At 38.6% G+C, this 72,089-nt stretch overlaps 1 protein-coding gene and 1 long non-coding RNA gene across 2 annotated transcripts; both read right to left on the bottom strand.

Moving 5' to 3' along the window:
• Window positions 1–16,344: 16,344 nt before the first annotated feature.
• On the bottom strand, window positions 16,345–17,385 carry LOC117077987 (thyroid transcription factor 1-associated protein 26-like). Its single transcript, XM_033201522.1, has one exon. It carries the CDS (start codon window positions 17,368–17,370, stop codon window positions 16,726–16,728), a length of 645 nt encoding a protein of 214 aa, XP_033057413.1. The 5' UTR covers window positions 17,371–17,385; the 3' UTR covers window positions 16,345–16,725.
• A 2,505-nt stretch (window positions 17,386–19,890) lies between these two features.
• LOC117077999 lies at window positions 19,891–42,150 on the bottom strand. The gene is made up of 3 exons (XR_004434898.1): window positions 41,661–42,150; window positions 25,276–25,280; window positions 19,891–19,907 (listed from the first exon to the last, which is right to left on the bottom strand). It is a non-coding gene; the product is annotated as an uncharacterized LOC117077999 (long non-coding RNA).
• Between the last annotated feature and the right edge of the window lie 29,939 nt (window positions 42,151–72,089).

The following is a 72,089-nucleotide window of genomic DNA, read 5'->3' as shown; positions in this document are numbered from 1 at the left end:
ATGAAACTATTCTGTATGGTACAATAATAGTGGATACATGTCATCATATATTTGTTCAAATCCATAAGATGCCTGATGCCAAGAGTGAACCCTAATGTAAACTATAGACTTTGGGTGACACTGATGTGTTGGTGTAGCTTCATCGATTGTAACAAATGTACCACTCTGGTGCGGTGTTAATAATGGGTGAAGGTACGCATGTGTAAGGGAAGAGCACATGTAGGAAATCTCTGTACCTTCCACTCCATTTTGCTGCTGAACCTGAAACTGCTCTAAAAATAAAGTCTGTTCAAATATTTATTCTATTTCTGATTCTTGTTTTAACGGACTTCTTGTGCTAACTGTATTAAATAAGAAGTCTTCTTTTCTATTTGCATGGAAAAAAAGGCTGAAAGGAAATATATCAATATTTTACACAATCTAATCCCTAGATGGTTGTGATATTGTGAAATACAGGTTGAGTATCGCTTATCCAAAATGCTTGGGACAAGAAATGTTTGGATTTCAGATTTTTAAAGTTTTTGGAGTATTTACTTTATACCAGTATGTAGTTTATATCAGTTAAGCATCCCAAATCTGAAAATCCAAAATGCTCCAATGAACATTTTTGTTGAGCATCAAGTCAGCGTTCAAAAAGCTTCAGATTTTGGAGCAATTTAGATTTAGGATGCTCAACCTGTATGTATTTGGCTTTCATCTCAGCTTCCTAGTAAAAAGTTCCTACAATCCTTGGAGTCTCTGGAGGAATAAGAGTGTCTTTTATACACTAATGAGATGACTGGTGGCTGGGGGGCACCTAAGCATCTTCAGGATGGGAGCACGTCACCAGAAAGACCAAGGCATGATTGCAGGGTTGGAACTTTCAGCTGTACCCCCTTTCCTCATTTCCAGGGAGGAGAGGGGGCTGAAGCTTGAGTTGAACACTAATGGCCAATGATGGAATCAATCATGCCTAAGTAATGAATCCTCCATAAAAACCCCAAAGGACGGGGTTTGAATTAGCTTTCCATCTTTACTGAACACTTGGAAGTTCCTGGAGGGTGGTGTACCAAGAGGGAGCATGGAAGCTCCGTGCGCCTTCCCACATGCCTTGCCCTAGTCATCTCTCTTCCATCTGGCTGTTCATCTGTATCCTTTATAAAATCCTTAATAATAAACAGGTAAATGTAAATAAAGAAATTTTCCTGAGTTCTATGATCCACTCTAGCAAATTATTCCAATAGAGGAGGTGGTTGTGATAACCCCAATTTACAGAAGCACAGACCATAACCTGGGGCTTGCAACTGGCATTTGAAGTGGGAACAGTCTTAAAGGATTAAACTTTCAACCTGTGGAGTGTGATGCTATGCCATTTCCAGGTAGATAGTGTCGGATAGTATCAAATGTTGAATTACAGGACACACAGGTGCTGTCCACTGCAGAATTGGTTGCTGATGCGGAGAAATCTGTACATATTTTGGTGACCAGAAGTGAAGTGTTGTGCTCAGTGAGTATATGAGAGTAGGAAAGAAAAACACGTTGGCTTTGGTTTTTCCTATATCTCTTACCATGGTATATTGTAGTTGAATTTTTATTTTCTTTATATTTTTCAATTTTTCATAGTTTTATAATGAATGTTTATATTTAAAAAGTTAGGTAAAAACCATTGCATATAACACAGAAGAGTAAAAGTAGTTTAGACTACAGTGTAATTCCTTAGTATTCACCTCAAAAACTATTATTCTGACAGTTGTAATATTAACCTATATTTGAAGTTAGTGTCCTGGTGTTACTACTTTGATAACCCTACAAGTTTTTGGTTTGTTGTTTTGTTCCTTCGCCCTGAGGAAATAGCTGCCTGGAGTTCCTTTCTGTTGCTCGTATGATGTATTATGGATTCTAGAGAATTTTATGTCTTCTTGTAAGCGTGGCAAAAATTGCGTGCTTGTTGTAAATATCAATTTATTGGGAGATATTCATAATGTTGGGTTTAGGCACTCTCTGTAAATCCACTCCTTCCTGTTTTGCCTGAAGATATACTTGGGAATAGAGTGTTTCATCACTTAAGAAATGTTCCATAAAATGTTACAAATAAATAAGGGAAGAAAGAAGTACACTCTAGTGAAATGTATTGAGTATAATTATGTAAGTGTACTACAGAAACTGAGCTTGGGAGAGAAAAGAGCAGAGATTTTTTTTTAAGATGCTCCAAGGGAAATAGAAAAATGTCACATTTTAGTGACAGACAGAAAATTAGAAATAAAATGTTCAGAAACTTCATCAACCAATGGGTGCAACTTTTCAGAATCTATTGTTTCTAATAAAATACCAGTCAGTGCCAGAATGAAGTCGGCCTTTCCCCAGTTACCTTATCCTTGTTTGGCTTGTCTTAGTTGGACCCCATTGGCTACCAATTTGCAATACACACTTCTAGCACAATGACTCATGTAATGAGAAGTGTCATGTGTTATTCTGATGCTGAAAGTAAACTTTGGTGCCCCCATCTCAGTTCATTTTGACTCCTGAGTACTTACTGTGTCAAGTTGTATACTTAATTTTGGAATGTGCAATCTAAAAGAGAAGACTCACATATACACAAACAATGCTAAACTCAAGCAAGCTGTGATAGACAATCGAAGGGCAAAGTAATGCCAAGACATGAGGAACAGCAGTTTGGAGAATGGAGAGGAAGACAGTGGCATCTGAGGTGAGCTTTGAAGGGTGATTAGCACTCAAGGTCTGGTGAGATGTCCATTCTGCTCAGCACTGCGGCTTTCTGAGGTGGCAAAGTGATGAACCCAGGAAGTGAGGTGAAGGCTTGTTTATCTCACCAGACTGAAAGGTTTAATTTTTGAATCAAGGTTGGAGCTCGAGAGAGCTGTGCTTTGAGGAATGTTCTGCCCTTGAGAGTGGAGGGCATTGAGGGAAGGACAATTCTGGAGAAATCGCCCTTTTCTGTCAACCCTCCAACCCTATCTATCACTCCTGGCCCCAAATGCCTCCATTTAGCATATTCTCCAAATGAGTCAAAAACTCACAGCACTGAACTATGCTCTATCTAGCATTGATTTTTTTATTAGGTGCTCGCATCAGGACATTCATCAGATTCTCATCTGGATCCTGTGGGTTCAAGAGGAAAAATGCAATCATGTTGTCTTAAAAATGTATCAAAAAGATCAAAGTTTCTGGTTCGATCCTTCGTCTTTCTTCTCTTAAAATACATAAAGAATAAATACTTATTGAAAGTACAGTAATATATGGGTTTTCTGAGTATGGAGTTCTCTACTTTTAAAAAGAATCCGAATTTTTTTTTTTGGGGGGGGGCACATATATAGTTAACTATTGTCAGTTTTAATTGGGTTGAACGAAGGGGTGGAAAACTCAAAGAGGCAGATAATTAAAAATCTTTGTTATTCAACTTTGGTAATCATTCTTAAAATATCTTTCCCATATAAAAAGAACAGCTGGAGGATGTGAAAAGCAAGGTTTATATTTGCCTTCTTCCATTTAGGAAGAATAAAGTACTGCCCTCTACACATCCATCTATATTTTTAAAATATTGAAGAGAGTGTGACATTCGTTTAGAACCATGTAGTTTATACTGCTTGGTTTACTGTCTCAGCATCTCATTCTGTCTCGGGACACATCCCCACGGGAGAAGCTGAATGTCTGTTTGCGGGAGAAGTTTCTGACTTTACCTGGAGCTGAGTCAATTTGGAGAGCTGAGCAAAACACAAGGGTAAAGGAAGCAGCAGACAGGCCCTGGGAGCTCTCTGGGTCCCCGAGCAGGCCATTCCGGCCTGGCACCACAGGGATCCATCCAGAGGGCAGCCAGAGAAGCAGGGGATAAAACTCCAAAGGGAGAAGGAAATCTTTAGCCGGACTTTGTAACAATTTGAACCCGGTGAGAAGCCTCCTGGCTAGAACTTGGGGGAGGTTGCACATCTGGTGTGCAGACTCCACAGGTGGGGGTAGAACCAAACCCTTTTCTTTTGCAGCTGGGAGGCAGGTAGCCTGGGGCAGATTTTCAAGCCCATCTCACCCTCTTCGAATCCATGAATATGAAATATTGTTCCATTTTTTGGTGTTGTCTTCAATTTCTTTAAGGTACTGGTATAAAAACAGATATGTAGACCAATGGAACAGAATGAACCAGAATCAAGTCCACACACCTATGGTGAACTCATTTTCAACAAAGAAGTCAAGAACATACACTGGGGGAAAGACGGTCTTTTCAATAAATAGTGCTGAGAAAATATTTGCAAGCTATGCATCTGACAAAGGTCTGCACACCAGATTTGCAACCTCCCCCAAGTTCTAGCCAGGAGGCTTCTCACCGGGTTCAAATTGTTACAAAGTCCGGCTAAAGATTTCCTTCTCCCTTTGGAGTTTTATCCCCTGCTTCTCTGGCTGCCCTCTGGATGGATCCCTGTGGTGCCAGGCCGGAATGGCCTGCTCGGGGACCCAGAGAGCTCCCAGGGCCTGTCTGCTGCTTCCTTTACCCTTGTGTTTTGCTCAGCTCTCCAAATTGACTCAGCTCCAGGTAAAGTCAGAAACTTCTCCCGCAAACAGACATTCAGCTTCTCCCGTGGGGATGTGTCCCGAGACAGAATGAGATGCTGAGAAACTATATCTATCTATCTATAAGAAACTTAAATCTATAAGAGAAAAACAACCCCATTAAAAAGTGGGCAAAGACATGAACTCCTTGCCCATGCCTATGTCCTGAATGGTATTACCTAGGTTTTCTTCTAGGGATTTTATGGTTTTAGGTCTAACATTTAAGTCTCTAATCCATCTTGAATTAATCTTCATATAAGGAGTAAGGAAAGGATCCAGTTTCAGCTTTCTTCTTATGGCTAGCCAATTTTCCCAGCACCATTTATTAAATAGGGAATCCTTTCCCCATTTCTTGTTTTTGTCAGGTTTGTCAAATATCATATGTCTGTAGATGTGTGGTATTATTTCTGAGGGCTCTGTTCTGTTCCATTGGTCTATATCTCTGTTTTGGTACCAGTACCATGCTGTTTTGGTTACTGTAGCCTTGTAGTATAGTTTGAAGTCAGGTGGCTTCATGCCTCCAGCTTTGTTCTTTTGGCTTAGAATTGTCTTGGCAATGCAGGCTCTTTTTTGGTTCCATATGAACTTTAAAGCAGTTGTTTCCAATTCTGTGAAGAAAGTCATTGGTAGCTTGATGGGGATGGCATTGAATCTATAAATTACCTTGGGCAGTATGGCCATTTTCACGATATTGATTCTTCCTATCCATGAGCATGGTATGTTCTTCCATTTGTTTGTGTCCTCTTTGATTTCACTGAGCAGTGGTTTGTAGTTCTCCTTGAAGAGGTCCTTTACATCCCTTGTAAGTTGAATTCCTAGGTATTTTATTCTCTTTGAAGCTATTGTGAATGGGAGTTCATTCATGATTTGGCTCTCTGTTTGTCTGTTACTGGTGTATAAGAATGCTTGTGATTTTGCACATTGATTTTGTATCCTGAGACTTTGCTGAAGTTGCTTATCAGCTTAAGGAGATTTTGGGCTGAGACAATCGGGTTTTCTAAATATACAATCATGTCATCTGCAAACAGGGACAAATTGACTTCTTCTTTTCCTAACTGGATACCCTTTATTTCTTTCTCTTGCCTGATTGCCCTAGCCAGAACTTCCAACACAATGTTGAATGAGAGTGGTGAGAGAGGGCATCCCTGTCTTGTGCCAGTTTTCAAAGGGAATGCTTCCAGTTTTTTATGATATTGGCTGTGGGTTGTCATAAATAGCTCTTATTATTTTGAGATATGCTCCATCAATACCAAATTTACAGAGAGTTTTTAGCATGAAGGGCTGTTGAATTTTGTCAAAGGCCTTTTCTGCATCTATTGAGATAATCATGTGGTTTTTGTCTTTGGTTCTGTTTATATGCTGGATTACGTTTATTGATTTGCGTATGTTGAACCAGCCTTGCATGCCAGGGATGAAGCCCACTTGATCATGATGTATAAGCTTTTTGATTTGCTGCTGGATTCAGTTTGCCAGTATTTTATTGAAGATTTTTGCATCGATGTTCATCAGGGATATTGGTCTAAAATTTTCTTTTTTTGTTGTATCTCTGTCAGGCTTTGGTATCAGGATGATGTTGGCCTCATAAAATGAGTTAGGGAGGATTCTCTCTTTTTCTATTGATTGGAATCGCTTCAGAAGGAATGGTACCAACTCCTCCTTGTACCTCTGGTAGAATTCGGCTGTGAATCCGTCTGGTCCTGGACATTTTTTGATTGGTAGGCTGTTAATTATTGCCTCAATTTCAGAGCCTGTTATTGGTCTATTCAGGGATTCAACTTCTTCCTGGTTTAGTCTTGGGAGAGTGTAAGTGTCCAGGAAATTATCAATTTCTTCTAGATTTTCTAGTTGATTTGCATAGAGGTGTTTATAGTATTCTCTGATGGTGGTTTGTATTTCTGTGGGGTCGGTGGTGATATCCCCTTTATCATTTTTTATTGCATCTATTGATTCTTCTCTCTTTTCTTCTTTATTAGTCTTGCTAGCGGTCTTTCAATTTTGTTGATCTTTTCAAAAAACCAGCTCCTGGATTCATTGATTTTTTGGAGGGATTTTTGTGACTCTATCTCCTTCAGTTCTGCTCTGATCTTAGTTATTTCTTGCCTTCTGCTAGCTTTTGAATGTGTTTGCTCTTGCTTCTCTAGTTCTTTTAATTGTGATGTTAGGGTGTCAATTTTAGATCTTTCCAGCTTTCTCTTGTGGGCATTTAGTGCTATACATTTCCCTCTACACACTGCTTTATTTATTTTTTATTTTATTTTATTTTTTTGAGACGGAGTCTCGCTCTGTCACCTGGGCTGGAGTGCAGTGGCCAGATCTCAGCTCACTGCAAGCTCTGCCTCCCGGGTTTACGCCATCCTCCTGCCTCAGCCTCCCGAGTAGCTGGGACTACAGGTGCCCACCACCTCGCCCAGCTAGCTTTTTTGTATTTTTTAGTAGAGATGGGGTTTCACCGTGTTAGCCAGGATGGTCTTGAACTCCTGACCTCGTGATCCACCCATCTTGGCCTCCCAAAGTGCTGGGATTACAGGCTTGAGCCACCACGCCCGGCCTACACACTGCTTGAAATGTGTCCCAGAGATTCTGGTATGTTGCATCTTTGTTCTCATTGGTTTCAAAGAACATCTTTATTTCTGCCTTTATTTCGTTATGTACCCAGTAGTCATTCAGGAGCAGGTTGTTCAGTTTCCAGGTAGTTGAGCGGTTTTGATTGAGTTTCTTAGTCCTGAGTTCTAGTTTGATTGCACTGTGGTCTGAGAGACAGTTTGTTTTAAATTCTGTTCTCTTACATTTGCTGAGGAGTGCTTTACTTCCAACTATGTGGCCAATTTTGGAATAAGTGCGATGTGGTGCTAAGAAGAATGTATATTCCGTTGATTTGGGATGGAGAGTTCTATAGATGTCTATTAGGTCCACTTGGTGCAGAGTTGAGTTCAATTCCTGGATATCCTTGTTAACTTTCTGTCTCATTGATCTGTCTAATGTTGACAGTGGGGTGTTAAAGTCTGCCATTATTATTGTGTGGGAGTCTAAGTCTCTTTGTAAGTCTCTAAGGACTTGCTTGATGAATTTGGGTGCTCCTGTATTGGGTGCATATATATTTAGGATAGTTTGCTCTTCCTGATGAATTGATCCCTTTACCATTATGTAATGCCCTTCTTTTTCTCTTTTGATCTTTGATGGTTTAAAGTCTGTTTTATCAGAGACCAGGATTGCAACCCCTACTTTTTTTTGTTTTCCATTTTCTTGGTACATCTTCCTCCATTCCTTTATTTTGAGCCTATGTGTGTCTCTGCATGTGAGATGGGTCTCCTGAACACAGCAAACTGATGGGTCTTGACTCTTTATCCAATTTGCCAGTCTGTGTCTTTTAATTGGTCCATTTAGTCCATTTACATTTAAGGTTAATATTGTTATGTGTGAACGTGATCCTGTTATTATGATATTAGCTGGTTATTTTGCTCACTAGTTGATGCAGTTTCTTCCTAGCATCGATGGACTTTACATTTTGACATGTTTTTGCAATGTCTGGTACCGGTTGTTCCTTTCCGTGTTTAGTGCTTCCTTCAGGATCTCCTGTAGGCAGGCCTGGTGGTGACAAAATCTCTAAGCATTTGGTTGTCTGTAAAGGATTTTATTTCTCTTTCACTTATGAAACTTAGTTTGGCTGGATATGAAATTCTGGGTTTAAAATTCTTTTCTTTAAGAATGTTGAATATTGGCCCCCACTCTCTTCTGGCTTGGAGAGTGTCTGCTGAGAGATCTGCTGTTAGTCTGCTGGGCTTCCCTTTGTGTGTAACCCGACCTTTCTCTCCGGATGCCCTTAACATTTTTTCCTTCATTTCAACTTTGGTGAATCTGACAATTATGTGTCTTGGAGTTGCTCTTCTCGAGGAGTATCTTTGTGGCATTCTCTGTATTTCCTGAATTTGAATGTTGGCCTGCCTTACTAGGTTGGGGAAGTTCTCCTGGAGGATATCCTGCAGAGTGTTTTCCAACTTGCTTCCATTTTCCCCATCACTTTCAGGCACACCAATCAGATGTAGATTTGGTCTTTTCACATAATCCCACATTTCTTGGAGGCTTTGTTCATTTCTTTTTACTCTTTTTCTCTACACTTCTCTTCTCACTTCATTTCATTCATTTGATCTTCAATCATTGATATTCTTTCTTCCAGTTGATCGAGTCAGTTACTGAAGCTTGTGCACTTGTCATGTAGTTCTCGTGTTATGGTTTTCGTCTCTATCAGTTCTTTTAAGGTCTTCTCTGCATTGATTATTCTAGTTATCCATTCATCCATTCTTTTTTCAAGGTTTTTAGTTTCTTTGCTCTGGTTATGTAGTTCCTCCTTTAGCTCTGAGAAGTTTGATCGACTGAAGCCTTCTTCTCTCAACTCGTCAAAGCCGTTCTCCATCCAGCTTTGGTCCATTGCTGCGATGAGCTGCATTCCTTTGGAGGGGGAGATGCGCTCTGATTTTTTGAATTTCCAGCTTTTCTGCACTGCTTTTCCCCATCTTTGTGGTTTTATCTGCCTTTGGTCTTTGATGATGGTGACGTACTGATGGGGTTTTGGTGTGGGTGTCCTTTCTGTTTGTTAGTTTTCCTTCTAACAGTCAGGACCCTCAGCTGTAGGTCTGTTGGAGTTTGCTTGAGGTCCACTCCAGATCCTGTTTGCCTGGGTGTCAGCAGCAGAGGCTGCAGAAGATAGAATATTGCTGAACAGCGAGTGTTGCTGTCTGATTCTTGCCCTGCAAGCTTCGTCTCAGGGGTGTATGCCGCCGTGTGAGGTGTGAGGTGTCGGTCTGCACCTAGTGGCAGATGTCTCCCAGTTAGGCTACTCAGGGGTCAGGGACCACTTGAGCAGGCAGTCTGTCCGTTCTCAGATCTCAACCTCTGTTCTGGGAGATCCACTGCTCTCTTCAAAGCTGTCAGACAGGGGCATTTACCTCTGCCAAGGTTTCTGCTGCTTTTTGTTTAGCTATATCCTGTCCCCAGAGGAGGAGTCTACATAGGCATGCCAGCCTCCTTGAGCTGTGGTGGGCTCCACCCAATTCAAGCTTCCCAGCAGCTTTGTTTACCTACTTAAGCCTCAGCAATGGCTAGTGCCCCTCCCCCAGCCTCACTGCTGCCTTGCAGTTAGATCTCAGAGTGCTGTGCTAGCAATAAGGGAGGCTCCGTGGGCGTGGGACCCTCTGGGCCATGTGTGGGCTATAATCTCCTGGGGTGCTGTTTGCTAAGACACTTGGTAAAGTGCAGTATTAGGGTGGGAGTTACCTGATTTTCCAGGTGTTGTGTGTCTCAGTTTCCTTTGGCTAGGAAAAGGAATTTCCTTCCCTCTTGCACTTTCCAGTTGAGGCGATGCCTCGCCCTGCTTTAGCTCTCGCTGGTCGGGCTGCACCAGCGAACCAGCGCCAACTGTCTGACATGCCCCAGTGAGATGAGCCCAGTACCTCAGTTGAAAATGCAGAAATCACCAATCTTCTGTGTTGCTCATGCTAGGAGTTGGAGGCTGGAGCTGTTCCTATTCAGCCATCTTGGGCATGCCCTTTTGTGTTTTTTAGTAGAGACAGAGTTTCACCATGTTGGTCAGGCTGGTCTCAAACTCCTGACCTCAGGTGATCCACCCACCTCAGTCTCCCAAAGTGCTGGGATTACAGGCATGAGCCACCACATCCAGCCTTACCTTTGTTTTTAAAATATATTTTCACTGTTTATAGATATCTATGTAAACAGTTATTTTGTTTTTCAGTGCTACAAATATATTGTTCCACCTTCCCCTGCTTTTCTTCTTTTTATTGTTATAAAATACACATAACAAAACATATAATTGACTATTTGAGTAGCTTTAAAGTGTACGATTCAGTGGCACTTAAAGTGTTCAATTAAGTACATTGACATTGTTGTGCATCATCACCACTATCTACTTCCAGAACTTCATGACCTCAAACAGAAACCCCATGCTCATTAAGCATTCACTTCCCATTCTCCCCTCCCCCAAGCCTATGGAAACCACTAATCTCCTTACTGTCACTACAGATTTGCCTATTTTAGATATTCCATATAAATAGAGTCATACAATATTTGGTATGTTGTGTTTCTGCTTTTATTATTTTGCAAGAAATCTATGTCATCCTTATATTCTTCTCTTTGTAAATAAAGTGTTTTTCTCCATCCCTGGCTACTTTTAGGATTTCCTTTTTAGCACTACTTTTTTTTTAGTTTGTTTGTTTTTTGTTTTGTTTTGTTTTCCTTTATAAGATGCACATTCATTAACTGACTCCTAAGTGCCATCTTCAGCACTGGTTTTGGCAATTTAATTATTGTGTGCCTTGGTCTATTTTTCTAAGCTTTTCTTGTTAATTTCCTAGCTCTGTGGAACTCCATCGTTTTCATCAAATTTGGTGATTTTTATTCATTTATTCAAATGTTTTTTTCTATCCTCCCTTTTTCCTCTTTTGTGATCTCCAAATTTGTCATGCCTCTTGAAGTTGTCTCATAGCTCAATAGTGCCCTATTTGTTTTTTTTTCTTTCTGTGATTCATTATGAAAGTTGCTATTGCTATATTTTCAAGTTCACTATTCATTTCTTCTGCCTTTATTTCAAACCAATGTATTTTTTCAACTCAGATATTGTATTTTTCATTTCTCAAAGTTCATTTGGTTTTTTTTATATCTTCCATGTCTGTATTAGACAACTTTAAACTTTTCTCTTATTTCTCAAACATATGAAACAATTATAATAACTGTTTTAATATCCTTTACTTAACTCCATCAAGTATATTATTGATCAATTGATTTTTTATCATTATCAGTTATTTTCTTTTACCTCTTTTCATGCCTGCTAATTTTGATCGGATGCTAGACATTGTGAGTTTTATTTTAGTGAGTGCTGGGTATTTGTGTATTTCTACAAGTAAATATCTTTGAGCTTTATTCTGGGACACAGTTGATTGGAAATAGTACAATCCTTCAGGTTGTGTTAGTTTCCTAGTACTGTCACTAACAAGTACCACAAGCTTGTTAGCTTAAAACAACAGAAGTTTATTTTCTCACAGTTCTGGAGGTTAGACATCTGAAGTCAAGTTATCATCAGAGTTGCTTCCTTCTGCCGGTTCTGAGTCAGAATCCGTTCTATACCTCTCTCCTAGCTTCTGGTGATGGCCAGCAATATTCTTGGGCTTATAAGTGTATCACTATTATCTCTGCCTCCATCTTCACATGGTGTTCTCCCTCTGTGCCTCTGTCTTCCCCACTTCTTAAAAAGACGTCAGTAATTCTGGACTAGGTGCCCACACCATTCCGGTATGACCTCATCTTAAGTAAGTAACCTGCAAAGATCCTATTTCCAAATAAGGTCACATTAACAGGTATAGGTCATTAGGACTTGAGCATATTTTTGGGGTGGCACAATTCAAACCACAATGTGTCTTGCCTTTAAACTTTGCTAGGAAATGTCAGAGCACTGTTTAGCCTATAGCTAATATTACATCACTCCAAAGCAAAGCTATTTGAGTATTCCAATCAATGCTCCATGAATTATAAAGTTTTCCACTCTGGCGCTACCAGGGATTATGCACAGCCTTCTGTGCAACTCTCTCATCTCTGGTATTCTGTCCTACAAATTCTGGCCTCATTTACCTCCCTGGATTTTCAGCTCCATTTCTTCCACTCAAGAAGACTTCCAGGCTCCCACTCTGTGCACTGTGGGCTGCAATCTCTCGCCAGGCAGTAAGGTGAGCAATTGGAGAACTCACCTCATTTGTTTACATCTGAGATCACTTTCCTGTGCTGTCTGAAGCTTGATAAATTGAAAATGATTGTTCCATGTGTTTTGTCATTTTTTTCATCTCTTTCATACAGGGATATAAATTTGGTTCCTGTTATTTCATCTTGGCCAGAAGCAGAAGTCCTGTAGTACAAATTAAAAGCTAAAATATCTGGAAATGACAAATATCCCAACATTGCAAACTTATTGAAGTTATAACCAAGATTGAAATACTGTCTGACACACATATATGTGTTTATATAAACATATAAACTGGGAGAATATATAGCAAAATGGCAACAATGTTTTCCTTTTGTTGGTGAAATTATGTGATAACTTTATTTTCTTGTTGATTGTTTTAATATTTTTCAACACTTTTGAAATATGTAAGAATTACCTTATAATTATAAAATGTGAATATTTTAAATATGATTTAGACTACCAAAAATAAACATCCATTCTCTATGGTGTGTTTGCCATATTGACCATACTCTCACCAGATTCTATTCACCCTCTGGCATGCTTACCACTTGTGTAACTAGAAAGAAAAGATTTTGAAGTCCAATTAGTAGGTAATTGTATTAGTCCATTTTCACACTGCTATAAAGATATTACCTGAGACTGGGTAATTTATAAAGAAAAGAGGTTTAATTGACTCACAGTTCTGCATGGCTGGGGAGGCCTCAGGAAACTTACAATCATGATGGAAGAAGAAGCAGGCACCTTCTTCACAAAGTGGCAGGAGAGAGAAGAGTGAGCAAAGGAGAAACTTTCAAATACTTATAAAACCATCAGATCTCATGAGATCTCACTCACTGTCACAAGAACAGCATGAAGGAAACGGCCCCCATGATCCAATCACCTCCCACCAGGTCTCTCACTCAATAGCTGGGGATTCTAATTCTACATGAGATTTAGTGGAGATGCAAAGCCTAACCATATCAAGCATACATAATCAGCCAATTTCCCTCATGCTTTCAAATACAATACTATACAAGTAACAAACTAAGGTCTTTTAAGCCCATCCTCCAGAAACAGTATTATCTACAATTTTAAAAGGGAAAATTATATTTATATATAACCACATTCAGCATGAAATGATTGGAGCCAATATTTTTATGAAGGATCATATGTAGGCAACACTGACAAGATGAATTATAATAATCATATTAATTATTGAATGGTGTTTATATGTATATTATTAAAGCTCACAATAAGCAAATTATGTTACTTAAAAATATGTTCTTCAATCATAACTATCATTCATTCCAAATTGTTCCTGAAAATACACTTTTTATTTAAACACTTGTTGATTTTCATAAGAATGATTTTCATTAAGTTTGATATAAGAACAATCACCTATTTCCCTTCATAGGCTTATTATTCAAAACAGTTACTAAAGTTAGTATGTGATTATCCTTCATAAATTCTGTATAAAAATAACTGTGATTCATAATTTTTTTTTTTTTGAGATGGAGTTTCGCTCTTGTTGCCCAGGCTGGAGTGCAGTGGTACAATCTCGGCTCACGGCAACCTCCACCTCCTGGGTTCAAGCGATTCTCCTGCCTCAGCCTCCCTAGTACCTGGGATTACAGGCATGTGCCACGACGCCTGGCTAATTTTGTATTTTTAGTAGAGACGAGGTTTCTCCATGTTGGTCAGACTGGTCTCGAACTCCTGACCTCAGATGATCCGTCTGCCTCAGCCTCCCAAAATGCTGGGATTACAGGCATGAGCCACTGCACCTGGCCCCATAATTTTAAAATACTTCTCTATAGTACAGATTATTTGCTTGGTTATTGGTTATATCTCACATACTCATTTTCTGCATTTGCAATTCTTCCATTTTGACAATTTCATTCACACAATTTTCTAACAAATTTATTAATGTTTTCTCTCACACTGATTGATTCCATATCATTTCTTCACCACTGTACTCTTTGTTTTTTGATCTCTTCTTTTTCTTTGTACAAGAAGAATCGACCTCTTTCTTCCTGTGAACATTTCTCTTCCTTATATTTTGCTCCATGTCTCTCTTTCTGAAACTCATCAGTTATTGAGTTTTACCAAATGATTTCCATCCAAAGGTGTTCCTATAGATATTAAGTTGTAAAACATTTGCACATTATTATTTCTTTTCAATGGGATAATCTTATACTTATTTTCCCTTTCATTTTTATTTCCCTTTTTATTTTTATTTTTGTTCTTTTTTTTCCTTTTGGTAGAGACAGAGTCTCACTCACTCTGTCACCCTATCTGGAGTGCAATAGTGCAATCATAGCTCACTATAGCCTCGAACTCTTGGGCTCTAGTGATTCTCTTGCCTTAGCCTCTGAAGTAGCTAGGACTATAAATGCCTCCACAATGCCCAACTACTTCTTGAAATTCTTTGTAGAGATGCAGTCTCGCTCTGTTGCCCTGGCTGGTCTTGAACTCCTGGCCTTAAGTGATTTTCGATATCCTAGAATACTGAAATTACAGGCATGAACCACCACACCTGATTTATTTATTTATTTATTTATTTATTTATTTATTATTTATTTATTTATATTTTAGAGAGAGGGTCTCACTCTGTCACCATGTCACCCAGGCTAGAGTGCAATGGGGGGATCAGAGCTCACAGGAACCTTGAACCTTCCACCTCACCACACCCGTACTATCTTTCTTTTTTAAAATATAGATTCATGTTTTCTAAAATAGTGGGATGATAAGTGGAGGAAAAAAGTATGCTACTTTGATAATGGCTTTTTCCACTTAGCAAAATGCCTCTGAGTGTCACTCAAGTTGTTCTGTGTGTCAATAGTCCATTCCATTTTAGTACTGAGTAGTATTCCACTCTATGGCTGTATCACAGTTTATTTATCCATTCATCCATGGAAGAACATTTGGGTTGTTTCCAGGTTTTGTAAAGCATGGATATAGCCTTTTTTGTGAGTATATTTTTATTTCTCCCTAGAATGGGACTTCTGGGTCATATGGTAAATATAGGTTTACTCTTTCCTGTAAAAGTAGATTGTAGTGTAGTTCTTGGAGGCAGAAAAAAGGGTTTCCTACCTCTCCTCCAGAAGCAAACAGATGCTGCTTTTACCCCTGTCCCAGAGGTCCTGGGGTTTAGATAATTAGCTGCCCCTCCCTGAGGGTATCTCTCTCTGTCTCCTGCCATCCACCCATTTTTTCACATTTGTACCCAATGGATGCCCAAGGAAAAGAGTCCCGTGAGTGAATTTGAATCTCTTGTGTTTGGGGATCCTAGTTCTTCTATACTCAGACTTTAGAAATTTATTAGAATTTCAGCTATAATTATTCTTAGCATACTTCTATGTTGGTCGTCACTCCTGTGCTCTGCCAAGGTGACCATTCATACATCTGGTCTGTTCTTAGATGTCGTGCTTTGGAACTTAATTCTCTTGATTTTTTTTTTTTTTTTTTTTTGCCATGTCAACTTTTTGAATGGTTCAAGAAAAGTTATAATTTTTAAAACATCTTCTCATCATTATAATTGATATGATGTTTTCTTTTGGCTTTCTACTTTTTAAATATAAGCAGAATTTGGGTCACCTATATTTTGAACTTTATGTAAATGAAGGGTATGCATGTTTTCTAAGTGAGTAGTCTGGCTGCCTTCATTCAACATTATATTTGTAAAATTTATTGTTAAATGTAACTATAGTTGTGTATTTTCACTGGTCTACATTATTTCATGGTATGACTATACCCAAATAATTCATGCAGTCTACTGTTGATAAATATGTAGCCTATTTTCAATTTAGAGCTATTCCAAGTAATGCTACAGCGAGCACTCTTGTACATGTTTTGATAAACATATGTACATATAACAGCTAGGTATCTTCCTAAGAAAGCAGTCATTGGATATGTATATTTTAGATTTAGTAGATAATGGTATACTATTTTCCAAAGAGGCTATAAAAATTTATACTTTTTACTAGATGTTTATGAAAATGTCTTTTGGTCCACATCCTTGGTAACACTTGCTACTGGCAATTTTAATGCAAATTTCTTTTTTTTTTTTTTCCTTATTTTTAAAAAATTTTATTTCATGTAAGTCTCATATGGTACAAAAGTATTACATGTTTGGACTTGTCTTACAAATAGGAGGTTCTTTCAGTTCTTCAGGCCAACCTTCCTTCAGAGGCAAATAAATAAGAAACATATGTAGAACATATTTAGAAAAATTTTTACCATAATAAAAATATGTGAACATTTTATATTTAGCATAGTTTAGCAATCCAGTTTATGTTGACAATTTAGTTCACTGCAGGGAGGCACTTGTCATAGAAGAACCTAACAGGCAGCAGATATTTTAACCTGTAAGAACAAAATGTTTAACTTTTTTCCTGTATTTTTTGAAGAAGGTACTCCATTTGTACATTCAAGTTTGGTTGGCCCTTTTTAGTCTTTTTGTTCTATATTTTAAATACTTCCATTTTCTTTTTTTTGTACCGCCTTTGGGCTTCTTCTCTCTCCTGTTTTCTCCTCTCGAATTCTTGTTTCTTAGCAGCACGGTTAGCTTGTACCTGTTCATATTCTTCTTGTGCTTTTTGATTCGATGTTTTCTTTTTATTTTTCTTTGGAATTGTAAAGTAGTTTACTGTTTTACTACATTGTTCCTCTGTCTGAGGCAGGTCAAAGCTACACTGATCTTCAAACAAAGCCTGGTCAATGCTACACTGTTCTTCAGGCAAAGGCTGGTGAACTTGTTCTGACAAAAGATGGTCAGTTTTTCTCGGTTGCTTCCTAAATCTTTCCTCTTCAGCTAAATAGAGATGTTTCAGATTATCTGGGTATCGATCTGTGAATTGAGATTCCAGTGACGTTTTAACCTTCTTTTCCTTCCGCAGCAATTTCTTGTAACTTTGCTGTATTCTCAGTTTTCTTCGAAAGGCAAAGCCTTGTCCCTCGCGAACGCTCCCCACGAAGGCTTGCGGATGGTTAGGCAGCCATGTCTTCTGTTTCACATTCTTATTCCTGTACTCGACCGCGGAAACCCCTTCACCATGCGCCTCAAAACCACCAGGCCGCCACGTCGCTGCCAGCCTCACCGGCGCCATTGCAGCCCACCAAATGCGTCCGCAAATTTCTTATTGAAGTATAGTATAATATACATTATAGAAAAGGGCAAATGTTAGATGTATATAATTTGAAGCATTTTTAATGAATGAACACAGACCTGTAACTACCACAAAGATCAAAACGTGGAACATTGCATTATCAGCAGTCACAGAAGCCCCATTTCTGTTTTATTACAGTGATTAACCATTCAGTAATAACCATTACTGTGACTTTTATTATTATAAATTAGTTATACTTGTTTTGTTCTTTAAAAACTAACTTTATTAAGGAATAATTTACATACAAAATAATTCACCCATTTTGTTTGTACAGTTCAAATTAATAATTTTTTAAAAGCCTACTAAGAAAACCCAGGCATAGATGGCTTCCATGGTAAACCTATTTAACATTTAAAGATAACTTAATACCAATTACAAATTTTTTCCCAGAGACTAGAAGAGAACACCTTGTTACACCCTCTGTAAGTCCAATTTTACCTTAATATCAAAGTTAGTGCAGGAAATTATCAAAAAAGAAAACTACAGACCAAAAGCTTTCTTAAATATAGCAATTAGGTAAAATAAATAAAAAGCATCTGAGAGAAAAAAGCAGTTAGGCAGTTAGGGTGGTTCCTGGTAAAACTCCTTTAAGCAGAGAAACAGTCTGGAAAATCAGGCTTCAGGCAGAAATAACGGAACTGGCACAGAGAGTTGGCCTAAAGACATGCCCATAGCTGCACCAAGAAGGGAACAAGGCCCAATATAGAAACACCTTTGTCCTTTGTATAACAAGTGGGTTTCCAGAAAATAGTCTCTTCTCCTTTTGTGGGCATGTATACAGTGAGCTCTGGTGGGTTCTGATGGGAAGTTTCCTTTTCTTTTTTGGACATGCTTTGGGCTGTGAGCTGAGCTTCTATTAATCATCACTTCAGCCCTGATTGGTTCTGGGTCAAGGTCCCGGGCCAAGCTTTCTGATTGATTGATCCTGGGCCAAGGTCCTGGAACAAGTTGTGTAATACTTTCTCCAAGATAGCTCACAGACCAGTCAGCATATTCCTTCCCTTTCCAGTCCATAAAAACCTCAGACCCAGCCTCATAGTTGGCAACCCATTCAGGACCCCTCTCCACTGTGGAGAACTTTCTTCTTTTGTTTATTAAACTTTCCCTCCAACCTCACCCTTGTGTCCACACTCTTTAATTCTTGGTTGTGAGACAAAGAACTCCAGGTGATACCTCATAATGCGAGACTGCTATACTGTGGTGCATTGGCCAGACTGTAACAGATCCATATTGGAAAGAAGAGATAAAACTTTTATTCATAAGCATATTAGAACTGATAAACAAGTTCAACTAGTTTGCAGGATACTGGTTCAGCATTTAAAAATCTATTGTATTTCTATAAACTATCAACAAACAGTTCAAAAGTAAAATTAAGAAAATAATCTGAGGCTGGGCACGGTGGCTCATGCCTGTAATCCCAGCATTTTGGAAGGCTGAGGTGGGTGGATTACATGAGGTCAAGAGCTCGAGACAAGCCTGGCCAACATGGTGAAACCCCGCCTCTACCAAAAATACAAAATTAGCCAGGCATGGTGGTGTATGCCTTTAATTCCAGGTACTTGGTAGGCAGAGGCAGGATAATTGCTTGAATTCAGGAGGCGGAAGTTGCAGTGAGCCAAGATCGCACCATTGCACTCCAGCCTGGGCGACAAGAGTGAAACTCCGTCAAAAAAAAAAAATAGAAAGAAAGAAAAAAAGAAAAAAGAAAGAAAAGAATTTGATCCACAACAACATCAACATATGTTGATCAATTCATATGTGGAAGTCCTAAACCTTAATGTGACTATATTTGGATACAGTACCTGCAAAGAGGTAAATAAGGTTAAATGGGTTTGTAAGGGTGGTGCCGTTATCCAATAGAATTATAGTCATGCATAGCTTAATGACAGGGATGCATTCTGAGAAATGTGTCATTAGGCAATTATGTTGTGGTGCAAACATCATAGAGTGTACTTACACAACACAACATGGCATAGACTACTACACTCCTAGGCTTTATGTATAGTCTGTTCTTGAATGTTGTGCTTTGAAACTTTATTCTCTTGATTTATTTGCAATGTCAACAATCTGAATGGTTTGTAGCCTATAGCTCTTATTCTACAAACCTGTATAGGATGTTATTGTACTGAATACTGGAAGCAATTGTAATACATTGGTAAGCATTTGTGCATCTAAATATATGAAAACATAGAAACGATGCAGTAAAAATAGAGTATAAAAGATTAAAAAATGATACACCTGTGTAAGGCACTAACCATGAATGGAGCTTGCAGGACTGGAAGTTGCTCTGGATGAATCAGTGAGTGGATGGTGAATGAATATAAAGGCCTAGGGCATTATTTTACACTATCATAGACTTTATAAACATTGTACACTTGGGCTACAGTACATTTATAAAAATATTTTTCTTTCATTAATAGTAAACTTAGAGTAACTATTTTACTTTATAAACTTTTAGTTTTTTAAAACTTTCTGACCTTTTGGTTTTTTAAATATTTATTTTAAACTTTACATATACCTTTAAATTTTATTTTTAATACCCAGATTAAAATATCTATTATAAATAATTTTCTTTATATAATCCTACTTACACTTTTTTTTATTTCAATCATTTTGGGGAAACAAGTGGTTTTGGGTTACATGAGTAAGTACTTTAGTGATTTAAAAATCCTCAAGAAAATACTAGCTAACTGAATTCACCAGCATATCAAAAAGATAATACACCATGATCAAGTGAGTTTCATGCCAGGGATGCAGGGATGGTTTAACATACGCAAGTAAGCAAAAGGGATATACATCACATAAACAGAATCAAAAACAAAATCATATGATTATCTCAATAGACACAGAAAAAGCATTTGACAATATCTAGCATCACATTATGACTAAAACTCTCAGCAAAATCAGCATAGATGGGGCATACCTCAAGGTAATAAAAGCCATCTATGACAAACCTACAGTCAACATTATCCTGAATGGGGGAAAGTTGAAAGCATTCCCCCTGAGAACTGGAACAAGACAAGGATGCCCACTGTCACCACTTCTCAATATAGTACTGGAAGTCCTAGCCAGAGCAATAAGACAAGAGAAAGAAAGAAATAAAGGGCATCCAAATTAGTAAAGATGAGGTTAAACTGTTGCTGTTCACTGATTATGTGATTGTATACCCAGAAAACCCTAAAGACTTATCCAAAAAGCTCCTAGATCTGGTGAATGAATTCAGTAAAGTTTCAGGATACAAATCAATGTACACAAATTAGTAGCATTTTTAAATATCAACAATGACCAAGCTGAGAAATCAAGAACTCAACCCCTTTTACAACAGCTGCAATAAATAAATAAATAAATAAGTAAATACATACATACATAAAATACTTAGGAATATACCTAACCAAGGAGGTGAAAGATCTACAAGGAAAACTCCACTGATGAAAGAAATCACAGATGACACAAACAAATGGAGACACATCCCATGCTCATAAATAGGTAGAATCAATATTATGAAAATGACCATACTGCCAAAAGCAATCTATAAATTCAATGTAATACCCATCAAAATACCATCACCATTCTTCACAGAACTATAAAAAACAATCCTAAAATTCAGATGGAACCAAAAAAGAGCCTGCATAGCCAAAGCAAAACTAAGGAAAAAGAACAAATCTGGAGGCATCACATTACCTGACTGCAAACTATACTACAAGGCTATAGTTACCACAATAGCATGGTACTGGTCTAAATCCAGGCATATAGATCAAGGAACATAATAGAGGACCAAGAAATAAAGTCAAATACTTACAGCCAACTGATCTTCGACAAAGCAAACAAAAACAAAGTGGGGAAAGGACACCCTATTCAACAAATGGTGCTGGGATAATTGGCAAGTCACGTGTAGAAGAATGAAACTGGATCCTCACCTCTCACTCTATAAAAAAATCAACTCAAGATGAATCAAAGATTTAAATCTAAGACCTCAAACCATAAAAATCCTATAAGATAACGTTGAAAAAACTCTTCTAACCATTGGCTTAGGTAAAGACTTCATGACAAAAAACCCAAAGCAAATGCAACAAAAACATAAATAGATGAGACTTAATTAAACTAAAAATCTAGTTCACAGCAAAAGATAATCAGCAGAGTAAACAACAGACAACCCAGAGAATGGAGAAAATTTTCACAAACTATATACTGACAAAGGACTAATAACCAGAATCTACAAGGAACTCAAACAAATCATTAAAGAAAAAAAAAATAATTCCATCAAAAAGTGGGCTAAGGCCAAGGCAGGTGGATCACAAGGTCAGGAGACCGAGAACATCTTGGCCAACATGGTAAAACCCCGTCTCTACTAAAAATACAAAAATTAGCTGGGTGTAGTGGTGCATGCCTGTAGTCCCAGCTACTCTGGAGGCTGAAGCAGGAGAATCATTCATTTGAACCCTGGAGGTGGAGGTTCTAGTGAGCCGAGATGGCACCACTGCACTCCAGCCTGGGCGACAAGAGTGAAACTACGTCTCAAAAAAAAAAAAAAAAGCTCAACATCACTGATTATCAGGGAGATACAAATCAAAACCACACCGAGATACCACCTTACTCCTGCAAGAATGGTCATAATTAAAAAATCAAAAAACAATAGATGTCGGCATGGATGTAGTGAAAAGGGAACACTTCTACACTGTTGGTGAGAATGTAAACTAGTACATCCACTATGAAAAACAGTGTGGAGATTAAAGAACTAAAGAACTAAAAGTAGAACTTCCATTTGATCCAGCAATCCCAATACTGGGTATCTACTCAGAGGAAAAGAGTCCTTATATGAAAAAGACACTTGGACACACACGTTTATAGTAGCAAAATTCGCAATTGCAAAAATATGAAACCAGCCTAAATACCCATTAACCAACTGATGGAAAAAGAAAATGTGGTACATATATACCATGAAATACTACTCAGCCATGAAAGGGAACAAAATAATGTTATTCACAGCAACCTGGATGGAGTTGGAGACCATTATTCTAAGGGAAGTAACTCGGAATGAAAAATTAAACATCATATATTCCCTACGTTCCCACTTGTAAGTGGGAGCTAAGCTATGAGGATGCAAAGGCGTAAGAATGGTATAATGGACTTTGGGGACTCAGGGTGGAGGGTGGGAATGGGTGAGGGATAAAATGACTCTTTTGTAATAACACTTAGCTTAAAACACAAATACATTGTACAACTGTATGAAAATAGATTTTCTTTATATCCTTATTCTATAAGCTTTTTCCTATTTTTTTTTTTTTTTTTTTTTACTTTTAAACTGTTGTTAAGAATTAAAATACACACACACACACACACATATTATCCTAGGCCTACACAGGGTCAAGATCATCAATATCATTTTCTTCCACCTCCACATCTTGTCCTACTGGAAGCTCTTCAGGGGACAACAAAGCACATAGAGCCGTCATCTCTGAAGATAACAATGTCTTCTGGAATACTTCCTGAAAGACCTGCTTGAGGCTGTTCTTGAGGAGGTTTCTTTCTTTTCAGATATATGTGCATGGTGGTGCTTGGTTTGTTTCATTTTTTCATCAGAGATTTGCTTGAAAGTAGATAATGCAACATGGACATTCCTTTCTATCAGTGAAAATCTTTCAGTGTTGGGGTCCATGATTTCAAACTTTTAAAGGAGCTTGTTGAAGTCTTTAAAAGCTTCTGCTAAACATTGACTATGAATTTTCTTGAGGGTTCTTTTTCTTTTCCTGTAGTTTCCCTTTCCATTGCCTGTTCTTTAGGTGTGCATTTTTGCTTCATTTCTACAACTTCCTATTAGTCGGTTTCTCAGACACCACCTCCAGGAGCTCCTTAATGTCATATCCATTCATACCCAGGTTAAAGTTGTTTGCCATTTCAACCATAATTTTGTTGATTTTTGCATCCTCCACATCCTTGCCAAATCCCTTGAAGTTGCAGTGAAGTCTTTTGAGTGTCTTCTTTCACACGCATTCATACACCCCTTGGTGACATCACCCTGATTCCAAAGATGGCTCTTAATGTGTCATAGATATTGTAATCCTTGCAGAATATATCAGTTTCTTTCTCAGTTGCAGCAATACCCTGGGCATAGATCCTTCATGGGTAGTAGACCTTAAAAGCTGCTGTGTAACTCCTTGATGCACTGGTTGTATCAAATGGAAATTTTATAACTGAAAAATGAAATACCTACAATAAAAATTCAATGCATAGTCCCACAGCGAAATGAAAGAGACAGAGGAAAGAATGAGGCAACTGAAAGATAGAACAATAGAAATTATCCAGTGTGAACAACAAAAAGAAAATAGACTGAAAAATAAACAAAGATTAAGTGATTTGTGAAACTATAACCAAAGTTCTAGATGCAGGTCATTGGAGTCCTGAAAGAGGATAAAGAAGGGACAGAAAAGTACCGGAAGAAATAATGGCTGAAAACTTTCTAAATTAGGCAAAAGACATAAATCTACAGATTCCAGAAGATGAATTAAACCCAAACAGATTAAGCTAAAAGAAATACACACCGAGATTAATCATAGGCAAAGTTCTGAAAACTAAAGAGGAAGAAAAAAAATGTTGAAATCAATGAGAGAGAAAAGACATCATAGAAAAAATTTGAATGAGAGCAGATTTCTCATCAGAAAATATGGCTTTTAGAAGCAAGTGGCACAGGATTTTTCAAGTGTTGAAAGAAAGTACTGTCAACTCAAAAATTCTACACTCAGTGAAAAGATTCATAATAAAAAAGGGGAATTCAAGACCTTCTTAGATGAGACAAAATTAAGTTTATTTATCATCCAGCCTACCTTGCCACTGGAAAAAAAAGTAAAGGAATATGAGGAACAACTCTATGCTCACTACATTAGCTTCCTAAAGTTGCCATACTAGCACACCACAAACTGGGTAGCTTAATACAACAGAAATTTATTATCTTTTATTTCTGGGAGCTAGAAATCTAAAATTAAATTATTGGTAGGGCCACAATCCCCCTGAATCCTGTAGGTGTATCTTTCCTTGCCTCTTCTTAATTTCTGGTGGTTTGCTGGCAATTGTTGCTATTCCTTGGCTTCTACATGCACTACTCAAATACTCCATCTTCCCATGGTGTTCTTCCTATGCTTTTGTCCTAACGTGAACATCTACTATTAAGCACAGAAGTCATACTGAATTAGAGGCCCCTTCTACTCCAGTAGGACCCTATTTTAACTAATTACATACGTAATGATGCTGTTTATAGAAAATAGGTACTGGGGATCAGTACTTCAACATAGCTTCTTGGGGAAGAATACAATTAATATCATAACACCAACATATGTGATAACTTATATGAAATGAGCCAGTTCCTTGAAAGACATAAACTACCATAGTTAGACAAGGAGAAATAGATAATCTGAATAGGCACACAGTTATGAAATAAATTTAATCAATGATAAACAACCTTCCAAAGCACCAGGCTCAGATGGTTTCACTGGTGAATTCTATTAAACATTTATGGATAACATAATACCAATTCTGTACAAGGCAAAGGGAATATTTGTAACTTATTCTTGGAGCAAACAATACCTTTATGTCAAAATCAGATACTTTACATAAAGTTAAACTACAAACCAATGTCTCTCATGAACATGAACCCAATAATCCTCAATGAATAAGAAAATCCAATTCTTACAATGTATACAAAGAATTTTACAATATGACCAAGTGGGATTTATTCCAAGTATGTAAAGTTGCTTTAACATTTTAAAATCAATCAATATAATTTATCATGTCAACAGGTAAGAAAACAAAAATTATGTGATCATATCAATTGATTCAGAAGAAACATTTGACAAAATCTAAATCTCATTTATGATTAAGAGTAGAAGGGAATTTCAACTTGATAAAGAACATTTGCAATTAACCTACAACTGACACCATACTTAATGGTGAGAGACTGGATACTTTCCTGCTAAAATCAGAATCAAGTCAAGAATATTCTCTCTCACCACTCCTATCCTATGCTGGAAGTCTTAGTGCATTCAGAAAGTTTTTAAAAAGGCATACATATTGGAAAGGAAGAAATAAAACTATATTTATTTGCAGACATGTTTGTCTATTTTCAAAGCGTAAGTGAATCTACAAAAAGCTCCTTTAACTGACAAGAAGGCTAACAATGTTGCAGAATACAAGGTCAATATACAAAAGTCAATTGCCTTTCTATATACCAGCAACCAATGGTTGGGATTTAAAATTTTAAAAATATAATTTGCAATAGCACCCAAATTAAAATATTTAGATATAAATATAACAAATGTGTGCAAAATCCCCAAGTTGAAAACCATGAAGCATTTCTGAAGGAAATAAAACCAGATCTAAATAGAGACATATTATAATCATGGGTTGGAAGATAGCATATTAAAGGCACCAATTTTCCCCAAATTGATATATATATTTTTAATATAATTACCATTAAAATCTCACCAGGATTTTTGTAGATACAGACGAGATTATTATAAAATTCAAGTGGCAAGGCAAAGGACTAGAATAACTAAAACAATTTTGAAAAAAGAATGAACTGGTAAAAATCAGTCAACCTCATTTTCAAGAATTATGTTATGGCTACAGTAATGAACACTGTATGAGACTGTTGGAGGGATAGTAACATAGGTCAATGGAATAGAACTACCTACTCAGAAATAGACCCACACAAATATGTCCAGGTGATTTTTTAACAAATGTACAAAAGCAATTTCATAGAGAATGAAGAGCTTTTTCAATATATAGTACCTGAGTATTGGCCATTCACTGGCATAAAAGGGAACATTGGCCTAAACATTAAAACTTATACAGAAATTAGCTAAAAATGGATCATGAACTTAACTGTAAAATGCAAAAGTATACAACTTTTAGAAAAACAAATAGGAATAAATCTTTAGGATCTAGGGCTTGGCAGAGTTCTCACCCTTCATACCAAAGCATGATCCGTAAGAGAAATAATATATAAGCTGTGCCTCATGAAAATGAAAACTTACTCTGCAAATAACTCTTTTAAGAAAACAAGCAACAGACTGGGAGAAAATATTTGCAAAATACGTATCTGATAAAGAACTCATATCTAGAATATATAAATAACTGAAAATTTAATAGCAACAAAACTCTACATTTAATTAGAAAATGGATGAATGACATTGTTATCGTTTGGATGTTAGTCCTCTCCAAACCGCGGGTAGAAATTTGATCCACAATGTTGGAGATGGGGCCTAATGGGAGGTGTTTGCATCTTGAAGGCAGATCCCTCATGAATAGAGGGATCCCTTGGGTGTGAGCTCTCACTCTACTCATTCTTGAGAGACCTGGTTGTTAAAAAGAGCCTGGCTCCTTGTTAAAAAGAGCCTCCTGCCTTTCTCTCTTGCTTCCTCTTTTGCCATGTGGTTTCTGCACACGCCAGGCTCCCTTTCTGTCCACCTTCCACCATGAGTGAAAGCAGTCTGAGGCCTTCACCCAATCTCTAACTTTTCAGACATTAGAATCAGGAGCCAGAAAAACTTTTTCTTTGTAAATTACTCAGCGTCAGGTATTCTATTATAGCAACACAAAATAAACTAAGAGACATAAAGATACATTTTATTGAGTATATACAGATGGGTAATAAGCACATGAAAAGATGTGCTGACCATTAGGGAAATTGAAATTAAAACCATAGTAAGACACCACTACACACCTATCAGAATGACTAAAATAAGAATAGTGACAACACCAATTGCTTCAATTACTTGTAAGAATGCAGAGAAACTATCACTTAGACGCCTTTTTTTTTTTTTAAACAAAGTCTTGCTTTGTTGCCCAGGCTGGAGTGCAGTGGCACGATCTCAGCTGACTGAGACCTCCACCTTCCAGGTTCAAGCAATTCTCCTGCCTCAGCCTCCCAAGTAGCTTGGATTACCCATCATGCCTGGCTGATTTTTTGTATTTTCAGCAGAGACGGGGTTTTGCCATGTTGGCCAGGCTGGTCTCCATCTCCCGACCTCAGGTGATCCACCCGCTTTGGCCTCCCAAAGTGCTAGGATTACAGGTGTAAGCCACAGAGTCTGGCCTTATACACTGTTGAATTGTATGAGGTATAAATATTTTCCCATTTTGAGCTCTTATTAATAAAGCTAGTATAAACATTTGACATTCCCACTAAATGTCAAATGTTTACTGGGAATGGCTAAACAAACTATAGTACATCCATACTACGGAACACCACTCAGAAAAAAAAAAGGGATGAACTATTGATGCACACAGCAACTTGAAAGGATCTTCAGAGAATTTTGATGAGTGAAATGGTTATATAGTATATGACTCCACTTATATACATTCTTGAAATAGCACCTTTATAGAAACGGGAAACAGATTAATGATTGATAGGGATTAAGGAGGGTTAGAGACTGAGGGGTAGTAAATGTAGTTATAAAAGGGCAACAGGAGTAATTCTTGCAATGATGCAAGTATTCTGTATGTTGTCTATATACTGTACTATAGCTTTCAAGATGTTACTTATTGGAGAAACTGGGTCAACAGTATATGGCATCTCTCTGCATTATTTTGTGCAACTGCATGTAAATCCACAATTATGCAAAATAAAAAGATTAGTAATAATAACATAAACCATAATTTTATATGACAAAACCCAATTTCTTCAACACAAAGAAAAAAGATGGAGGAGGAGCCTGTAGATTTAAAACGATTTAAGAGCTATATCAGCCAACTTCAATACTTGAAGCTCATTAAGATCCTGATATGAACAAGTAAACTTTAAAAATAATAAAATAACAGGAAAATTAGAATACTGATTATGAATCTCATGATATTAATGAATGACGTTTTTAAGTGTGATAATGGCATAGCAGTTTTGTTTAAAAGTTAGTCTTGGCCGGGCGCGGTGGCTCAAGCCTGTAATCCCAGCACTTTGGGAGGCCGAGACGGGCGGAGCACGAGGTCAGGAGATCGAGACCATCCTGGCTAATACGGTGAAACCCCGTCTCTACTAAAAAAATACAAAAACCTAGCCGGGCGAGGTGGCGGGCGCCTGTAGTCCCAGCTACTCGGGAGGCTGAGGCAGGAGAATGCCGTGAACCCGGGAGGCGGAGCTTGCAGTGAGCTGAGATCTGGCCACTGCACTCCAGCCTGGGCGGCAGAGCGAGACTCCGTCTCAAAAAAAAAAAAAAAAAAGTTAGTCTTTATATTTTAGAGATGCACACACAGATATTTGTTATTAAATAATATTTTGTCTAGAATTTACTTCAAAATAATCTTGATGGGTGGGTGGGCAAAATTTCCTAAGAGTCTCATTTCCTCTTGACATGTACTGTATCAACTCTTTCCCTGGAGTATGGGTGACACCTGTGAATATGAAAAGATGTCACGTTCACGATTATGCTATGTTATATGGATAAGATACTTTTAAGCTGTAATTGAGATGCCTGAACAGCTGACTCTGAGTTTAAAAAAAAAAAAAAAAGGAGATTTTCCTGGATGGGCCTCACCTAATCAGTATAGCCATGAAAAGAGACAAGAAGTAGCAGCAGATGCTTTCCTGCTGTGCTTGAAGAAGCCAACACTTGTGTCGTGAATTGCCTATGCAGAGGGCCACGTGCCGCGGACCTAAGAGCGGACTCTAGGTGCTGATAGTGGTCCCTGCCCGATAGGCAGAAAGAAAATGGAGACTCCAGTCCTGTAACTATAAGGAATTGAGTTGTGCCAATAATCACATGAGCTTGGCAGAGGACCCCAAGCCCCACATGAGATTGCTACTCCAGGCAGTATTTTGCTGCCTAGTAAGACCATAACACAGAGAATCTAGTTACACCATTTCCAGATTTCTGACTTTCTGTGAGGCAATAAATGACCTCTAAGAGTATTAATAATTGACTATATAGTGATAGAAAACTAATACTGGTGAGCATAGCTAAAACAAAATTAGCCATGAGTTTTTCATGGTAGAAACTGCGTGATAGCTACCTGGGTTCCATTGGGCTATTCTCCCTACTTTTGTATATGTATTCTTTTTTTTAATAAAAGATTTTTAAAATTCTCATGATGTTTTATGCTAAATGCTTCAGCTGGTGGGAGTTGGGTGATGAATAGCATGGTTTCTAAGACTGATCGCCTTCTCTGAGGAGAGTAGAGCCTTAGCCTCAGTGTGCACACGGCTTTAAAGGAAGCAGACCTGGTGCTTGCCCTGGAAACTCAGCTTGCCTGCTGCATTGCTTGTTATATTTTTAGTTTATTTTGCAACTTGTGGTAACTATGAACTTTTGGTATAGGATTGCTAGAGGGGTGTGTGTGTGTGTGCATGTGCGTGTGTGTGTGTGTGTGTTTATGGGCATATGTGCATGCACACATGAATGTATAAAACTGATAAACCAATAACAAAACTAAAGAAACTAGAAATAGAAGTTGTATTTAATTTTCGTCATTGTTTACATAGTTCAGATGCTGGAACTCTACTTATAAACCTATAAACTCAGTTGTATATAGGTAACAAAGTTGTCTGGCAGAAAAACAAAATAATACAAGAAGGGACCAGTATTTTACTTGAGTCTCTCAGTATGTTAAAGATGGAACCTTAGGCCACCTAAACTTTGCTTCTTCCTTCTATGAAGTATTACCTGTGTTAATAAATGCTAAAATATGTAACCATAGTCCACTTGGCTTTCAATTTTTCCTTACGTAAAATAGAACTAGAACCACCTGCTTTACCTACCTCATTTGGGGCTTTATGTAAAGTCACAGTAGGCAGAAAATGAAACTTCCAGCTCTCCCCCTCCCTCAAATGGAAAAATTGTTTAATAGTTGTATCTAGAATTTATATCACAAGCAGACAGAGTTTGTTACATTCTAAAGCAGTCAATTCACAAAAACACAAAGGAATAGAATCTACTCTAAGCAATAATTCCTTCTCCAATAATTGTACCAAGAAGATAAACACTTTCCATTTTGAAAAATTGCACTCCCTCCTGAGCAGCAGCAGCTTAAAGGAGTGGCTTGGGGCCTTTAGCTTCCCCCCAATATCTATCACCTTTCCCCGATTCACTGATATGAACAAATAATGTTTTTACAATGTACACCAATTTCTATGCAAATGTAGGGTCCAATCGAGTCCCTTAGCCATCCACTTTTGACTAGAATGTCATCTCTAAATCTCTCCCAGATAAAAATTATGGAGCTGTCATTATTATGAAAGTGTAGGCACACCGGACCAATCTGGTTCAAGTTTTTTTTTTTTTTTTATTATACTTTAAGTTCTAGGGTACATGTGCATAACGTTTATATCATGTATAACTCCCCAATGCAATCCCTCCCTCCTCCCCCCTCCCCATGATAGGCCCCAGTGTGTGATGTTCCCCTTCCCGAGTCCAAGTGATCTCATTGTTCAGTTCCCACCTATGAGTGAGAACATGCGGTGTTTGGTTTTCTCTTCTTGTGATAGTTTGCTAAGAATGATGGTTTCCAGCTGCATCCATGTCCCTACAAAGGACGCAAACCATCCTTTTTTATGGCTGCATAGTATTCCATGGTGTATATGTGCCACATTTTCTTAATCCAGTCTGTCACAGATGGACATTTGGGTTGATTCCAAGTCTTTGCTATTGTGAATAGTGCCGCAATAAACATACGTGTGCATGTGTCTTTAGAGCAGCATGATTTATAATCCTTTGGGTATATACCCAGTAGTGGGATGGCTGGGTCATATGGTACATCTAGTTCTAGATCCTTGAGGATTGCCATACTGTTTTCCATAATGGTTGAACTAGTTTACAATCCCACCAACAGTGTAAAAGTGTTCCTATTTCTCCACATCCTCTCCAACACCTGTTGTTTCCTGACTTCTTAATGATTGCCATTCTAACTGGTGTGAGATGGTATCTCATTGTGGTTTTGATTTGCATTTCTCTGATGGCGAGTGATGATGAGCATTTTTTCATGTGTCTGTTGGCTGTATGGATGTCTTCTTTTGAGAAATGTCTGTTCATATCCTTTCCCCACTTTTTGATGGGGTTGTTTGTTTTTTTCTTGTAAATTTGTTTGAGTTCTTTGTAGATTCTGGATATTAGCCCTTTGTCAGATGAGTAGGTTGCAAAAATTTTCTCCCATTCTGTAGGTTGCCTGTTCACTCTGATGGTAGTTTCTTTAGCTGTGCAAAAGCTCTTTAGTTTAATTAGATCCCATTTGTCAATTTTGGCTTTTGCTGCCGTTGCTTTTGCTGGTTCAAGTTTTATGTAACAAAGTTGTGAGTTGTTTTTCAGTTGCCATGAACTCTTAGGTCATGTAATCTGAGTATGCCCAGATGAACCAAGCATGCATTCACAGGAGGAACTTAAATTCTCAGACCTAGGAGCAGGGATTGAACTAAAAAGTGGACACCACATGGCAGGATCCAGGGTCCAACCAGATTAAGTCCTGGCGTCATACCATGGCAGGATACGGTCAGATAATGCCTCCCAGCATTACATAATTGCGAGATCCAATCAGATCATGTCTCATTGCCCTATGCTTATAAAACCTGACCAGCCCCTAGCTCCGGGAGACACTGCTTTGGGAACTGTCCCCAGTGTTCTCCTTATTTGTTGCAAGTAATAAAAATCCCCTTGTTAAATTCTCCCTGATTGTGGTTATTGGGTTAACACCTGCCAAGTGACTGAACCCACTCATTGTGGTAACAAAAGTACACCGGGTCTCAGTCCAGTTTGACTATTAGAAAGAATACTCTGACATTGAGCCAAAGTTTACTTAACTTTTAATTTTACCCTTTAGTTCCATTTCCTGCCCATATCAAGACTGCTGGAAATAAACAAGCTCATCTTTCTGCCTCCAAAGCTTTTGACATATCTTACCTTCAACTCTCATTTCTGTTTCAAAGAAGAATTTTCAGTTACCCCGAGTAACATGCAAGAAATGGCAAATTTGGGCATGGATCACATAATTATTGCCTAAGAAGTTCTCAATGGGGCTAGGATGAGTGTCTGGAACAGTTAAGGTAATAATACAAACTTCAAGGAGACCCATCCATCATGTCAAGAAAATCTAAACCACAATTCTCTAGGACGCAGATTTATATTAACAACACAAATCATGTAGCTGTAAACATCTTTGCAAACCTGTTAGAGAGAGTAAGGTGAATCTCCTTAGAGGACTTTTAAGGTAGTCGTTTGAAAGTAATATGTGGCTATGACAAAAAACCCAGAAATTTCCTGAAAGAAACAATAATCAGTTCAGGGTTATAGTGAGCTATAAATATTTCACATCATGCTGTGTCTGGAAAAAAATGTCTTGACTTACCAGCACCCAGGCTCCTTTCTTATGTAACTTTTTCAACATAAATGTTCAGGCATTTTATAAATAGTTGAGACACTCAAAAATAGGGAGAGAAATTTAAAGCTAGGACTTCATGAAATTCCCAAATAGAGAAAAGGATGGCTTACATGTCTCTTTTTTACCTGTGTAAACCTGACTGTAAGATGCTAGTGAGCACTAAAAATAGAAGCAGTTTGTATTTAAAGAAAGTGAAGAGAAAACAAAAATGATGATGGAATCTGCCTTTTGTCTCCTATAGAAAAGAGCCTGAAGTTAGGAATCTCCTCTTCAGACCTGAGAGCTCATTTGTTTTAATTAAATTTGTAATTTTTAAAAGGACCATCATGCTTGGTACCAAAACACAGGGAGTGTACAAGTCCCCAGATGACAATACATGGTCCTCTCAATTTGTAGATCATAAAAAAAAAATAAGCTTGTACTGCATGCAGGCTAGTGTCTCTCTAAATCACACATCATTTTCACACTAAGCGTAGACTAGGCAGAGAAAAAGACTGCTGCAGAGCAGATGTAAATTACATTACGTTTAAAAAATGTTTCATCTTTCTCAAATTTACTGAGCACCTACCATGAATTAAGCACCATGGTAGGCACTAAATATACAAAATCGCAATTCATATGACTAAAAAGCTCACATCGTAGTAGAAGAGACAAAACCTGTAAATAAGTTCTTATAATACACTGACAGAATTGTTATGGACTGATCCAGTGTAGTGCTATAGGAACACAGAGGATATGATGCTTGGAGAACTGAGTCACTGAAGAAATGATGCTCTTGCAGACTCTTGACAAATGATTAGAATTTGGCCAGGAGAAGAAAGAACACTCCAGACAGAAAGACTAGTAGATTTGTAAATGGCACAGAGACCTGAAATAAAATTGTGTGTTGAGAAGATATAACATGTGGTTTTGTCTGACAGGTTGCATAAGACACATAAGGGGAGAGAGATGTTCCACACTTTAAAAAAAAAAAAAAAAAAAGCAAACAGAAAGATGACAGCATGGTGGAGCATATTGATGAAGAAAGAGAGTAGCACAAGATGAGTGAACACAAATGGGCACGGGACAGATCATAAAGGGCATTTCAACCACAGTAAGGATTATGAACTTTCATGAGAGCAGTGGGAGGATCACCTACAAATATTAAGCAGGAGAGTGACACAATCAGATCTGCATTTTATAACAATGACTGGCTTCTGTGTGGAGAACAGCTGGAAGATGGCAAGAGTGAAAATGGGGAGACCTGTCAAGAATCCATGTTAGTAATAAAGGCCAGAGCGTATAAGAATCTGAACTAGAATGGTAGTAGGAATGAAAGAGTAAAAACATTAGCGTACAGTCATCAATATTTAATACGGTCAGCCATTTAAATTTTAGCCATTTAGTAAGCGTGTAATGGTATTTCATTATGGTTTTCATTTGCATTTTCCAAATAAATATGTTGAACATCATTTCATACTCTTATTGGCTATTTGTATATCTTATTTGATGATGTGTCTGTTCAAATTATTTACCCATTTTTAAATAAGATTGTTTTCTTATTTTTTTTTTTTTTTTATTTTTGAGACGGAGTCTCGCTCTGTCGCCCAGGCTGGAGTGCAGTGGCGGATCTCAGCTCACTGCAAGCTCTGCTTCCCGGGTTTACGCCATTCTCCTGCCTCAGCCTCCCGAGTAGCTGGGACTACAGGCGCTGCCACTTCGCCCGGCTAGTTTTTTGTATATTTTAGTAGAGACGGGGTTTCACCGTGTTAGCCAGGATGGTCTCGATCTCCTGACCTCGTGATCCGCCCGTCTCGGCCTCCCAAAGTGCTGGGATTACAGGCTTGAGCCACCGCGCCCGGCCTTCTTATTGTTGTTTTGAGAGTTCTGTGTATATAGGTTGGTGCTAACATAATTGTGGGTGTTGTATTATTGGAATTTGCCATTTGATATTGGAATATATTATTAAACAAATGTGGTTATGGTGTACATCATTTTAACGGGCATTTCTCAACTTTATGTTTTTTTGCTAATGATTTACTACTTGCTGTTTATTTCATGTTTATTTTAGACTACGGAAATGATGTTAGACAAAAAGCAAATTAGAACAATTTTCTTATTTGAGTACAAAATGGGTCGTAAGGCAGCGGAGACAACTCACAACATCAACAATGTATTTGGCCCAGGAACTGCTAAAGAACGTGTAGTGCAGTGGTGGTTCAAGGAGTTCTGCAAAGGAGATCTGAGCCTTGAAGATGAAGAGCATAGTGGCCGGCCATCAGAAGTTGACAATGACCAATTGAGAGCAATCATCAAAGCTGATCCTCTTACAACTACATGAGAAATTGCCAAAGAACTCCATGCCGACTATTCTGTATTCCTTTGGCCTTTGTTGAGGCAAATTGGAAAGGTGGAAAAGCTTGATAAGTGAGTGCCTCATGAGCTGAGTGAAAATAAAAAAATTGTCATTTTGAAGTGTCATATTCTCTTATTCTATGCAACAACAATGAACCTTTTCTCAATTGGATTGTGACATGCAACAAAAAGTGGATTTTATATGACAACTGGCAATGACCAGCTCAGTAGTTGGACTGAGAAGCTCCAAAGCACTTCCCAAAGCCTAACTTGCACCAAAAAAGATCATGGTCACTGTTTGGTGGTCTGCTGCCGGTCTGGGCCACTACAGCTTTCTGAATCCCAGAGAAACCATTACATCTGAGAAGCATGCTCAGCAAATCATTGAGGTGCACCGGAAACTGCAACACCTGTAGTCAGCACTGGTCAACAGAAAGGGCCCAATTCTTCTCCATGACAATGCCCAACCACAGGTTGCATAATCAATGCTTCAAAAGTTGAATAAATTGGGCTATGAAGTTTTGCCTCATCCACCATATTCACCTGACCTCCTGGCAACTGACTACCACTTCTTCAAGCATCTCGACAACTTTTTGCAGGGAAAACTTTTCCATAACCAGTAGGATGCAGAAAATGCTTTCTAAGATTTCCTCAAATCCCAATGCATGGGTTTTTATGCTACAGGAATAAACAAACTTATTTCTCATCAGAAAAAAAAAGTGTTGATTGTAATGATTCCTATTTTGATTAATAAAGCTGTATTTGAATCTAGTTATAATGATTTAAAATTCACAGTCTGAAACTGCAGTTACTTTTGCACCAACCTAATGTATTGAATACAAGTTTTTGATTGGTTATGTGATTTTTCAAATATTTTCTCCCAGGCTTTGACTTGTCTTTTCATCTCTTAACAATGTCTTTTGGAAAGATTTTAAAATTATTTTGTTAAAGTCCAATCTGAGGAGAGCAAAAAATACCTGGCAACCATCAAGCAGGCGCTGGAGACAAGAACTCTCTATCAGAGGAATTTAGAAGTAATCAGACTTCCCTGTTATCTTAAGACACCTGTTTCCAGGCCTCTTTTCAACTTAAAATTTATAAGTAACTAGAATTTGTCTACATCTCTGGAATGCATGCATGCCGAAACTCACTGTGCAACCCTTGAACCTTCATCAACATTAAGGCATCAAAATGTCTACAAGTACAATCATTTATTGTGCAAATTACATTTCAGCTCCCACATTAAGGTCCATAAATAGCTCTAAGGAAAAGTTCACTGTGGCTGGCTCAGCCCTCTCACGGAGGCACCCCGCTGCACTTGTCTGCAGCATTCTTTCTTTCTAATAAAACTTTCCTTTTTCAAACCTATACTGTTGTCAGTAAATTCTTCTTACCAACCCACGAGTCAACCACTTTCCTATGCCAGGGTTCTGGCACAATCAATCAGTTTTTTTGTATGGACTTGATGTTTTAGTATCATGTGTGAGAAACTGTCTAACTTAAGATCACAAAGATGTCCTTTCAAGCTCTGTTCTAGAAGTTTCATAGTTTTATTTAAGGTTTACATTTAGGTTTATGGTTTATAGTTCACTTTGACTTAATTTTTAGATATGGTATAAGGTATAAATCCAATGATTTTATTTTATTTTTTTTTGCACATGGATATCTAATTGTTCCAGTACCATTTATGGAAGAAACCATCATATCACCACAGCATGGCTTTGTATTTTTGTTAACAATCAGTTGTTTATATGAGTCTGTGTTTATTTTCCAACTCTGTATTTTGTTCCATTGATATATTTGCTTACCTTTGTGGCAATACCATGCTGTATTGCTTAATGCAGCTTTATAATAAATCTTGAAATCTGATAGTATCTTACAACTTTGTTCTTTTCAAAGTTATTTAGGCTACTCTAATTGTCAGCATTTCTGCACAAATTTTATTGGCAACTTGTGATAGCTGCAAAAATGTTTACTTGGCATTTGATAGAGTTTGCATTGAAGTATAGATGAAGTAATGAAGAAATAACACCTTGACAATATTGAGTCTTCCAATCCGTGAACATAGAATATCTTTCTATTTATATAGTTCCTTAAAAAAAAGTCTTTCATCAGTGCTTTTTTTTTTAACAGGAAAAGGGATCCCAATTCAGACCCCAAGAGAGGGTTCTTGGATCTTGTGCAAGAAAGAATTCAGGGCAAGTCTATAGAGTAAAGTGAAAACAGCTTATTAAGAAAGTAAAGGAATAAAAGAATGGCTATTCCATAGACAGAGCAGCCCTGAGGGCTGCTGTTTGCCCATTTTTATGGTTATTGCTTGATGATCTGCTAAACAACGGATGGGTTATTCACGCCTCCCCTTTTTAGAACATATAGGGTAACTTCCTGACATTGCCATGACATTTGTAAACTGTCATGGCGCTGGTGGGAGTGTAGCAGTGAGGGTGATCAGAGGTTACTCTTGTGGCCATCTTGGTTTTGTTGGGGTTTGGTTGACTTTTTGAATGCAACCTGTTTTATCATTAAGGTCCTTATGACCCATATCTTGTGCTGACCTCCTATCTCATCCTGTGACTTAGAATGTCTTAACCATCTGGGAATGCAGCCCAGTAGGTCTCAGCCTCATTTTACCCAGCTCCTACTCAAGATGGTGTTGCTCTGGTTCACACCCCTCTGATGTTTCCCCCTCCCTTTTATAAGAGAACACTTAATCTTAAGGGTTGCAGAGGGCGGAAGATTCATATTCTGGGCCAGGCGCGGTGGCTCACGCCTGTAATCCCAGCACTCTGGGAAGCCAAGGCAAGCAGATCACGAGGTCAGGAGATCGAGACCATCCTGGCTAACACGGTGAAACCCCGTCTCTACTAAAAATACAAAAACTTAGCTGGGTGTGGCAGCAGGCGCCTGTAGTCTCAGCTACTCAGGAGGCTGAGGCAGGAGAATGGCGTGAACCCGGGAGGCGGAGCTTGCAGTGAGCCGAGATGGTGCCACTGCACTCCAGCCTGGGTGACAGAGCGAGACTCCATCTCAAAAAAAAAAATTTTTTTAAAAATTCATATTCTGTAACTTCTTCAAGCTAAATAAGGGCAATGATATTTTTGCCTAACTATTAGGGTCTCTTGTATTCAGGGTAGAGAGGAGGTTAGTCAGAAAGGATCAATATGCTGAATCATAACTCTTGAGTTCCAACAAAAAGTGATATCTGGAAGATTAATAAGTATTCAGCTGAAGAAAATGTTGAGTAAGTTTATTCTTATTCCTATGCAAAGAGCACAATAGCAATATATTTTACAACACTAAAACAAATAAGTAAAATCATTTCAAGTAAACTAAATTAGAGGGATTTCCAAGAACTGTGCAACTGTTGGAACCAAGCTAATATGGGGTTGCTAGGCAATTCCAATACATGCCCAGAATTAGAATACTGATCTAGATTATTACTTTACCCATCCCTCTTGTTTCTTCCGAGCAGCAGTTAGAGATCACTGCTTGGTTCACAGGAATAAGCAGGGCTAGTCTAAATTGCAGAAACATACTTAAAACAACTGATGAGACTGGAATTCAATAACAAGTGTACCATGCTTTGTGAAACATAATTTCTCTCTCCAGTTTTTCCATTTTCACCAAAGACAAATCATGGTAAGACTGATTTGCTTTATTATACTTGGCCTGATTCTTTGTATAAAGTGCAGCAAGAATAATTATTTTTCACATAAGCTATTTTTTAAATTGGTTCTGATGGAACTCTGTTCCATAGAAGAAATCTTAGATAAGACTTTTTTAGAGCTGAGCCCAGCCATGGGTTTGTACTTTCAAATACCTATGAGTTGGGTAAATTCCACTCCTCTTTTTTTTTTTTTTTTTTTTTTTTTTTTTTTTTTGAGACGGAGTCTCGCTCTGTCGCCCAGGCTGGAGTGCAGTGGCCGGATCTCAGCTCACTGCAAGCTCCGCCTCCCAGGTTTACGCCATTCTCCTGCCTCAGCCTCCCGAGTAGCTGGGACTACAAGTGCCCGCCACCTCGCCCAGCTAGTTTTTTGTATTTTTTAGTAGAGACGGGGTTTCACCGTGTTAACCAGGATGGTCTCGATCTCCTGACCTCGTGATCCGCCCGTCTCGGCCTCCCAAAGTGCTGGGATTACAGGCTTGAGCCACCGCGCCCAGCCCAATTCCACTCCTCTTGAGGTTCCAAGATAACTTGGGGCTCCTGGACATGTTAGAAAGTGACATTCTTTATTTACCACAGGTCAGAAACCCTGAACAGAGACTGTGTAGGCAAGGTATGAGGCCAGTGCCCCAAGGAGCTTTAATTGGCTTTACAAGTTATATCTGAATCCTTAAAGGAAAGCATGCCATTCCAGTCAAAGCCTTGGAAAAATAACCAGTTTCTCCAATTGTGTCCTTTTGCAAAAGAAAAAAGATTCTGATTGAACTATGCAAATAACTATATTGCCATAAGTTAAGAATACTCACAACTGGTTTCCAAATTCTAGAGAAATTAAGTAGCGAGAAGCAAATATGCTCTAAATTTTGTTCACAGGAGTATACTTTACTCAATTGCTAAAAGCTGTAAATGACTTAAAAGAAAAGTTTCGGCCGGGCGCGGTGGCTCAAGCCTGTAATCCCAGCACTTTGGGAGGCCAAGACGGGCGGATCACGAGGTCAGGAGATCGAGACCATCCTGGCTAACACGGTGAAACCCCGTCTCTACTAAAAAATACAAAAAAATAGCCGGGCGAGATGGCGGGTGCCTGTAGTCCCAGCTACTCGGGAGGTTGAGGCAGGAGAATGGTGTAAACCTGGGAGGCGGAGCTTGCAGTGAGCTGAGATCCGGCCACTGCACTCCAGCCTGGGTGACAGAGCGAGACTCTGTCTCAAAAAAAAAAAAAAAAGAAAAGTTTCCTTGACTTGGAAAAACAAAACAAAGGATCAGCAGCGTTTTAAGCAAAAAGTTTAAACGATCACTTCAGATTTCCTTAGTTTATGCAGTTAACTTTTGTTGTGCTTGTATTCATGAACATTTCAGGTCTCTATGAGAGTTCTAAAATTTTTTTCCGTTTATTCTGATGTTATAATCTCCAAAGTTACCAGAAATCTGCATTTAAGAACACCTGCTAGATTTCTATCGTTGATTATAAACCACCTTCTAAAGACCACCAAAACAAGGCAACAATTGTCTGTGGCTGACAAAATGTTTTAGGGCAGCCACAGTCAAAGACACAATTGACAAGGAAATGTGGTTATTTCTGTGGCATACAAAAATTTATGTAACAATTATAATTGTTAATAACATATACTAAGTTAAAATACAATTACAGGAGTTTCCCATAATTTTGGAAAATATACCAATAACGCATTTACACAAATATAGCCCAAGGAAAGCCAAACACCATTTTCTATTTAACAATGCTTCCTGTGTGATTTTTATACCAATTAAGCCAAGCATCACTTTTACATTAGTGCATTATTGATGTCAAATCTAATTCTTAATAAAACCTTATAGACAAATGTATTCAATCTTAATCAGTTTTACCATAAGGTATGATTTTCATAAACCTTTTATAACTCTTTACAAATTTTTGTAAAAGAGATCGTAAGCAGATTTTTGCTTTAAGACAAACCTGTTGCGTTCTTATTTCAATGTTTAATTTACTGAAAAACTGAATACCCCTTTAACTTTAGCCAATATGTTCACACACAGAATTTCTTTCACAATTAATTTTTTACAAAACTTCCACAACTTGCTTAAACCTTCAGCCTTATTCTAACTTAAAACAATCCTTTAGCCGTTTAATTTAGGAATGAAAAATTCACATTCCTGTGACTTCCCATAATCTTTTACCAAAAGTACATTCTACTTTCCTCACACACCTTGTGTGTAAAACTGTCTTTTCAGTAGTCTCAAATACATGTTGCACTGTTAACTCTTAGCACCTTTTCCTTTAGGTGAAAACCTTGGCAAGTAAGGGATTTTCATTATGTACTAGGTGTGGAGCCTAGGATCCAGAAAGAAGTGCAGATAAGGTCTGACTCTTTCCAGTGTTTAATTCCACGTGTCTCAGGCCTTACCTAGCTATAAAGCAGGCAAGTTGTACAGTTAAGAGTCATAGTGGCATTTTATGAAGCATTTAGGAGGCTCAATCACCTTTCCATTGTACAACATTTCTTGTATAAATTCCCCCTTTTTTTTAAGCAACCAGTCATTTTACTTTAGGACAAGAATTTACCATACAAGATCCTTTCCTATATAAAATGTCTTTTCTTTACAGCCTTCCGTTGCAAAGCTGGGGGGCATGGCTAATTCCACATGTCCCCAGGCCTTATTTAGAATAGGATGCTTCAACGTACATTGAACAAGTTTTAAAAGTCAAGGAAGCAGTTTATGACCTTAAAGCATTTAGCAAACCTAATATCTGACCTGCATCATTTAGAACAAATGTTTATTTTTTGAATACATATTTATTTTACCAATAATTTTTAAAACTGTCTTTATTTCCCAAAGATGACTTAAGTTACATGAATGAAATAAAAGGCATTATACTTTTTACTTTTGATTTAACCTCTTATTATTATTAAACCAATTAATCAAAGCTCTTTCATATATAAACATCACACACATAATACATATAGATACACAGACAGAAGAAGATAAAGGACTCATCCCCTAAGCCAGGAATCGAACTCTGAACCCAAGCTGTCACTGTGACGGTGGAGACCAAGAGAAAGTACTGCCAGGTGGTTACAAGGTCAAGCTCCCAAGGACATACAAGACCAGACGGAAACCTCATCCACTTTTTTTTTTTTTCAGGAACCTGCAGTTTGCTGGGCCATCTTGAAGAGCAGGCTTACAGGGCTCCTAGGCCACATTCTATCCTAAGGTACTGCTCTCCATTATAAAACACAGAAAGACACACACAGCATGCCAAAATAGCTACAGCTGAAGACGAACCTCACAAATCCTTTTTTCCCATTAATCAAAACTTTACAGCAGACAAACAGTGATTTTTACCATTCATTCAACTAGTTTGCACAGAGAGAGAGAGAGATAAAGAGAGACAGAGAGAAGAGAAAAGCATTGCCTGAGGCAGGATGGGGAAGGCAAGCTGCTCAGGGAGGCAAGAGAAGACCCACCCATTGCAGTGACACTGAAAAATTCAGGCGGCCACTTGTCGGTAGCAAAGGATAGTTTCCAACAGTCCTGTCAGCTCTCATGTTTCCCCTTTTTGGGGAGGAAAAAGTTCCCCATGTCCCACACTCCTGTACATGCCTAACCTTATCACCCACTGCCGTCAGCAAATAGTACACGGCAGGTTAATCCAAAGAGAATAGCAGTTAACATCCCATGTTGCCAAACCCGTTCTTAGACAAAAGGGACTTTACCAATAGGGACTTTACTGAGAGGGGCCTCTAACCCCCTAAATCTTAGAAGGGACTCTAACCCTCCTAAGTGAGGCCACTAGCCCCAAATCAGTCAAGCATCTTTGCCTTTTATTCAGAGGGGCCTTTAACCCACTCTGTTTTAGGAGATACTCTAACTCCCCTAAGTTGGGCCTCTAACCCAATCCCATCCTTTACTCAGGTATATGCACCTTACTTACCCAAAGTCAGCCACTCAGTGCTGCAGTCTACTTCCTTTGGGTCAGGAAGTTTCCTTAGTATCGTCCCTTTTGTGGTTCTCAAGAAAGATGTTACTGGACCCCACCACTTACCCAAAGTTAGCCTTTGGGTTGAGAGTTTAGCACTATAGTCCGTTTCATGGTCGCCAGAAAGATATTACAGAAAAGGAGTCCCGATCCAAATCCCAAGAGAGGGTTCTTGGATCTGGTGCAAGAAAGAATTCAGGGCGAATCCATAGAGTAAAGTGAAAGCAAGTTTATTAAGAAAATAAAGGAATAAAAGAATGGCTACTCCATAGACAGAGCAGTCCCGAGGACTGCTGGTTGCCCATTTTTCTGATTATTGCTTGATGATATGCTAAATGAGGGGTGGATTATTCATGCTTCCCCTTTTTAGACCATGTAGGGTAACTTTCTGACGTTGTCATGGAATTTGTAAATTGTCATGGCGCTGGTGGGAGTGTAGCAGTGAGGACGATCAGAGGTTACTCTTGTGGCCATCTTGGTTTTGTTGGGGTTTGGTTGGCTTCTTGAATGCAACCTGTTTTATCAGTAAGGTCTTTATGACCCGAATCTTGTGCCAACCTCTTATCTCATCCTGTGACTTAGAATGCCTTAACCATCTGGGAATGCAGCCCAGTAGGTCTCAGCCTCATTTTACCCAGCTCCTATTCAAGATGGTGTTGCTCTGGTTCACATGCCTCTGACACTTTTTAAATTTCTGTATACAGTTCCTGCACATATTTTGTTAGATATACCCAAATACTTCACTGTTTGGTTCTATTGCAAATGGTATTTTTTTAAGATGTCAAATGTTAATTTCCAGTTTTTCATTGCTGGAATACAGGAATGCAATTGACTTTTGAATATTGTCCCGGCATCCCCTTGTATCCTACAACTTTGCTAAACTCAGCTTTCATTTATAGAAATTTTTGTTTTTAGATTTATTAAGATTTTTGTGTAGACATGTCATTTGTGAATAAAGACAGTTTTATTTCTTCTTTTCTAATGTGTATGTCTTGTATTTCTTTTTCTTACCTTATGTACCAGTTAGGTCTTACTTTAATTTAAAAAGTTACTATTTTATTCAGGACCCTGGGATCTGTTTTCAAGGATACATTTTAAAAGTTTTGGCGGGGGGCGGTGGCTCACGCCTGTAATCCCAGCACTTTGGAAGGCCGAGGCAGGTGGATCACGAGGTCAGGAGATTGAGACCATCCTGGCTAACACAGTGAAACCCCGTCTCTACTAAAAATACAAAAAAATTAGACAGGTGTGGTGGCGGGCACCTGTATTACCTGCTACTCGGGAGGCTGAGGCAGGAGAACGGCGTGAACCTGGGAGGTGGAGCTTGTAGTGAGTCGAGATCGCACCACTGCACTCCTGCCTGGGCCACAGGGTAGACTCCATCTTAAAAAAAAAAAAAAAAAGTTTCAAGTAGTTACTCACTAGATGATAGTCTGATTATTCAAAGAGTCTCCAACATTTCTTAAAAGAATTTCTGTTGTTGGTGATGGAATCAGATTAAATCCATTGATATTCCTCAGGAGGCAGGAGGGGACTATAAAATCTTTCCCCTGAATTGAAGAGGGGAAACTAGAAAATTTGAGAAGGTAGTGTGACATGGCAGTAATATTGCATTTTTACATACATCAGGTAATACCTCAGAACATCTATTATTCCATTTGGTGCTCGTGAGAACTCTGAGAGGTCAGTATTATCTTTTTTTTTTTTTTTTATTAAAGAGATGGAGTTTCACTCTGTCGCCCAGAGTGGAGTACAGTGGCACAATTTTGGCTCATGCAGCCTCCGCCTCCTGCTTCAAGCGATTCTCCTGCCTCAGTCTTCCGTGTGTAGCTGAGATTAGAGGCACCCGCAATCATGCTTGGCTAATTTTTGTATTTTTAGTAGAGACGGGGTTTTGCCATGTTGGCCAGGCTGGTCTCAAATTCCTGACCTCAGGTGATCCACCCACCTCCTCCTCCCAAATCCCATGCTAGGATTACAGGCATGAGCCACCGCGCCCGGCCTATTAAATTCTTTACATATAGGAAATCAGAATTCAGACAACAACATGTTCTATCTAAGCGTACATGGCTTCGTAACTCTTCATTTAATATTCTAAGAACAACTGATCTATTTAGATATCCTGATTTATGCGTTAGGGAAGCTCTGGCTTCTTCTGCAAGTACTGGGACCGGTCTATATTATGTGGCAATTTTACATATTGTCCTATTGGTGTACAAGAGTTGGAATAAAAGTTTCTGGCAAACTCGTTTTGCCTTTATGTAATCAACTGTACACCAGGAAGCTGTACTTTCTCTGACACCTTGCCCCTTTAAACACGACACTGTAAGTACTGGATTCTTTGATAGCTGAGCAGATAAATGATTTCCACTAAGTTATTCCCCTGCTCTGCCACTCTATAGTTCTGACTGCACAGAAAGTTCAAGGGCACAGAAGTGTTTATGATACATGAGGCTCTCAAACACAGAGTCTAAGGACCCCAGGGTTGGACTTGATCTTGCTAAAAGGCATAGAAAATGCCATAGCTAGTGTGCTCCACTTTCATTCAGGAAACCTCCAGATGCCTGCTGGGTGAGTTTAGGTACGATTGATGTCTTTTCTTCAGTGATACTGGCTTTAAATAGTAATCTAAGTTTGTCTTTTTTTGGCAAAACCTTCACAAATCCAACTTCTTTTGTATTCTGATTTTTTTTTTTTTTTTAACCTTTAGGACAACTCTTCTCACTGCTTTATAATAGAAATATTTGTTTCATAGTTTCTTCCTACCACTCTCCCCTATTAGGCTGTATGTTTTCTGAGGACTGGCTCCTTGCCTTATTGATCATTGTATCATCAATGTTGAGGACAAGATTTAGAACCAGAGTGAACACTGAATAAATAATTGCTTAATGGAATTGAAGAGTAGGTTTTTTATTTGTTCTAGATGCACAGCAACAAAATATTTTTTAAAGTTTTTTCATTATTAGACTTGTTTTTCTGATTAGTTAAGCAGAAAACGGTATGAGACTTGGGTAGTAGGCAACTGTTGGTTATTCCTCTAGCTATCCCATAAGGAGGAGTAAAGTTGGCGTTGTCCTTGCTGTCTCTCCAGTAGAGTTGTCTGTTGTGGGGACAAATTTCTCACAACTCACTGGACCATATAGTCAAGGTGTTCCATGTGCCCACAGTAAGAAAGACAAGGTCTCTGCCTTCAAACAATTTGTAGTCTCTATAGATAATAAGAAAATAGCCCAATAAGCAAACAAAACTATAATTACAGGCCATTGTGATATGAAAGACATAAACAGGGTGGTGTTTTAGAGTGTGGTCGGGGAGAAGGGTGGCTGCTTTGGAAAGAATTCTCAGGAAAGACATCTCTGAAGATATGACATTTGTCCTGAGATCTGAATGAACAATAACAAACACAAAACAAAACAAAAATGCCGGCCACATGAAGAGCTGAGAAAAGAGCACTCCAGGCAGAGGAGTCGGCAAGCGCAAAGGTGTTAATGTGAGAAAGAACTTTACTTCTTTGAGTGACAGAAAGGAGGCCAGTATGATTGAGATGATAGAAGAGAGTTATACAATGAGATTGGAAAATTGTCAGGGGCCGGATCTTAGGAGGCTATGTACCTCATGAGAAGGAGTGAGAATTGTATTTTCAGTGTGATGGAAAGGCACGAACGGGTTTTGAGCAGAGAATGGCATGAACTGATTTGTTTGGGAATTATCCCACTGTTTGGAGATTAGACTCTTGGATGTGAAGGGCAAGAGTGGAAGCAGAAACACGAATTAGGAAGTTGATGACACCATCCACGGTGACGTGGACTATTCTGGTAGCAGTAAGGAAGGAGAGAGGTGAATGGATTCGGGGATATAACTTGAAGTAGGTTGACAAAACTTGCTGATGCATTATATATGAGTGATTACAGAATAGAAAGAATCAGGGATAACTAATTGATTTTGGTTTTAGCTACTGGAGGAATGATAGTGCTGCTTACTGACACATGAAAGACTGAGGAATAAGCAGACATTTGTTTGTGGAGTAGAGAATCAGGAGCTTGGGCCATATTAAGTTTGAACTGTAGTAGACAATTATGTGGATATGTTGAGAATATAACAATCTGAAGTTCAGAGAAGGGTGAAAGCTAAGGCTATAAATTTGGTATATGACTGATAGTAAAAGTCATATGCCTGGGTGAGATATTTTAGGGATAAAGTATTTTTAGAGAAGAGTACCCATCAACATTGGGATCCCTCAACATTGAAAGGCTATGAAGAAGAGGATAATAATGGTAAACAATTGAGAAGAAGTATGAAGAAAGTAGGTAGAGTATGAAGAAAATCGGAAGACTGCAACATTTTGAATGCGGAGAGATGAATGTGTTTTAAGAAAATGAGTTTTTAAGACAATAATAGGGAAGAGTCACTGAATTTAAAAGCATGAGGATTTTTTTTTTTTTTTTTTTTGAGACGAAGTCTTGCTCTGTCGCCCAGGCTGGGGTGCAGTGGCCGGATCTCAGCTCACTGCAAGCTCCGCCTCCCGGGTTCACGCCATTCTCCTGCCTCAGCCTCCCTAGTAGCTGGGACTACAGGCGCCCGCCACCTCGCCCAGCTAGTTTTTTGTATTTTTAGTAGAGACGGGGTTTCACTGTGTTAGACAGGATGGTCTCGATCTCCTGACCTCGTGATCCACCCGTCTCGGCCTCCCAAAGTGCTGAGATTACAGGCTTGAGCCACCGCGCCCGGCCAAAAGCATGAGGATTATTGGTTATTATAAGAAAAAGAATAGGATGCTCAAGTCAATCGCTACTAACTTCGCAAAGCAGAACAAGGTGAGGCCATCTGTTGAAAGTGTGTGGATGAGGCTCTGACAGGTTTGAGGAAAAATATACAGGTACAAAACGGAGATGATGAAAGCAAATTTATTGGGGGAAATGTAAAATTTCCAGGCACCATATAGTGTCCATATGAGGACTGTGATGATGAATTTAAAGAGGATTTTCCCAGGCAATATTTTTCAAAGCAATATTCAGATGCTTAGTTTTCCATGTGAGAAAATGACATATTTCAGTTCAACCAAGTTTGGAATTTTATTCCTTGCTCAGAGGGATACAAGGACTAGGGTATAAGAAAGGATGTGACTATGGTGCTTGATGATGGGATATAATTTGGGTAAAGGAGTGAGGAAGTGAAAATGGTGTTGGGACTTAAAAATGTGATGTGGTGAATGGATTGGAGATTACAATGTAGTTGAAAAATTGTTGGAGTAGTGGTACGAGAGAGACTGATATCAAGATTTCAGATGTGGTACAGTTATGGTAATGCTAAGCATGAGTGTGTATACATGAAAAGTGGGTGACTGAGGTGAGGTGGAGGTAGAGACAACTGGAGGAAGTCAAGAAGCTGTGAATTCAGAATATGGACATTTCATATGTGTGGTAATTGATATCACTAAACATTATAACTGGACAGAAGTGGAAATGGTGTCAGGGAACCATAGGCAAAGATTTCAGTGAATGAAAAGACACCAGGAGGTCAGTAGCTGGCAGCAACTAGGAGAGGTAGCAGGTGATTTCATTGATGGTGTGAGCTTTTAAAGAGTTAGGGATTTTTAAGAAGAAAAGAGGAGACGTGATTTTGAAGTGGCAGTGAGAAATAAGACTGCCCCTAGCTCTGGGATTCCAGGATTATGAGAGGAAAAAAAAAATCACTTTTGAGAGTTGCACACCTTCATGGGACAGGCAGGTCACAATTAAAATGAGGAGGTAGAGGGGTGGTTTTGGGAAGAGGTAGAAGATACAAAGATTTAATAAGAAATAGGTTCCCAAAAGCTTAGAAGTGATAGGTAGGGGTTTGAGTCAAATTACACGGAGCAGTATAGAAAGGAAAATAAAGATGAGTGAGGTAAGCAAGAATGTGAAGCATTATGGAATTAGTCATTATGGTTTCGTATGAGCGGGTGGGCAATAGTTCAAATTATAGATCCACATACCATACTCGATTCAATGATTTGGTGATTATGTGTCTGATTGCAAGGGGTCAGGTGTTAGAAGTGTTCTTACCAAGAATACAAAGAGATTTGATGGCCTTTGGGGTAAGTGGGCAGTCATACAAGCTTATCATGTTGTGACTTTCTGAAGAAGAAGGCCATGTGATGGGCATCCTCTCCCCCTATTGAAATACTTGGAACTTTCAAAACACAGATTATCTGTGGGAATCTCTGTGGGACAGATTCTCTCTTTGTGCTTACGAACATGGAGAAATGGTATCTAATTTAGTACAACTGAGCTTTGTATGTTGTGCAGCTTTTGACTTCTTGGAATGTGCTTTTTTTCTGAGAATGTATGATCCATCATAAGCCAAAGTGATATGAGATAAATCCTGTGTCTTCAGACACCAATTTCCTTTCCTAAGAAGTGGACTCCAACCCTGCTCAGGTAGAGTTGTCACTGGTGGCTTAAATGTATACTTCAGGGACACATAAGTCTTGCTAAGGAAGGAAGGTTGCTCCTTACAACCATCCTATGTCTGGGTGGCAGGTATCATACCACTCTTTACAGTGGGATAATTTTTACTGAAGGAAATACAAATATTTTACCCCCAAATATATTTCTTTGACATATTTTGAGATGGCTGTTAGAGGGCCAGCAAACAGAAGTGGTCCTGTAATGCTGTCTTTTGCAGGAAAATGATTTTATCTGTAGAGAATCTATATTAAAGCAGGCATGCATTTTCTTGTTCAGATCTAGAAAAGATTAACTGAGGGCCTGACACCTTTAAAGGTCTAAAACAAAATTTACTATCTGTTCTCTCTAAGGGCTGCTACCTGTGAGATTTCATTTACCTAACAAGACCACCTTTGCTACCCAAGTCTCCTCTTTTCTCCATTTCATAACCTCTCTTGCTATTATTACCTGATTTACCACCATAACATTTTTGACCATGCTTTGAGCTCCTGTTCTTTTTGTAAGTTCAAGATGATATATAAGCTTCTGCACCTCACTGGGTATTTGGATTTTCATTCTGAAGGCTCCCATGTCATACAAAACTATAATTAAATAAATGTATATGCTTTTTCTCCTGTTATCTGTCTTTTTGTGAGTTGATTTTTCAGTGATGCTTCCCCTTTGTTCTTCATTGGTTCCTGCTCTAGGTTGCCAACTACTCTTATTCTTCTATCCATTTTTCTGTCCATCCTACTTTTACTCTCACATTCTTCTAGGAATGGGAATGGCTTTCCTTTGGGCCATGTTGGGGCCATCTGCCAGGTTTCCTGGGGGTAGGACTACATCTGTCTCTACCAGCTCCTGGACATCATTTGCTCATTGTGATTATTTATTTACCTTGACAGCTCTACCTCTTGTGCCCACCCTGACACTGATTTTTTTTTTGAGACAGAGCTTTACTCTTGTTGCCCAGGCTAGAGTGCAGTGGTATGATCTCAGCTCACTGCAACCTTTGCCTCCCGGTTTCAAGTGATTCTCCTGCCTCAGCCTCCTGAGTAGCTGGGATTACAGGCACCCACCACCACACTGGGCTAATTTTTGTATTTTTAGTAGAGATGGGGTTTCACCACGTTAGCCAGGCTAGTCTCGAACTCCTGACCTCAGGTGATCCACCTGCCTTGGCCTCCCAAAATGTTGGGATTACTGGCATGAGCCACCACGCCCACCCCTGACATTGATTTAAGTACACTTCTTATTGAAGTAGGCATGGACAATAAAATGCACACAGGTTATAAGTATGTCACTCAATAATTATTTTCAAAAGTAAATACACTTATTTATGCATCAATCATACCAAACATGCCACAGACCCTCTTCATGGTCCTTTCTTGTCACGACATCCCTCCCTTCAAAGTTATTACTGTCTTGAATTTTATGTCACTCTCAATGTGTATGTTGATATTTATTCTATTGCTCTAATATCAAATGCAGTCTGTCTTTCCTTCAGCTGACTTAACTATTTGAATGCCCAAATTATGCAACAGGACCTCACCTTGACTGTAGGTGTAGTAGACTTGTGTGATTTTAGGCTTCTTGAAGTAGCCAATCTATTAATGAGTTAATGTATGTTACTACAAGAATTGTCGGGCTGGGCGCGGTGGCTCAAGCCTGTAATCCCAGCACTTTGGGAGGCCGAGACGGGCGGATCACGAGGTCAGGAGATTGAGACCATCCTGGCTAACACAGTGAAACCCCGTCTCTACTAAAAATACAAAAAATGAGCTGGGCGAGGTGGCGGGCGCCTGTAGTCCCAGCTACTAGGGAGGCTGAGGCAGGAGAGTGGCATGAACCCGGGAGGCGGAGCTTGCAGTGAGCTGAGATCCCGCCACTGCGCTCCAGCCTGGGCGACAGAGCGAGACTCTGTCTCAAAAAAAAAAAAAAAAAGAATTGTCCAAGTTTGTGTACTCTGGTTAAAAATGTTACATTAGCACATTTCTATGGTTTGATAATTTGAATAGGCTCTAGATAAGCTGCTTGTGAGGATAAGATCTTCTTTTGTGCTTATTGGATATATAAATTACATTTAGATTTAAGATTTAACACCATTCTGGACCTGAGAAATACACGCTCCAATAAATTCCAAAATCATTTGTTTCCTCACATTCTCACATAACACAATGTCTCCCTTTTATCTCCCCCTGCCTCTACCACTAAATCTCTAAACTCATCTCCTATTACTCTTGCTCTTGTTCACTCCGCTCCAACCTCAACCATGCCAGGACAACTCCCATCTCAGGTCTTTGTACTTGCTGTTCCTTCTGCATGGAGTTTTCTTCTTCCAGGCACACAAAATGGTTCACTCTCTCAATTCTTTAAAAAGTTTTAACTTAATTGTCTCCTTCTCTGTGAAGCCTTCCTTGGTTTTACTATCTACTTTTCCTCTCCTCTGCAATTTAAGATTTTTTTGTTTTTCCTTCTGTACTTTCTTTTCTCATGGGTGTTGATTAATAACATAGCATATATTTTACTTTATCTGTCTTTCCCTACTATAATTATGCAAGTTCCAGGAATGCATGAATAGATGTCTGTTTTGTTCATCACTTTATCTCCAACACCTAGAAGAGTCCTTGGCACATAGTACATACTCGATCTGGAGGTAGAGCCACCATCCTTGTCTCTGCAAGTGAGCCCAGGCTGACAATGAATATTAACAGGATGGTCTACTAAAACTGCCATTCACTGTTGCTTCATGGTACCTAGTTATGTACATAAATAAGTAGGTTATAACCAGTCCATAGTTCAAAAGGTGTACCATACATAAACTCTTCAAACTTAGCTGTTCGCCATTAATCTCACACCAATAATTGTTCTTTCAGTGCCTTATTGTTGGACATTTAGATTTTTTCAATTTTTGATGCTATAGATACTGCTGCAATAGACATCTTTGTGTTGTAACCTTTGCGAGACTCCTATTATATTCATTTTGGTGTCCCCTCTATACCTAGAATAATTCCATGCTGATCGAAGCTATTCATAATGATTGATTAAATGAATTAAATCTGAGTGGGTAGAAATGCTCACTGTCCTACATTGATTTATTAATTCTTATTCTCAATTGTCTGCCAATGCTAGGACAACCAGTCAGTAATATCTGCCAGTTATTTCTTTCTTTCAACTGTAATTTTTGACCATTTATTATATGACAGATGCTATTCTAGGAACTGTGGATACAGTCATGAAGAAACAAAAATGATTTAGGTCTCTATCCCTATGGAGCTTGTAGTTAAGCAGGGAAGATAAACCTTAAACAGGCATGTGTGATGGCTAACTATATGTGTCAACTTGGGTAGGCTATTGTGCCCAGTTGATTGGTCAAACACCAGTCGAGATGTTGTTATAAAGCCATTTTTAAAATATATGGTCAACATGTAACTGTTGTAGTACTTTGGGGAAAGCAGATTACCCTCCATAATGTGGGTGGGCCTCATATAATCAGTTGAAGACCTTAAGAGACAAAGACTGCGGTCTCCCAAAGAAGAAATTCTCAAGACTGCAGCAGACATCCTGCCTGTGTTTTTAGCCTGTGGGGTTTGGAATGAAGTTTCCAACATCAACTCCTATCTGAATCTCCAGCCTGACAGCCTGAAGAACACTGACTAATAGAACGGGTGTATAATTATTTAGGCATAAACTATGGTAAATGCCATGAATAGTATGTCTATCAGTGAGTCTAATCAGGAACTTCATTTTGTTTAATTCAGGGACTGCCTTTTTGAAGAAGTAACTTTAAAAAATATGCTAGATGCATAGACGTATTGCAGGTAAAGAAGGAAGATTGATGCAAGCAGAGAGAACCCAAGATCTGGACATCCTGTGATGAGTGATTGGTTCATTTATAGTTAGAGTGTGTTAAATGAGCAGGTGAGTGCTGTGAGATGAGGCTGGAGAGACAAGCAGGGGCTAGCTGTGCAAGATCTTGTAGGGTTATGATCATGACATTCTTCCAAAGGCAGTTGCTAGCTGTCTGGCCCTGGAAGTCAGTTAATCTTCCTAAGCTTCTGTTTCTTGATTTATAATATGGGGGCAATAAAACCTCTCCAAGGTAAGAAGTCAATGAGATAATGTATGTAAAAAGACCTAACCCAATGCCTGGCACAGAATAAGCACTCAAGACATGAATACGGTTATTCTCTTTCCAGTTAAATCCTATCCCGCCTTTAAGATGCAGTTCAGTACTCCTATCTTCCATGTAGATTTTCTTAACAAGTCTGGGATGCCTTGAACTTTTTCTTTTCTGAAATCCAATTATGTCAAGAGTCTTTTTGAGTTTCACCCTTATTGTTTCAAACTATGTTAACGCCTCCAGCTTATTTCTAAGAGATCAAAGGCCGGAACTTGAGGCTATCAATTTTCTGCAGCCTCCACTCCACCATAGTAATTTGGTAAATTGGCTGGTAACTCCTGCTGCTCGTTGTTTCCTTTGCAGTATTTCTTTCACAGTCTCACTCAGCCTCTCTGGCCACTTTTGCAAGAGGCTCACTTGGGGTTAGAGGCACAGTTAGAGAGTCGAAATGTGAGCAAAACTCGATTGGCCCATTTGGGGACAGAAGCCAGTACCTTCACCTTGAGCACAGGGTGACATTTAAATGACCTTTTAGGATATGACACAAGCATTTTGGAATGTTTGTCACAGTTTTATAGCGTACACCAGACAACATCATTCAGGCTTATTTTCCGTCTTTTGTTCCTTTTTTCTTTCCCCCAGAAGATCTGATGAACTATGCCTCTGATTTCATCTCTTTTCTCTGTGCCATATTTAATGGAATTGTTTTGTATTAATATCAGGGAGTGGGAGTGCGGTCCAATGAATTCCATTTGGTATTCTAAACATTTAATTTGTTAACTCCTAAGCAAACTTTCAAGAAGTTAAGCGAGAAAGAAGTTCCCTTTTAACTTACTTGTCACTTGAACATCTTCAGGCTATTTGTGAATGCCAAGACCAACCTGTTGGAAATCCTGAGGTTTTGCTGGCTCTCTTTCTCTCAGCAGGATTAGGGAATATATTTCTATATGCTGACACTTCCTTCAGCTACGAGGAGACTTGTTTTTGTGTGTGTTAACCAGCATATTTTCAAACTTGAATGGCATACCAAGAAGCCTCGAAATAATAATTTACCTCTTTTCCTTTTTGCATATAGTAAATATTTCATACTAAGTTGAACATGGAATGTATAAACTAGAAAATTACACAATAGCACAATTTAAGTTGAAGAATTAGATGCACTTAAATTACCAAAAGGAATGACCTGGCTAGCAGTTGTTATTAAAGTTGCACTTCTGTTCAACATGGAATATGCTTCATAAAGTCAAGTATCTCTTTTTAGAGGCATTTTTATTTGCATTTTGTTCTACCTTGAGTAGCTCTGAATCCTCAAAGGAAGAAACATTAGATACTACACATGGCCTCATAAGTCAAGTAGTTACTGTTTGTTGCACTGGCTGAAAATAATGCGGGAGTTTCAAGCCAGAATTTAATCAGTGTTACCAGATAATTGTTCTTGTGAGAAAAGGATAAAAGGGATTTTGACTATTTGGTATACGTTGAAAAAATAATTACATGGGAAAGAATGACTAGTTAGAGTATAGAACAACGGTGTCTCAAGCCAGTGTCTATCTTTTAGGCAGAATATCAACATGGAATGGCCTCCACCTTGAGCAAATGGGGACCTTCTCCATGAGAAGAGAGATGGATTGATCAAGAACCACATAGAGCTCTAATAACCATTGTTCTGGGCAGGGAATCTGGGCACCGGAATTTGACTCCCAATTTCACTCACTTACTGCCTTGCCTAATCATAGACAGGTCACTTATGCTCTTGGAATCTTTATTTTCCCTGGAAATGATTAATATATTGAGTATCATGGGAAAGAATAGATACATGAAAATACCTAGCTTAATTAAGAGTAGGAATCTGAAGGCACTTTGGATGTCACAAGGTTGTATTACTATCATTACTATCTTTCATGCAGCTCTTTACTACCTACAAAGCACTTTGAGATAATCATATCTAAAACTTCAGCTTATTGTCACATGTTCACATTTGTTCCCTCATGGCTATCCTGAAGGAAGGTACAAGCAAAGAATCATTTGGCTGTTATCTCAAACTTCTTGAGTTTCCTGTTTGTTTTTCTTCAACAGAGAGATAAAGATTGTTTGTGGTTATTGCAGACATGCCAATTTGGTCACTAACTTAGTTGGTCATTAATTTCCACTGTCTGCCAACCACAACTTTTATTAAAACTTACTGCTTTATGCTTTATTTATCTTTAGGGACATTCTGATATTTCTTTCTTAGTGCTGAGAGAGAAGCACTTGACCTTTTTATATGTCCAATATCATACTTGCTACCCTCTGGGAATTTCATAAACGTATGCAACATCATCTCTATTTTTATTAGTAAGAGTCTTCTGTGTGTCACTGTCTTCTGTGAGGTCATGAATAATCTATATTATTTATCCTCTTCCTACAACGACCCTGTTACGCTGCCACAGCCAGGATATACTTTATGCTTTATCTGGCCTTTCTAAATCCTTAAAGGTTTGCTCACATTTATATTACCAAAATTATTCTCACACTAAAATGCTAACACCATGTCCATATCTAATCCGTGACTAATTGTACCGTTATTGTGAATGTGCCTGGCATCTGCAATCGCTGATACAGTTTTAAAAATATGACTATCACTTTGCTCCCAATAACAACTTTAGATCTTCTGCAAGGCACATAGCTTTTCTCTATCTGCATGTTAATTATTTAATAAATCAATTTTTTGCCTCCTAAAGTAGTTTGCTAAACAGGAGCAATGTATCATATTTCCATATAAAGTGCTTATAAAAATAAGATGGAATGGAGTGTTTCCAGAGGAGAATGATTATGAGGTTGAGCTTTTCACAGCTACAGTATTAATTTATAAAATTATTTCAATATATTTCAAATTGTTAACATTGCACTGAAAGTGTTGTCAGCTACTGGCTGGAACTTGACATAAAATGTCTCATTCATAAAGCAATTTCATCTCATAAGCTTTTGTTAAAATGGTCATTTATTAAACTCAGAAAAGGGAGATATCTTTCCAGCGTATTCTTTCTTTTTATGTATTTCTTTTGACTGTGTGACCATAGATTCAGAAATGTTTTCTCGATGACATGGCATTCTACATTTATTTGCAACAGAGTAAATAATCACCATTTTTGAAGAAAAATAAACTAGCTTGTCTGATTTGGATCTTAAATACAAAGCTCGTCAGAAAATGAATTGTTTTCTCTTTCAGGACCAGCAACCGATCAATCACTTATCAGACCTTTATTGAGCACTCCAGTGTTAAAGAGAATGTGCTAAGTGCTGGGTTCTGTGGGAGGCACAACAAAGTGTGAGACATGGCATATCATATCTATCTCTATGGGTCTTAGAAATGATTCATAACAAGGATTTATTTCATCATACTTCAATATTCCTTAAGTACCATATCTAAATCATTTTATTTCTGACACCCCATTCCCTTCTGTATACGTGCTTTTCTAATGTTTGTGCTTCAAGTGCTTTATGTTGAAACAGCTGTTATGAAATTTTGCAAAAAGCAAAAGGGCTTTAATAAAATCAATTGTTTCTGTGTGATAGAATGAACTTTAAAACTAGAGTAAACCCTCAGTCCAGCAATGATCTCTAAAGCAGTAGTGTTTTGCATCCAAGTCAATAATTTAGCTCATCCTTAGCTCTAGAAAGGACTGAGGGTCACCTGAGGGTTTGGCAAATCTTTGGTGGTAAGAGTTGGAATGAGAGTCTCAGGGTGAGGGACAATATAATACATAAAAGCCGAGAGGTAGACATGGTGCTGGGAGAGAAAGAGGCTCATTGTGTATGTTAGGAAGAAGATACATTTTTGATCAGATGATTTGGGACCTAGTCAACTGGATTCATTTACTAACACTCTTAAAATTGGAAATTCGTACTTTGAAAATCCTATTTTTTCTCTCTTTGTGTTTTACGTCAATTTAATTTTTATATTCTCATAGCATGCATTAAAACTCTTGAATAAATGCTACCCTGCTCAGCTCTACAAAATGGATTCTTGTCAAAAACTACAGTGGAGCTTTCATGAGTGAGCCTGGAATGGTAGTGACAGTAAGAACCAGAGTGATTGACCCTTGTTGGAAAATAAAACATGAAGGAACAAAGAAGTTAGTTAGAAGCTGACAGTAGATTCATCACTTTCATCCTGGAGTCTGGGGCGCCTTGCTTTGAAATTCAGGGGCATGTGTGTGCTTTGTTTAAAAATGAAGGCCATCTCTTACTTGTGGTAAGGTGTTCTTGGGCTCGGAGCCCAAGTTATCTCATTTACTAGGCTCTAGCCTACACAGGAAAGCCCAGGTTAAATATCAATTACACTTTGGGGACAAAGTGGAGCAAAGATCTGCATACGGTTCATACATTCATTTATCGTGTAACAACCAAGAAATGTGCCCTTGACTGAGAACAGCACTACTAATAGCCTGCTAGAGACTTTCAGAATCACTTATCATACACTTAATTTAACAGATATTTATCAAGTGTCAGTTCTATGTCAGAACTTTTGCTGAGAACTACAGACCAGCGTGAAACAAAGTCCTTTCAAAGTTGTCAGTGCAAACCTTTAATAAAATACATGTATTATTTGGGATGAAGAATATGTTTCCTATTAACTTACAGCATCTTAACATAAATGAGGTGATTAGCGCCTGGATAAAGCTGTGCCTCAATCAAATAATATATAAAACAAGGAAAAGCTTGTTTAATTAGCTGTGTGTGTGTGATGGAGTGGTAGGGTAGGTGGCAGAGGGAATGGTATAATCCTGAAGCAGGACCAGCTACATAATTTTTGAGGCTTGATGCAAAATGAAAATACAGGGTCCCTTGTTCAAAAATCAGAAAAAAAAGTGATGTTAAAGGTATGAAACTATAAAGCTTCTCCCTTTAGAAATATTTTATTACTTATGAAACTTAATAGGGGTAATAGTGACACATGAGTAATGGCATAATCTTTAGAAATGCAAAGAATAATATTTGTTTCATAATTTTATAAATCAGTGCCATAATTTTATATATACAGTAAATAATAACATTTCATTAATGTGACATCTTGATTGAGCACAAGATTCTTCTGGCTCACTTTTCTGCAAATTAATTTATAATATCATCAAAATTTATACTTATTGCAATCTTGGTTTTAGTCAATATAATTGAAAGTACCATCAGTTACTGGTGACAAATGTAAGATTGCAAATCTCCTTTGATATGTTTTAATATTGAAAAGGATTTTTCTACTCATGTAACTGTAACTGATGCTGTTAAGAGTAAGAGTATTTTTAGACAAGGACAATTTTCAGGTAAGGTTTTAACAAATTATTTTAAAATATAAATTTTAGTACATCTAGAGCTGATGATTCTCATGAAGCTATTTTTCTAAAAAGATTTAACTCTTCATACAAGTCAGTTTCATGTAAGTCAGAATTTAACTTTAAATGTAAATGTAAACAATGGCAGTTTAATGTTTATTTGACATTTCCTGCTACTCATGGAGGTTATATAATTAAGCAAAAGTGACTTCATTATTTATAAAACATTCAAAATGCTTGTTTATTCATTCTACCACTCTATCTTCAATTACAAGGAAATGTTAATTTTCAAATTGTCTTCATCTTTAATATTTGGTTCATCCGAAGCTTTATATGAAAATACTTATTTTCTGTTGAATAGGATAATCTTTAAAATTAATTCTTTTCTAAGCCTGTGGATATTTCCTTTGCAAGGCTGCAACAGGTTTCAAACCCAGAAAGTATAAACTCTTTGAAAAATCCAAATAACTCTCTGATATGTTTATTGTAATGTACAATGCATTTTATACTTGTTTTATAGTAATTTGCTGGCAAACTTTATTGCCTAAAACAGGCAGTTACATGTCCCAAAATTCAAGTCAGAGAGTCACTATTCGTGTAGATGGCAGAGGGATGGGCTTTGGGGATGGATAGGTAAGTGAATGTCAACCTTGGTCCCAGTGCTGGCCCCATTTGGAGCACCCCCTCTTTTTTGGGGCTGCAGCCACTGCTATGACAACTGTAGCTTCTGCTGTTTTCACCACTATTGACTCCACCAGTCTTGACCTAGATCCTGGCCACAGCTATTCTTTCAAGGACCTGCAGTACCCTGGACTACCCTGGGTGTGCATAGTGCACTGGATGAACTGCTATGTGCTATGTGCATACTACCACCTGGCATATCTTGTGTGCTCACACAAATGTTCTGTTGTCCCATTAGATTTCACTTACAAACCACAAGATCAAAGATAAAATTATTCATAATTTCAAGACAGTGACAGCAGGGCATTAAACCAAGCACAGGGCCCTTCTGAGAGTGAGGCCTTGAGGAAAAAGGAAGAAAACTACCTCTCATTCTGATTACTTTGTAACAGAGAACAAACCCCACAATAACACTTCTTCGAAATATCCTGCCACAAGTAGATGAACAAGATTGCTTCCACCCACAAAAACCTCCTTAATGCTTTTGCATCAAATCCTAGTTTTCCTTCTCAGTCATATTATTTTTGCTTGAGCTTTTTGCTTCTTTTCCTCCTGCTGATGGAGTTCATTCCAGTTAGTCCTTTGCTATTTTTTTCTAAAAATTTAGTTACGGTGACACTGAGAATATTTGCAGAATGTTCATGTAAGCATGTGTATATGTGTTTTCGGACGTGTAAAGAAGGGGGAGGAGGAAAGAGAGAGACAGAGAGACAGAGAGAGACAGAGAGAGAGAATGAATTTCATTTCTACAGAGGCAGGGAGACCTGACTCCCCTCTTAGTAGATGAGTAACCCTACGCAAACCACTTAAACGCTATGACATTTCTTCATCTGTAAAATGGGAATAATAATGGTACCCATTTCACAAAACTTTTTAAAGAAATTAATCAGCGAATACCTCTTGAGAAACTTCTTGGGATCAGGCACTGTTCTAGGTGCTAAAAATACAACCGTAGTTTCTTCATGGAGCTACATTCTTGTAATGAGACATACAAAATACACAATATGTAAAAGAAAAGAAAGAAAAAAGATTTAGTATATCAGACGGGCATCGGTGCTATGAAAAAAACCAGGAAAGGTTAGCAAGGACTGGGGTAGGGAGGAGAAGGTCATTTTAAATAGGGTGGTCCTGGATGCCTTCTCTGGTCAGGTGGTATTTGAGCAGAGGCCTGAATGGGGTAAGGGGAAAGCCAGACAGATTCTTGGAGAACAGCATTCCAGTGAGAGAGTACAGAGAGCGCAAAGGCCAGGAAGAGGAAAGGAATTGCACAGAGAGCAGGATGGTGAGTCATGGAGGTCTTATAGGCTACTGTCAAGACATTACCTTTTACTCTGAGTGAAACTGGGAGCCATGACAGAGTTTTGAGCCTGATAGTGACATGATGTGTTTTGAGTTTTCAAAGGATCTTTCTGGCTGCTGTGTTGAGAATAAACTGGAATTGGAAAAGGGGGAAGGAAGGAGACTAGTGAGGAAGCGATGGTCATTATTTGGGTGAGAGGTGATAAGGAATAGCATTGAAGGTGGTAAAAAGTGGGCATATTCTTGGTACATTATGATAGGAGAGCTGACAGGATTTTCTGACAGACTAGACGTAGGGTATGAAAGAGTGGAATTGAGGAAACTTCACTGTGTGTGTTTTTCTTTTCCACCTGAGCAATAGGAAGCTTCAATGAGACAATAAATACAAAGTGCTCAGTATTGCCTCCCTCATAGTTGGTGTCCAATCAGCTGGTAACATATCTAGCCGATTCCCAGAACCCGTCCACCTACGTGAGGTGAGAGACCAGTAAGACATTTCCTGGTCCGGACAGGCTGGAAAAAAAAAAAAAAGAAGGCAAGAACCAGCAGGTGGCGCCCAACTAAAGTTAAGGAAAAAAAACGGCAAGCACCAGTAGGTGGCACCGAAGGCAACCTCTATTTGCCCTTACTGCTCATTAGCATAAGACCCTCCCACCAGCGCCATAAGACCCTCCCACCAGCGACAGTTTAGAAATGCCATGGCAACGACCCGAAAGTAACCTTCTGTTTCCATGGCAATGACCTATAAGAAAGTTCTAAATAACCCAGCCTTTCAATTTGCATTAACCCACCCCTTAATTTGCATATAATTAAAAGTGGGTATAAGTGGATACCACTAAAGTTGACAACATCCCATATCCTGCCCACTCTGGGCACATTGCATATGAATTAGCCCTGCTCTGCAAAGAGCAATACAGTTCAATAAAATTACTGTTTAACATCACCGATTCACCCACTAATTCTTTCCTGGCCAAAATCAAGAACCCTAGCCAGCTAAGCCCCAATTTTGGGGCTCACCTGTCCTGCACCATATGCATATAAAATGGGTCACCTTCGTTGTAATAACCTACTTAACCCTAGCTCTTTGCTCCACCAACTTAGCTCACCAGTAAGTCTAATTCCATTTGAATTGACATTCAAGGAAAGAGATCCAGGTTGATTGTCAGGAACCCTGGGTCGTAGTCCCATATCACCACTGGCCTGTTGTGTGATCCCAGGCAAGCCCCTCAGCTGCTCAGCACCCAAGGGGTGTTTATCAACATGACAAAACCTAACAACATTTGCACTACCTAGCTCAGAGGATGGTGAGGGCAAAGTGAAGCCAAACTGCCGATCCTGATTGGTTTAAAAATGTGTTGATTATAAAAGTGTTATAGAAATGCCAGGTTTATTAAGTCAGTATATTCATTATAATGAGTATCCTGTGGAGATTTTAATTTCAGATAGTAAAGACTAGGGCTGTAACTCTTTTGGTTTCTTTGGAATAACAGACCTGAAGATACTGCGAAGCAAATATTTTAGTACTGCTCATCTACTACCTTCCATTTAAAAGTCTCACATTTTCTTTGGAGCCATTGTTAATTCACCTCCCAGCTATTCTCCCTTTAGGCTCGGTAATCGTAGCCCAAATACCCTTTTCTTTATAGAATCTTCTCAACTCGTTTTGTTGCTGTAATGCTGGATAGGAAATAACTTTTATTCCTTTGTCCGATTTCTGTCAACTTTTAGTGGTCGCCTGGAGCACTGACTTAAGAAGGTTTCTGAGGCCTTGTCCAGGCTCCATGGTGAAGAATGTCCTGATTCAGATGTTTTGGAGGAAAAAGGGACTGCATGGTCTGGATTTGACATCCCTGATCTGAGGCGTATCTTGGTTTTGCTTCTAACTTTAGAGCTCTGGCAGCATGCTAATCCAAGCTGACTGCTATGGATCTTCCTGTTCTTTTTTTATGCAACAGAAATTTTTGCTAGCAAATCTCTTGTGCATAACCTCCTTCACCTCTTTAAATTTTAACTGCTCTCTGGCATCACTCCACAGATATAATCACTTTTAACAATTTCTTTCATCTTCCTCTGGAAACTCCTTGTGCATATATAAGCTTATATTGATATTCTTTGTTTTTCCCCTTCTTAAACAATAATGGGATCATATTGTAAGCATTTTTCGCCACTTTCTTTTTCACCTAATAATATAACTTGGAGCTTATTCCATATCAACACCCAACTGATGGACATTTAGATGTTTTGAGGTAGGTATCTCTTTAATAGTCTCTGCTTCACACATGGAGAAACCGAGGTGCACAGCATTTACATACCTTGCCCAAGGTCACCCAGCTAGTTAGTTGTGAAGCCAAGATTCAAAAGTAGATCTCTCTGTTTCTAGAACTCACTCTTTTAACTATGAGGCTTTACTGACATTGCTGATTGACCCTGGAAGTGGCTGTATTACTGAGTTTCTACTTGCAGAAATGATGACATACTAATGTGTGTCCATTCAAAGCACTTCCCACAGTCCACAGCACTTCAAAGCTTCAAAGTACATTCACACACAGGATCTCATTTAATTTTAACAAACATTTGTTGAGTTTCTACTCTATGCCAGGCACCATTTTAGGCCTGAACGTAAAACAATGAATACAACGAAGTTCTTGGACTCAAGGCACTTATAATGAGGTGAGAGAAACAGACTTGTACATAGACAATTATAACGTCAAACAATAAAGACTATTCTAGTTCTTTAGACCCCTCCTAATATGTGCTAGTGGTTGGTCAGTTCATTTATGAAATTGATTACGGCTGGGAGCGGTGGCTCACCCCTGTAATCCCAGCACTTTGGGAGACTGAGGCGGGTCAATCACGAGGTCAGAAGTTCCAGACCAGCCTGACCAACATGGTGAAACCCTGTCTCTACTGAAAATACAAAATTAGCCAGGCGTGGTGGCACATGCTTGTAATCCCAGCTACTCGGGAGGCTGAGGCAGGAGAATCACTTGAACCCGGGAGGTGGAGGTCGCAGTGAGCCGAGATCGCGCCACTGCACTCCAGCCTGGGAGACAGAGCGAGACTCCATCTCAGAGAAAAAGAAAAGAAAAGAAAAAAAACAAAAAAAATTGATTACATTGGGGAATTATAAAAAAATCAGGTACACATTTAAGTGGTTCAATGTTCATTTAAACATGTTAAATATTTAAATGTACATACTTCCTCATCTTTTGATATTTTTGAGGTCTATTGAGTATACTTTCCTACCTCTTTCTTGCATAACCTCACCCATAAAGTTTTACTGATGATTTTGTGTCAGTTTGTTTTACCTGGAACAAGAAATTAAATTAAAGTATTTGCAAAGGAATCAGGTCACAGAATGCAACATTTTAATGATTTTTCACAAGTAATAGTTGCCTCACTCACACTTAATTTGACAGCAATTGTTTTAGTGAGTTCCCTTCCAAAGCAATTATCTCAGTTGTCATAGTATAGCAACTTTTTTCTTTTTACACTCATCTTTTTTTTTTTTCTAGTGGATATTTACATAATATTTGACTAAATGATGTAATTATAATACAACAGGCATACACAGCTTTCGGAACAAACTGGACTGATTTTCCAAAAGCAAATAACTCACTTCAGGGGAGCAAAAGTGGGCACTCAGTCTACTGTGGGGCAGCATTGCCTAGTGACCGGCTCGAGTTCAAATCTCTGCCTAGCCACCTGCAGGCTGTGTGACTGTGAATAATTTAATCTTTCTGTGCTTCAGTGTTTTCATCAATAAAATGAAAATTATAATAGTGTTCCTGTGTGAAGTATATGAGTTAGTACTTGTAGAGTGCTTGGAAGAGTACCTTACACAAACTTCTGCTGCTATTGCCATTTTCAGATGGTCATCTGTTCGTTGTAAATTTCCTGAGGGTACTTGTCTGTATGTTTGATAGAAGATTTGAAGCGCTTTAGTTGGTCTAGCAATTCACTTAAATAGAGGTTGATTAGATTGGAAATATCAACAAGAAGCTTTTCCTCTATGTTTTCATCTAATATTAAAGTTTCAGGTCTTGCATTTAATTCTTTTATCCATTTTGAGTTGATTTTTGTGTATGGTGTAAGATATGGGTCCAAATTCATTATTTTCTATGTGGATATCCAGTTTTCCCAACCCCAGTTGTTGAAGAGAATGTCCATTCCCATTGTGTGTTCTTGGCAGCCTTGTAGAAAATCAGTTGAGCACATTGTACATGCATGGATTATTTCTGTGCTCTCTATACTGTTCCAGTGGTCTATATGTTTGTCTTTATGCTAGTATCATATTGTTTTAATTACTGTGGATATTTATAAGATGTTTTGAAATCAGAAGGTGTGATGTCTCCAGTTTTGTTCTTGCCAATTAAACCTCAATCAAACTTGGGGAAAAAATAGGATCAACAAGATAAGAATGAGTTCTGCCACTGTGAGTTGAAATGGATTCTAAACTCTGATCATGCATTAAAATTACCTGGGAGAAGTCAGGCACAGTGGCTCACGCCTATAATCCCAGCACTTTGGTAGGCTGAGGCGGGTGGATCACGAGGTCAGGAGATGGAGACCATCCTGGCTAACACGGTGAAACCCCATCTCTACTAAAAATACAAAAAAATTAGCCAGGCATAGTGGCAGACACCTGTAGTCCCAGCTACTTGGGAGGCTGAGCAGGAGAATGGCGTGAACCCGGGAGGAAGAACTTGCAGTGAGCCAGATCACGCCACTGCACTCCAGCCCGGACGACAGAGTGAGACTCCATCTCAAAAAAAAAAAAAAAAGATTACCTGGGAGGCTTTGAACACATTTTTTATTTTTTCAAGTGAGAGCAAGTTTATTAAGAAAGTAAAGGAATAAAAGAATGGCTACTCCATAGGCAGAGTAGCCCCAAGGGCTTCTGGTTGTCTATTTTATGGTTATTTCTTGTTTATATGCTAAACTAGGGGTGGATTATTCATGAGTTTTCTGGGAGAGGGGAGGGCAATTCTGGGAACTTAGGGTTCCTCCTTTTTTTAGACCATACAGGGTAACTTCCTGACATTGTCATGGCATTTGTAAATTGTTATGGTGCTGGTAGCAGTGTCTTTTAGTATTCTAATGCATTATAATTAGCATATAATGAGCAGTGAGGACGACCAGAGGTCACCCTCGTTGCCATCGTGGTTTTGGTGGCTTTTGGCTGGCTCCTTTCTGCAGCCTATTTTATCAGCAAGGCCTTTATGACCCGTATCTTGTGCCAACCTCCTATCTCATCCTGTGACTTAGAATGCCTAGCCTCCTGGGAATGCAGCCCAGTAGGTTTCAGCCTCACTTTACCCAGTCCCTATTCAAGATGGAGTCACTCTGGTTCAAACACCTCTGATATTTGCCCCATCCCTTATACAAGGGAACCTTTAATCCTACGATTTGTAGAGGGAGGAAGATCCATCTTCTGTAACTTCTTCAGGCTGAATAAAGACAATGATATTCCTACCTACCTATTAGGGTCTCTTGTATTCAGGGTAGAGAGGAGCTCGGTCAGAAACTGTCAGTATGGTGAAGGCCATTTGGAACTCCAACAAAAGGTAATATCTGGAAGATTAGTAAGTGTTCAATGTAAGAAAACATTGAATAAACTTATCCTTCATTCCTACACAAAGAGTACAACAGCAAACATATTCCACAACGGTAAAGTAAAAAAGGAAATCCATCCCAAGTAAACTAAAGAAGAAGGCTTTCCATGAATTGGGCAGCTGTTGGAACCAAGCTGATATGGAATTGCTATACATGCTATACATTCCAATACGTGCCCAGAATTAGAATATTGATCCAGATTTTTACATTACCAATCCCTCTTGTTTCTTTTGATCAGCAGCCAGAGATCACTGGTTGGTTCACAGGAATAAGCAGAGTTAGTCTAAATTGCAGAAAAAAACTCAAAAACAACTGATGAGACTATAATTGAATAACAGGTATATCACAGTTTTTGAAACATAATTTTCTCTCTCCAGTCTCCCATTTTTACAAAAGACAAATCACAGGAAGACTGATTTGCTTTATTATACTTGCCCTGATTATTTGTCTAAAGTGCAGCAAGAATAGTTGTTTTTACATAGGCCTTTAAAACTGGCTTTGATGGAACTTTGTTCCATAAAAGGAATCTCAGATAAGAGTTTTTTTAAAGCTGAGCACAACCATGGGTTTGTAGCCTCAAATACCTATGAGTTGAGTAAATTCCTGTCCTCTTGAGATTCCAAGATAACAAGGGGCTCTTAGGCCTGTTAGAAAGTGACATTCTTTCCTTACCACAGGTCAGGAACGCTGTACAGGGACTGTGTAGACAAGATATGAGGCCAGTTTTCCCAAGGAGCTTTTATTGGCTCTATACCCCACCCAAGATGGCAATTCAGGATCTCTAGGAGTGGCCCTGGCTTCCTAGGCGATTCCAATGTGCAGCTCTAGGAGTCACTGCCTCACAGGAAGGTGTGATGGTCTTAGCACTTGATATGATTCAGCTGTGTCCCTGTATGACTCCGTTCTCATGCTGCTAATAAGGATACACCTGAAACTGAGTAATTGATAAAATAAAGAGGTTTAATGGACTCACATGGCTAGGGAGGACTCACAATCATGGTGGAAGATGAAGGAAGAGCAAAGGGACTTCTTACATGGCAGCAAGAGAGAGAGAGCATGTGCAGGGGAACTCCCCTTTATAAAACCATCAGATTTCATAAGACATTCACTATCATGAGAACAGCATGGGAAAGTCTTGGCCCCATGATTCAATTACCTCCCACTGGGTTCATCTCATGACACGTGGGAATTACGGGAGCTATAATTCAAGATAGGATTTGGGTGGGGCACAGCCAAACCCTGTCAGTCCCCAACCAAATCTCATGTTAAATTGTAATCCCCATAATCCCCGCATATCAAGGGAGAGACCAGGTGGAAGTAATTGAACCATGGGGGTGGTTTCCGCAGTGCTGTTTGTGATAGTGAGTGAGTTCTCATTAGATCTGATAGTTTTATAAGAGTTTGGTATGTCCTCCTTTGTCCATTCTCCTTCCTGCCACCTTGTGAAGAAGGTACCTTGCTTCCCCTTCACCTTCTGCCATGATTGTAACTTTCCTGAGGTATCCCCAACCATGCTGAACTGGGAGTCAATTAAACCTCTTTCCTTTTTAAATTACCCAGTCTCAGGCAGCTCTTTATAGCAGTGTGAAAATGGACTAATACAGCACTGAAGGATGAGTGGGATTTTAATAGGCATATGTGTTGGTAATAATTCTTTGATCTAGGTGGTACAGATTCTTTTATCCTCATGTTTTTTGATTAAGAATCTAGGTTTCCAGACACTTGGCTCACACAGTAGCAGAGCAGGCTTTCTAAAATCAGGTCCAATGGTCTTTCCAGGACTCCAGGCTGTCAAAGCCAGGAAGGATTGAAGCAATTAATAAAAATTCATATAAATCTGCTCTGTCTTTTCAAAGTAGAAGTAGTCATAAAATGTTTTGTGTGAATTTTGAAATGAAATAAAACATCAACCTTTTTATGTAGATAAGATTTACATTTATATTTTCCTCCATAATGAGAAATGTTTTCTGTTATCTGGATTGCAATTATAAGCTATATAAAAAGAGAGTTTTTTTCTTTGAGTAAGTGTCTTATAGCATAAATATGATAAGAATTTGATAGATTTGCTTTTTTTTTCAAATTTATGCTAGCAATTCTCAGTAAAAACCATTTCTCTTTCCACTGTTATTTTACCTAATGCATAAAGAATATAGTAAATAATGTCATATGTGAAATCCAGCTAGAGCAGTACCATACAAATTGAATAACTTGGTGGTCTACTGAAACAGCCTCTTGCCACCCCCGTATTCCACACACACACCACACACACACACACACACACACACAATCTAAACATAAAAAACTCCAGCTAACTGAACTGGAGCAATAAAAATTAAGTAAAATAGAGATTACCTCACAAGTGCATCCAATCATACTGCAAGAATATTAAATGTGACTATTTTAGATGTTTTTTCTTATTTAGATGTTTACAGACAGGAAATAGTGCATTTTTCTACAACAACCCACAATAGCAAGGCTTAATTGAGTGCATTAAAATAAGTAATTTCTTTGTGGCAATATAATAGTGGGAAATCCAGCTTTTATTTTGAATTTAAAAATATTGATTTTTTTTTTCTTTTTTCTTTTCTGCGCCTCTCAACCCAGCTTTTCCTGACTCCAAGAAGAACTGGGAAGAGAAGGCTTATTGATACATTTTAAGACGTTTCGGAAGTAGAATTACAACTTGACAAAGGCTAGAAGTTCCCCCTCACTTAAAGGCGATAAGAGCTGGTTAGCTTTACAAGGACTCGAAGAACACAGTGAATATACAGACTTTAATGTGAAAAATGGCTACAAGTAATTGACTTGAGAATCCCAACTTCCAGTGGCAGCAGTCTGAAATCAAGCTCTCCACAGGACCACACTCCCTTTAGGGCAGGGGTCCCTAACCCCCGGGCCACAGACCAGTGGTGAGCAGTGGGCGTGTGAGCATTACCACCCGAGCTCCACCTCCTGTCAGATCAGCATCGCATGAGAGTCTCATAGGAGCACCAACCCCTATTGTCAGCTGTACATGCAAGAGATGTAGGCTGCACGCTCCTTATGATAATGTATCTAAAGCCTGATGATCTGATGTGGAACAGTTTCACCCCAAAACCGCCCCCCCCAAACACCTCCACAAGTACGTGGAAAAATTGTCTTGCATGAAACAGGTCCCTGGTGCCAAAAAGGTTGGGGATTGCTGCTTTAGAGGCTCTAGAAAAGAATTTGTTCCCTGCTTCTTCCAGCTTTTGGTGGCTCCAACAATTCCTTGATTTGTGGTAGCATCAATCCAATCTTGCGTCCGTCTTTGTATCACCTTCTCCTCTGTGTTTTTCTCTTCTCTTCTGTTTCTCATAAGGACACGTGTCCTCGGTTTTGGGGTCCACCTGGATAATCTCGGATAATCTCATTTTGAGATCCTTACCTTAAGTACATCTACAAAACCCTTTCCTCAAATAAAGCAACATTCATATGTTGCAGGTATTTGGATGTGGACATATCTTTTGGGTTGGGGTCCCTATTCAACCCACCATAGTTTCTTTCAGGGGAATTAGGGCTGTACTATCTGTTCAGAAACATTAAAACAATTAAGAGGAGCATGAATGTACCTCAATATCTTATTTGCAAAATGAAGATAGGGACATAGTTTGGTTAGCTAAGGTAGCGTGTTTGGCTAAAATGCCATGTTTAACCAATAAGCATCCGCATGTTTAAGGTTTGCTTGTACCCAGTATAATTCCATTTCTTGAAAACCTAATAAGTGAAAAGTTGGAGGTGAGGGCATAATAGAGACCATATAAAATGGCAAATATATACATGCTTTATTCTGCTTGTTAGTAGCTCAGAACTTCACAAAAAAGAATATTACCACTAGCAAGCAGACATCCCCCAAACTCAAAAGTAAAGCATTGACAGACGTGACTGGCTAGTTGGGTGAGACCATTTCCAAATACTACTTGTAGGTTACTGAGTTGGTTAAGGATCAAATAAGGTTCTTTATAAATTGTGTAGTATCTTACAAGTGTAAAAAATTACAGTTGCTCTTTTGAAGGGGATAAGAACAAGTCTGATATCATAGATGGACACTGTCAAAAAATCTTTCAGTAAGTAGAAGTTAAAGACGTTTTTGTTCAACACACCAAGCATGTTTGCACCTAGTTAGGATGGTCATTGGGGTTTAGTGTCTGCTTATAAATCAGTCTAGCAGGTTATTTCCCTCTTCAAGAATGAATTGGGTTTGCATTAGAGATAATCTCCTTGTTCAGAAGTAGGCGAGTCAAGAGAAATTCCTTTCTTGCTTTATTTATTTATTTCTTTATTTAGCTGATACTGATTCATTTGGTATGAAAAGACAGATGAAAATCTTAGAGGAAATGATTACAAAATGAGGGAATTTGAGATCCTAGGGAAATAAGAATCTGTCAGTAAGATTAAAAATCACTTTTAAGAAAGTGCATCTCGTATTGGAGACATATAGTTGCAAAGATTCAGAAGAAAAAAATTCATCGCCAATATAATAACAGAGTTAAATGCCATACAGTAGTGGCTTTCCAACTTTTAAAAATCAAACCCCAGATTTTCCCTAAATTAATCTTACCTGGAAGCCCAATACACAAAAGAGACTAAAATGCAGCTGCTCTGGTTGTACTCTATGAAGGTGAGGGCAGGGATGAGGGGCACAATGGACCTCTCGGGGGACTTGCCACAGTTGCAATTGTTTATTTCCTGTGTGATTTTTTGATCAATAGCTGTCTTCTCCACCAGAGAAGACCCCACTCCAGGCTGGGACTTTGATTTTGCTCACAATTACATCTCTAGTGCCTAACACAGTGGCTGGCACTCAGTATATACTTGTGTTAATGAATGAATGGATGATGGAGAAGACAAAAAAAAGTGAATTCAAACAAACTGGTCAGGTCGATATCTGACACATCTCAGATGGCAGTGTTGATCTTTTTTTCATTGTCTTAGCATTTGTCACCAGTACTGGCAGCCAGAAAGGACATTGCATTTTGGTGTCTGGTGCAGTTCCTAGCACATAGTAGATTTTGGTCAATGAAGTAAGTGATACTCAGTACCTATTAGTTGACCAAATGAATAAGGTGCTAAATGATTGAATAAATGAATGACTGTGTTGTGATGGAATGAGGACAAGTGATTCAATTTTCTGTCTTAAAATAATTTCAAAAACAAACCCCAAACTCCATGAAGGATCCTAATGAAAGCCTCCCTCCTAGGTGTCTTTTTAAAAAACCAAGACTACATTTAATGTAAGTTTCACTTTGTTTATACCGATTTCCTAGAACTGTGTTGTCTGAAAGTGTGACACATCATAAAACAACTGGAGCCAATGGTGATGTTAAAGCCATCTTCACTCAGTACAAATTGCTGACTTAACAATTATCACCAGGAGACACTGAGCGCCCCAAATATGAACAGCTCCAAAAGAAGTATTCCTGGTTTGAAAGAATTGTGTGCCTGCAGGAAACACACAGGCTCTTTATTTGAGAAGAAGAGGTATAAATTACAGTTGCTTGAAGGAAACCCTACCTTGTGCCTTAGCTATCTGTGTAAGCAATGTGCCATTTGATCTACAGTGTGTATTGTAGCAAGACATTGCCTACGGATGTACTTAAATGAGGGCAAACAGATTTGCAGTTTATCTAGTCATCCAGAGCATTAGCAGAGTAAGATACCAAATAAAGCCTTATGCCATAGTGGTTTTTGTACAAAAATATCCAAAGCTCTAAGAAAACCATTGCAGTGTGTGTGTGTGTGGAGGGGAGGAGGTGGGGAGATCTGGGCAGCAGCTATCATTGGAGCCTGCTGAATCTGCCCTCTGAATCTCCATATGTGAGAGCATCAGAAGGCCTTGATTAACCGTTTCAGTGGGTGG

Source organism: Trachypithecus francoisi, unplaced genomic scaffold (genome assembly GCF_009764315.1).
Source record: "Trachypithecus francoisi isolate TF-2019V2 unplaced genomic scaffold, Tfra_2.0 Lachesis_group6, whole genome shotgun sequence".
Classification (NCBI taxonomy): Eukaryota; Metazoa; Chordata; class Mammalia; order Primates; family Cercopithecidae; genus Trachypithecus; species Trachypithecus francoisi.
The sequence above is the reverse complement of the archived record's forward strand: the minus strand, read 5'-3'. Positions and strand labels throughout refer to the sequence as shown.

Bases quoted from the DNA above. Each gene is read 5' to 3' on its own strand.
- LOC117077987 (XM_033201522.1), bottom strand. From the start codon at position 17,370: ATGGCGCCGGTGAGGCTGGCAGCGACGTGGCGGCCTGGTGGTTTTGAG.